This window comes from Leptosomus discolor, chromosome 9 (genome assembly GCF_034619465.1).
Source record: "Leptosomus discolor isolate bLepDis1 chromosome 9, bLepDis1.hap2, whole genome shotgun sequence".
Lineage (NCBI taxonomy): Eukaryota > Metazoa > Chordata > Aves > Leptosomiformes > Leptosomidae > Leptosomus > Leptosomus discolor.
The window spans coordinates 17,024,809-17,088,826 of NC_141399.1; the positions used below are offsets into that span (position 1 = coordinate 17,024,809).

The 64,018-nt window shown below is 58.5% G+C and overlaps 7 protein-coding genes across 11 annotated transcripts in view; 4 read left to right on the top strand and 3 right to left on the bottom strand.

Annotated features, from left to right (window-relative positions):
- Window positions 1-21,657: 21,657 nt before the first annotated feature.
- On the bottom strand, window positions 21,658-36,896 carry RBM5 (RNA binding motif protein 5). Of its 2 annotated transcripts, none has more exons than XM_086470365.1 (24): window positions 36,803-36,896; window positions 36,190-36,652; window positions 35,686-35,841; window positions 33,577-33,646; window positions 33,024-33,097; window positions 30,575-30,658; window positions 29,807-29,867; window positions 29,584-29,649; window positions 29,274-29,434; window positions 28,231-28,328; window positions 27,677-27,764; window positions 27,386-27,463; window positions 27,226-27,298; window positions 26,631-26,716; window positions 26,216-26,294; window positions 25,860-25,951; window positions 25,167-25,331; window positions 24,551-24,697; window positions 24,399-24,470; window positions 23,793-23,972; window positions 23,566-23,640; window positions 22,986-23,083; window positions 22,779-22,908; window positions 21,658-22,334 (listed from the first exon to the last, which is right to left on the bottom strand). In XM_086470365.1, exons 1-24 carry the CDS (start codon window positions 36,817-36,819, stop codon window positions 22,209-22,211), a joined length of 2,739 nt encoding a protein of 912 aa, XP_086326491.1. In that variant the 5' UTR covers window positions 36,820-36,896; the 3' UTR covers window positions 21,658-22,208. The 2 variants fall into 2 exon arrangements, with proteins under 2 accessions (XP_086326491.1, XP_086326492.1); XM_086470366.1 differs by having other exon boundaries at window positions 26,631-26,713; window positions 27,223-27,298; window positions 35,686-35,846; window positions 36,492-36,652; window positions 36,803-36,894.
- Window positions 36,897-39,324: 2,428 nt separating this feature from the next.
- PARP3 (poly(ADP-ribose) polymerase family member 3) lies at window positions 39,325-42,988 on the top strand. The gene is made up of 10 exons (XM_009959120.1): window positions 39,325-39,507; window positions 39,714-39,839; window positions 40,239-40,430; window positions 40,803-40,938; window positions 41,179-41,405; window positions 41,563-41,709; window positions 41,860-41,937; window positions 42,191-42,368; window positions 42,579-42,725; window positions 42,819-42,988. Exons 1-10 carry the CDS (start codon window positions 39,325-39,327, stop codon window positions 42,986-42,988), a joined length of 1,584 nt encoding a protein of 527 aa, XP_009957422.1.
- A 4,490-nt stretch (window positions 42,989-47,478) lies between these two features.
- On the top strand, window positions 47,479-48,708 carry LOC104344254 (putative G protein-coupled receptor). Its single transcript, XM_009948343.2, has one exon. It carries the CDS (start codon window positions 47,479-47,481, stop codon window positions 48,706-48,708), a length of 1,230 nt encoding a protein of 409 aa, XP_009946645.2.
- A 1,905-nt stretch (window positions 48,709-50,613) lies between these two features.
- PCBP4 (poly(rC) binding protein 4) lies at window positions 50,614-54,664 on the bottom strand. Of its 2 annotated transcripts, none has more exons than XM_086469681.1 (12): window positions 54,569-54,664; window positions 54,229-54,252; window positions 54,118-54,150; window positions 53,729-53,845; window positions 53,489-53,617; window positions 53,130-53,258; window positions 52,788-52,862; window positions 52,574-52,618; window positions 52,316-52,391; window positions 51,872-51,924; window positions 51,263-51,432; window positions 50,614-50,929 (listed from the first exon to the last, which is right to left on the bottom strand). In XM_086469681.1, the coding sequence occupies exons 1-12, from the start codon at window positions 54,662-54,664 to the stop codon at window positions 50,614-50,616; spliced, it is 1,263 nt and encodes a 420-aa protein (XP_086325807.1). The 2 variants fall into 2 exon arrangements, with proteins under 2 accessions (XP_086325807.1, XP_086325806.1); XM_086469680.1 differs by having other exon boundaries at window positions 51,866-51,924.
- A 3,184-nt stretch (window positions 54,665-57,848) lies between these two features.
- Window positions 57,849-59,003, bottom strand: LOC104341450 (putative protein-lysine deacylase ABHD14B). Of its 2 annotated transcripts, none has more exons than XM_009952135.1 (3): window positions 58,796-59,003; window positions 58,379-58,620; window positions 57,849-58,031 (listed from the first exon to the last, which is right to left on the bottom strand). In XM_009952135.1, exons 1-3 carry the CDS (start codon window positions 59,001-59,003, stop codon window positions 57,849-57,851), a joined length of 633 nt encoding a protein of 210 aa, XP_009950437.1. The 2 variants fall into 2 exon arrangements, with proteins under 2 accessions (XP_009950437.1, XP_086326404.1); XM_086470278.1 differs by having other exon boundaries at window positions 58,352-58,620.
- A 1,045-nt stretch (window positions 59,004-60,048) lies between these two features.
- Window positions 60,049-61,596, top strand: LOC104341883 (protein ABHD14A). The gene is made up of 4 exons (XM_009956958.2): window positions 60,049-60,296; window positions 60,444-60,559; window positions 60,906-61,141; window positions 61,414-61,596. The coding sequence occupies exons 1-4, from the start codon at window positions 60,049-60,051 to the stop codon at window positions 61,594-61,596; spliced, it is 783 nt and encodes a 260-aa protein (XP_009955260.2).
- Window positions 61,597-63,627: 2,031 nt separating this feature from the next.
- The window catches only part of ACY1 (aminoacylase 1), a 4,212-nt gene continuing 3,821 nt past the window's right edge, over window positions 63,628-64,018 (top strand). For both annotated transcript variants that reach the window (XM_086469973.1, XM_009950739.2), the window contains exon 1: window positions 63,628-63,736. In XM_086469973.1, coding sequence (XP_086326099.1) covers window positions 63,628-63,736 — 109 coding nt within the window. The remainder of the gene's footprint in view (window positions 63,737-64,018) is intronic.

Consider the following 64,018-nt stretch of genomic DNA (forward strand, 5'->3'; position numbering starts at 1 on the left):
GCTGCCCCCCCTCTTCTCCCACCCGTTCCCAGGCTCTGCCCTTCCTATCAGCGCCGGGCCGGGACAGCCCGAGCCCCCAATTCCTCCACCAGCCAAAACTCCAGTTGGTTGCAGTTAAATAATCGTGTGTCGTCGTGTCCCCCCCGCCCTTCGAACCTCCCCCCCCCTCCCCAGCAGCTTTAGGAAATAATTCTGGCAAATCCCACTATTGCATTTGGATGGAGCGGCGTACGCGTCAGAGGCAGGGAGCGAGATGGCAAACAAAGGAAAAGAGGGAGAGGAGGGGAGCGCAGCGAGCGCAGGGCGAGGAGGGGGGAAAGGGCCGGCGGCGAGCGGGGGGCACTCAGGCCCAGCCGGGAAAGGCAAATTCCAAGGAAGCCAAAAAGGGAAACGGCCCATTGGAGCGCACCTTGGCCGGGAAATCTCCGTTTCCACGGTCATCTGCGCTCCAGGGAAACCGGGAACTCCAGGGGAGAGCGGCCACGTTCCTCCCCCCGCAGCACCCGGGCTGGCTTCGGGTGGTTTTTTTGGGCAATTAAAGTTTGGCCGTTGCCGGTGCCGCCGCAGGAAGATCAAAATCCCGCTCGGCTTTATCCCACCTCCCCAGGTCAGTCAACTGAGCGCCTCCGAGCCGAAGCAATTAGGGAAAGGTTTTCACGGCTGGAACAGGGACTCCTTTGGGGGGCCGAGACCCCGAGGCCTCGGGGGGGGCTCGGAGGTAGGGCTGCCCACACGCCTGGTCCCAGTGGCCTCAGGAGCGAGCCTAGTGAGCAGGAAACGTTTTGGGAGGGAAAAGAAATACAGGCAGGATGGGCAGCGGGAAGGAGCCTGCCCCACCTCTCGGCCACGGCACCCCGACGCACGATGCCACCGGCGGGGGGGGGGGGGGGGAATAATATAGAAATAAAATAAAATAATAATGCTAATCGTCCACCACGTCCTCTCGCACCCGGGGAATAACTTTGCACAACTTTGTGCCTCCGGCACGCCTGGCCTGTCCCCAGGGAGAGCCGTCTGTCCCCTGCTCCCCGGCCCCGGGCGCTCTGCCCTCCTCACACTCCCAGTCCCGCCGGGGCTGGGGGTCCTACCGGGGCGGGGGGTCCCACTGGGGCACGCTTCGGCTGCCCGACGCCACCCGCTCCACGGTGCTGGGGGGTCTCCGGCGCGCGCCCCCCCCCCCTCCTTGGGCACCCACCGCCGAGACCTGCCGCAGCCCCCCCTGCCCCGGGAGCTCCCTGCCAGCCTCCGTCCCTGACGGCACCGTGCCCCCCGGGGACCTTCCGCCGCCTCGAGCGGGACCAGGGAGCCCTGCTCAGCCGCGGGGTCCCGGGGGTGGGGGGATCGGCAAGACCCCCCACCCCGGTATTACACCCCCCCCCCGAGAGGCGTCGGGGGAAGGGTTAGGGGCTGCAAAGCACCCGGTGTCGCCGCCAGCTCAGGGCAGGGGTCCCAGCACCGGACCGCATGCACCAGCCCCCCCGCCCCGCCCCACCTGCCCGCTTCACCGGCAAGTTGCGACGGGAGGGGGACACACACGAGTTCCGAGCAGGGGAAAGTTTTCTCGGGGCTCCCCCCGCTCCGGGTCTCCGCTCCGCCGCCCGCCCCCGCCCTTACCTCTGCGGGGGTCCCGGCGGCGGCGGCTCGGGCCGGGGGCGGGGGGGGGGGGGGGTGGAAGGCGGCGGGGCTCAGCGCCGCGCCGGGCACCCGCGGCCCCCCGCCATCTCGCGGCCGCGACTGCCGCCGCGGCCCCGGCCCGTGGAGCGGCGGCGGCGGGGCGGGGCGGGGCGGGGCGCGGGGCGGGGCGGGGGCAGCGGGCGGTGGCGGCAGCCCAGCCCCGGCTGAGCGCCGCAGCCCGTGCGCCGCGGGGGGGCGTAATTTGCATGGCCACGCCCCCACCACACAGCCCCTCCCATCGCCTGGGGCCACAGGTTCGAGCCCCGCCGATGCCGCCGCCCCCACCGCTCACCTCCGGCGCCGGTCTTTTGTTGCTCCGTGCCGGTGGTGCCCCGCCGTGCGAGGCCGCGGGCGGCTCAGTTGGCGTCCGGCGCCCACCACCCTCCCACTGGCCCCGGGAAGGAAGCGACTAAATAAGCGCCGTCCCTCCTTTGTCTGACGAGGTGGGCGGCGGGGGGGGACCCGGGGCGGCGGGAGGCAGCGGGGAGCCGAGCCCGGGCGAGACGGTGCCTTTGTGAGAGCTCCGGCGAGAAATCGCCTCCCACACACGGCAACTCCTTGAACAGGGAGCGGAGCTCCTTCCCCCGGCCCCACCTCAGTTCTTCTGCTGCCCCCCACCCCGGTTACCACCCGCTCGGTGACCCCCGGCCCTCAGCCCAGCCGAGACAGGCGATCCCTGCCCTGCTCCTGGTCCCTGACATCCCCTTGCCCCGGGACGTGCTGGCCCCTGGGTGATCCCTGCCCTGCACTGGTCCCCTGGCATCCCTCTGCTCCAGGACATGCTGGCTGCTGGGGTATCACTCCCCAGGACCACTCCCCCCCTTCATCCCCTTGCCCTGGCACCTGCCAGCCCCTGGGTGACCCCTGCCCAGCACCAGTCCTTCTAGCAACCCTCTGCTCCAGGACCTGCCGGCCCCTGGGTGATCCCTGCACACCACCATTTCCCCTGCACACCATGCTTCCCTTCAAGGCAGGTGTGTGCAGCCGAGTCCCGTAGCTCTGCCCTGGTCCTTCCTGCCCCTAGCTGGGCACCTTGGAGCCCTTCAGGTGCCAGGTGTGTACCTTAGTTCCCCTGCTCCACTCCTGCCAGGCTGGGGCCTCTGCGGTGATGCCTGCAAAGGCAGGAGCTGCCTCCTCCCCCAGCTATGGGTACGACCCCCTGCAAGCACCACGGAGCTTGGCCCCATGCCCCTCACCCTAGCAAGATCTTCCCCCTTGGCCTCAGAGATCCCATCCACAGGTTTGCTGCCTCTACTTCTACAACCCTGCTCCCACGCAGGGTAATGAGGCATTAAGGATGCTGAGAAAGCACAAAAAGGGGTGCCGGAGGGGAAGGTGCCCTGATCTTAGACCCATCAATGTGGATGGGTGGGCCTGGGCTGTCTACCACCAGGGTGGTCCCCGTGCCTCTGAGCCTGGGACCCCGGGCACGACCAGGGCACGGGGGAGCCAGGGCCATCCCAGCACAAGGGACACAGGGAGAGCGATAGACACCCACAAGCAGACATTACAGCTGTGGCAACTCCTGAGTGCGGGGTCCCTCTCTGTCGCAGTGCCCCTCCATTCCCCCAGTTACACCAGAGGGAGAGGGGACAGTTTGCGGTGCAGGGTCTCCAGCCAGGCAGGGCCACCTTGTCACCTGGCACCCACTGGGGCTCAAGGAGGAGGAAAAGGGGGTGTCTGCTCCCAGCCCTGCTGTGATCTGCCCCTGCTGCCACCTTCTTTCCCAGGGATGGCTTCTCAGAAATAAGCAGGTTCCATCCTTTGCCCTCACGATTCTACTCTGTCTTTCTCTGAAAAACAAGGAGTTTGTCACCAGCTTCTCATCACCGGCCACTCCGTCTGCGGGAGAGGGCGGCTGCAATGGCCCCAGTCAGCAGTACAAATAAATGGCCCGAAACACGATACGCGGGAGCTTCCTGGGATAAAAGAATTTCTAAGGAGAGGTTTTATTTTCGCCTCAGAGCCCCAGTCTCTTGTGGTCTGGTCCAAACACAAAGGCTGTCCTGAATTTCCCGTCTCACTTTCTCTCCTTGCAGCTGGCGCGTTGGGCAATGCTTTGGGGCACACTCTCCCCTGCACCAGCTCCTCGGCACGCTGGGCTGAGGCGATGGCAGGTTAGACTTCCCCAGGCTCTTGGTATCCGTGGGCCACTGGGGTCTGGCACAGCCTCTGGGCCCCCAGTTGCAGTTCTGGGGGTGGTGACACACATTTGGCAGTGAATTAAACTGGAGCAGCCACAGCCGTAGGCTGCTCTCAGCTCTCCGCCCTCCAACCCCCCCCCCCCACCTGCCTGGTGCTGGGGGTGCTCCCTTGAGCTGCGATGGGGTGATGCCAGGTAGGAGAGGGAGTGCTCAGTCCTGCCCCAGTCCACCCTACCGGGACCTGCCCCCTCCCGAATGGGTGTGAAGGGTCCTGGAGACCTGCAAAAGGAGACAGGGCCCTGTGGCTTGGTCCCCACCATCCGCTCCCTGTCACCATGAAGCCTGGCTTGCTGGCATGGAAAGGGTCCTGGCCCCACCCGGTGTATCATTAACCCAGAACTGAGCCATTAACGGCTGACTCTCCCAAATCCCCATAGTTATAAATCAGCCTTCCCCATAACTTCCTGCTCCCCTGCTACAGTTTAAGCCTGTGACTTCCTGTCCTAATTAACCAGTGAGGTTAATTGGCCTCCAGCCTCTTTACACCTCCCAGCCTCTCTGAGGGGTGGGTCACTGCATCCGCCGTTCGTGCATTGACCCTTGGACCCCCCCGAGTTCTCCCCCAGGACCAGGGATGGGAAGCACTGACATGGCCACATTCACACCACTGCCGAGGGCAGCTGCCCGCCTGGCCCAGCTCCTGGGAGCTGCTTTTCGCCTCCTCAACCCCTGCCCACAGGCCTGGGGTTTGCACTCACCACCTACCCAGTGCCCTATCCCCGTCTTCATCCCTATTCCTGTCCTAATCCCCATCTCTATCCCTATCTCCATCCAACCCCCATTCTCACCCCTGTGCCTGTCCCCATTCCCATTTCTGTCCCTCTCCCTGTCCTCATCACCATTCCTGTCCCCGTACCCATCGCTATCCCTGTCCCCATCCCTGTTCCTGTCCCCATTCCCATCCCTTTTCCTGTCGCAATTCCCATTCCCTATCCTGGTCCTCATTTCCATTCCTGTCCCCATCACACCCCTATCCCCCATTTCCCCCCTTCCCTCCCTGTCCCATCTCCTCCCTAGCCCTGCTGTGTGGCAATGCCAAATGCCCCAGGCTGCTCCCGGATGCCTTGGCACAGCCCGTGCCAGCTTCCCACTCTGGCCATCTGTCCCCCGCCTGTCTGCCGTCTCACGCCTCCTCCTCGAGGCCAGGGGTCCCCGTCTCGCCTGCCCCAGGTGGCAGATGCCAGGGTTGGTGTCCCCAGGGAGGAGGAGGATGCCAGGAGGGAGCTGAGCGATGCTGGCAGCTGAGTGGCAGAGATGCCTGGACCAGGTTTGGCGGTGCCTCTGTGCCAGCCTGGGGATCAGCCTGCTATCCTCCACCCCGGGGAGCCCACGGGGACCCTAGAACCTGCTCAGCCCTTTGGGTCACACCCTGGTGCCAAAGCATCCCCCACAACCCAGCACAGCGGGCTGGGGGTTTGGGTGCTGGGACCCCTCTGTGCCGCTGCCAGCCAGGCTGGCAGGCATTGCCTTCGCTGTCCTGCTGCTGGGGGAAGCATTCCTGCTTATTACAGCCCTGCTGATGCTCCCCAGCTGCCAGCCCTGTGCCAGCCCTGCCTGCCCTGCCTGCCCAGGGGGCCCGTGCCCGGGCAGGGCCGGGGAAGGGGGGGCGGCAGGGGTCGGGGCTCTGCAGGGCCCATTCGACCTGCACAGCTGCATAGCTTGTCTCCAGCTATTAAACAAACTCCTCCATCTCTCCCCCCTCCTCTCGGTCCCCTTCCCGCCTGCCAGACACTGCTTAACCCTCTGTTGCCCCGCTCCTCGCCCAGCAGCCCCTGGGAAGACGCATCTGCCCCTCGCTGCACCCTGGAGAATGAGTCACAGAAGCGACCCCCACCTCGTATTTCCAGAGCCCCTCAACCCAGCTGGGCAGTGGCGGGTGGCCCTCCAGGTCCCCAGGGTGCCAGCGGCCTGCGGAGAGCAAGGCAGGAGCGGGCAGACCAAGCCAGGGCTGCCCGCCAGCTTGCCAGGCACCCTGCCCACCATCGCAGGGCTTTGCTGAGGGCATGGTGGTGAGTGCTGGGCACCCACATTGTGGGCAGGGCTGGGAGACCCTGTAGGTGGGGGCTGGGAAGGGGGGCAGAGGGCTCAGGAGCTGGGCAGGGCAGGGACTGGGGGATGCAGACAGGGGGCTGAAGGCAGGGGGATGCAAGGTCTCGGGGGATGCAGGGACTGGGGCATGCAGGCAGGGGGATGCAGGGTCTGGGGGATGCAGGGACTGGGGTGTGGATGCAGGGTTGGGGGAGAGAAACTGCAGTGCAGGGCAGAGGCTATGTGAGGGCTGGAGAGGAGGCGGCGTGTGGGGTGAGAGGCTAGGCCTTCCCTGACCCATCCCAGCACTCTGCTCTTCCCACTCCGCTGTGGGAAGTGATGCTGGGGGGTGCTCCAGCCCCTGGGAGAGCTCCAGCTGCAGGTCTCCCCTGCAGACGAGGGCAGGTAAAGGAGGCAGGTAGGAGCAGCAGCCGTGGGAGTCCCCCCAGGGTGGCTGCTCCCTTTCCTCACTGCTGAGAACAGCACATCTTGGTTCACAGAGGCAGCAGTGCCACAGTCTCACGCTTCCAGCGCAGCTCAGCCTGGCAGTGCCACAAGAACAGTCTCCACCCCACCCAGTCCCTGCAAGATTTCCGCACGCTGCAGCTCCCAGAGATTCCAGCTTCATACATAACCCTGAGCAGCTCCCACTCAAGAACTGCTGAAAGGGATGCAAGGAAGGAGCAGGATTTGCCCATCCAGACTGAATCAAGACCTCTGGAAGTGTTGACTTGGTAATGCACACTCTGCTGTCACCATCCTAGCACACTGTGGAGAGGACAGACCCTGCCTGGCCCCTCCAGGACCTTCCTGATTGCCCTCTGCCTCCCACGCTCCCCCCCCGGAGATGTTTGGGATATCTGGGCCTTTGCTGCTCCGGCCCCAGTGACAAATGCTTGCCTGAGCAGGGTTTATTATTGTAAGAGCCTGGAGGTGGCTCTGGCCAACTTTCTGCCCTGGGCCAAGCCAGCAGCTGCAGGGCACCCTTTGGCACAGCCACCCTGGGGATGAGCTGTCCCCACCCCAGGCAAGCTCTGTGTGCCAAAGGGTTGGGGACTGACCCCCTGGCATTGCCCAGCACCCCATGGCAGCCCCCAGTCCCAGGCAGAGGATGAAAGTGGGTGCTCCATCCTTCAGCTGGCAGTGGTGGGATGGGGGGGGGGGGGGGGGGGGGGGGGGAAGTTGCTGAGAGCCTCCCCGAACCCCCTGCTGCTTCTCCCCTGCTCTGCTCCCCGGCCGGGCTGTTGTGGGCTGCAGTGCCGTGGGTTCAGTTATAGATGGCCGAGGCGCGGGCTTGCCAAGTCCTGCGTGTTTGGAAGGCGCCGTGTTTGTCTTGGCAGGAGCAGGGATGTCATCTCCTCTGCCTTGCACTGTGACGAGCTGGGAAAGCCAACGGGGGGTTGTGCCGGAGCGGGTGCCCGAGCGGGTCCCCTGGCAGCAGCAGAGGGCTTTGCCCCAGATGGGCAGAGTGAGGTCCCGGCAAGGCGAGAGGATAAGCAGAGGGACCCAGTGGGTGCGGTGAGTGTGACGCAGGAACAAGCTGAGCCTGTCATCCCCCGGCAAAGCAGGTTTGTCCATCCAGATGTGCCCTGCACCCAGAGATGCCATCAGGCAGTACTGCCCCGAGCCCAGCCCCTGCACCAGTGCTGGCCCTGGGGTCATCGAGCCCTGCACTTTGCAGGTGGGGAAACTGAGGCAGGAGGCAGCGCCAGAGGGTGCTGTGGGGCAGGGGGCTGAGGGGCTGGGAGCAGGGTGGGCGCTGGACAAAGCAGAGTTTCTTGGGCAGAAGGCAGCCCGGCCGCAGCTCTTCCAGGAGGGGATACAGCGGGGACATGAAAGGTAGCGCTGGATCAATGCCCAGTCCAGTGCCAATGGCAAAGGTGTTTGAAGAGCGGCTCTTGCCTTGATGGCAAGACTCTCAGCAGATCGACAGCTGCCTGCAAAGGCAGGGGCAGATCCTGCTGAGGGTCCCCAGGCAGAGCAGGAGCTCATGAGGGAGGGGAGATGAGTGTCCTGGTAATGTCTGCAGTGTGACATGCTGGAGGGCAGCGGGTTGGCGAGAGGTCGAGTCTTGTGAAATGGGAATTGCTGGGGTCAGCACTGCCCCCGGGACTGGGGCATTTCACTCCCCAGCTGCACCCCAGGAGGCTTGGGACAACAGTGCCAGCACACAAGCCCTGCCCAGGACGGTGGGCAAGGGATATCTGGTGCTGCCTGTGCCAAGCCTGGCCGTGGGGACTGTCCTGCTCTGCCCTCTGCCAGTTTCTGAGCCAGGGGGACAAGGGGGATACCCACCCCCAGCTGCGGTTTGCTTGGCAGTGCCAAGGTAATCTGTCCTTGCGGCTCTCCAAGCTCCAGACACAGGAGCCATCACCCACCCTTGTGTGGGGGGCAGCCCCACCTTCTCCATCTCTTCCCCCTGGCCCCACGTGCACATCCCCAGGCTCTGCAGCAGCAGGAGCATCATGGTGTGCCCGACTAGGACCAAGCACTCCCAGTGCCCTCCAGACCATGGCATGGCGTGGGACCACATCTGTGTCACCCCACGCGTTGCCATGGAAACAGGCAGGCGCTTCACTAATGGAAACCAGACCTGAGCTGGTGGTCCCAGCTCCAAGTGAGGCAGGTCCCGGCCCCCCTGGCTTTGCCATGGAGCGCAGAGCCTCTGGCCTCCCCATCGCTGCTGCCTGGAGCTATTTTCCAGGCTCCACAAACGCAGGGACATGCTTGATATTGTCTATGAGAGATGAACAATCAGGTAACTCAAGAGTTTTAAGAAAACCTCCCAATTTTCTGGGGCTACCAACTGCTTTCAAGAGCTTGGGAAGGCAATGTGGGCAGAGGGTGGGAGCCAGCGGCTCTGCAGGATCTCCCTGACACGCTGACGCGCCATGTAAGTGGGTCAGTGGTACAGCTGTGGGCATTGGTGGGCACGGAGGAGCTGGAGAGGACAGGGCGGTGGCAGACGGAATGGCTCAAGGGCTGGAAGAAACTGGGACACCTCTGTGCACATGGGTCCTCCCAGAGAAGTTGGCCTGGGAGCTGGATCAGCGCACGGGGAGAAAATAGCACCAGGCAATTGGAGGGGATTTTTTGGCTGGGGGACTCAGCGATCACTCAGCTCCAAGACCCCACGCCAGGATGCATCCAAGGGTGGCTGCCTTCATCCCAGCAAGGACAGAGGAATGCTGGCCACAGCCGCTCGCCCAGCCACCCTCAGCATCCCGCTGGGGTGGAGAAAGGACATTCATTCCAGCAGGAATCTGGAGTCCAGACTGGGTCTGTGGTGGGAATACTGGTGGAAGGGTTCTCTGTGGAGACTGGGGGAACAGGGAGAGCCCTCTGCTGACCCCTGCAGCCATGCTGCCCTTGGATCCCCCCCTCCTCTCCCAGAAGCACAACCTGCCTCTCCTCTTCCTGGCAAAATTCTGTCGAAATGATGCTCCTGCTCCCGGGTCGCCTTGACAACCGGCAGGCATGACAAGGGTGGTAGGGGGATGCAGAATCCGACCCCCATCACTCCCCCCACCCTGGACCACTTCCCAGCACCTCCACAGCCCCATCGCTCCTGGCTGGGCTCCAGCCCAGGGGCAAGTGAGGCCCAGGCAGCAGATGCTGATGCCGATGCCAGTAGGTGCCTCGCTGGGAAGCTGCCTCTGTGCCTTGCCCTTCACCACTGTCCCTCCTCGGCTGCTGCCTGAATCTCAGAGCCATCAAAGGCCACATGGCCTGGAGCATCTTCCCCACATCCCTTCCAGGGTGAAGAAGATGCTTTGAAAGCCCCTGGCCCTTCTCCCCTCCTCTGCAGGTTAATTTCCATTTTTTTCAAAACTCCACAGAAAAGGAGCCTTTTTCCTCTTTGTTTCTCTTCTTGCTCTTTCTCTTTTTTTTCTTTCTTCTTTTTTTTTTTTTTTTTTTTCCGTTGTCTTTGTCAGCTAAAAATATGCAACCCACCAGGGAGGGCGGGTGGAGGGAGCTGCTGCCGCGCCAAAGGTTAGCACCAGTCCCAGGTTGGAAAAGCTGCTGGAGTGGGATGCAGATGCTCCCCACCAACTTTTAGAGGGGGGGTCCTGCCCCAGAAGATGCCCCTTTGCCCGGGCCAGGGGTCAGGGCCTTGCCCCTGCCATGCTGAGGGCTTGTGCGGGAGGCAGTGAGGTTTGGAGGCTGAGCCTGCTCGAGACATGGTGTGACACCCAGCGAAGCAGCTGAATCTGGATCCGTCTGTCCTGGTTATTTCCCAGGGGGTCAGAAGAGGCCCAGGGATGCCCAGCAGGCAGGGGTGGGTTGTACAGGCACCCCGGCATGGAGATGACCCTGCAGGGCAGGGATTAAAGTGGCTGAGGCTGGGGGTGGGTGGGCAGGCAGGCAGGCAGGCAGGCGGCCCCAGGCTGGAGCGTGGGAGGGAGGTGGGCAGCCACGGTGGAGTAAGGATGTGACTTACCTAATATCCCACTCCACCATGCAACGGACGGAAGAGAAAAACAACCCGGGGGCTCGTTGTCTTGAGGAGGTGCTGTCAGGGGCCGAGAGGCACCGAGAGGTGTCAAAGCAAGCAGAGAAATTAAATTGGGATGAATCACCCGGAGCCAGCAGCATTCACCTGAGCCACAAACCTGCCACAAACCCAGAGAAAACATGTTTCCCAGCTCCCAGGGTTGCAATTTTAAGCCTTGTGCAGCTTTGCGGGAAGGTGATAAGCTTCAAAACTGGCTTACAGGGTTTCTTTTTCCCCCTCCAAGGATAGGAATGTTGCAGCAGGATGTCTCAGCGTGGGGGTAATGACCAGCCATGGTCTCCCCTCTGGGGATGGTGGTCCAGTAGTGTGATGCAGGAGCCAGGACTCCTGGGCAGGACCAATTCTTGGGTGTCCTGCAGTGCAGAGAGTGGGTGCTGGGTGGGAGGAAGCAGGCAGGAGACGGCCTGGGGTGCTGCAGTGTCAGCAGGACAGGATGCTGAGGGTGGGGGGAACCCACTGTGGAGTTAAACTTGTTTGGGAAGCAGAAGGCAAACAGCAGGAACAAATTCCCTGTGCAGCCCTAAGGCAGCTGTGGGTCAGGGCATTTACTAGCACCCTGAGATGGAGGTGAGGATCGGGTAGGTGACTGCTGCTGCTGCTAAAATGGGGAGATGTCAACGCAGGGGCACCAGGCAGCGCTGCTTCCACTGGGGGGGCTGGCCACTTCCCCACAGTTGCCTCCACAGCTAGAAGGGCTGGGGACAATCCATCCAGGTGATGTCTTGGCCACATGAAACAAGCTGGCAGCCCCCAGCCCTGCGGGACAGTTCAGGGTGTGATTTATGGAGCGAGGGTTTAGCCAGGAGGAGGAGACAACACCGGCGCACACATGTCAGGCGCTGATGGAGAGGAAAGGGCTGCCAGAGCAGGAGAGGGGTGAGTCCCAGGTGGCGGGGCTAGAAATTCCTCAGCCTTCTCCAGAGCTCGGATTTACTCCCAGGGCAATGGAGATGGCCCCACCCCAGACAGTGTGAGAGCTTGGGGCATGTCTGCTCTCAGGAAAGCATCCTGGTGCTCAGCTGGAGGGAGAGAACAGAGTACATCCCAACTGGGGGGCTGGCTGGACAGACCTCCCCCCCAGGCCCACAGACCCATGTCCCAGGTGTCCACGTCTCCTCCCCAGCAGAGACATCTGGGAAGAGGGGCATTTGGCAGAAGGGAAACTGAGGCATGGTGGGGGCTGCCTTTCCCCGTTGCAGGGAGGGCATTCAGCCAAGGTGGCGACCTGGCAGCTCTGGGTTTCCCAGCCACAGCTCGTCCCGGGAAGCTCGCTCAAGGGCTGCTGGGGCCATGGGGCTCCTCCACTGCCTGACAGGCAGGCAGCTCCTAGCAGAGTGCTGCCTGCACCCGGTGTTTGGAGAGCCCGCACCGCCTCTGCTGGACAAGGATCTGCCCATGGGATCAAGGTCCCGGCTCCTGCCCTCGCACCCTGGACAGGTGGCATCGGGTGTCCGCAGCTGCGAGCGCCTTTCATCTCCTTCCAGGCAGGGGCTCACTTTCCATCACCTGCTGCCCTCCAGGCTGGAGGCCAAGGGAGCTGTGGGCAGGGCTGATGTGCGAGACGTGGCCACGCTGCCCGCACGTCCTCTGGCTGGAGCGGGGGTGGCGAGATGCCTGAGAAGGGTCATGGGTATCGAAGTAGCATCCCGCCCCATGTACCCCGTGCACCCCGCTCCCAGCTCCTCGGCTCAGGGTGGGCTTAGCTGGGATGAAGCCTGGCAAAGCCCTGGTCGAGAGTCAGCAGCTCTGCACACCTTCCCTGCAAAACTTTCCATTGCCTTTAGCTCCTGCAGTTAACGGGAAGAGCAGGAGCTGGGGTGCAGGTGGGGGGTGCGTGTGTGGGCTAGAGGGAAGGGGGTGTTGCTGGGACATGTGTGGCCAGCAGCATGTGTGTGTCCAGGCATGTGTGTGTGTGTGTGTGTCAGCACATGTGTGTGTGCCCAGGAGCGTGTGCATCGATGGGGATGTACACACACACACACACACACACACACATATATGTGTGCATTTCCGAGCCAGTGCTGCACGCCTGTGAGACTGCAGCATCCCTTTGCTGCAGCGTTTCTCAGCGTGTGCAGCTTAATGAGCCAGCACAGCAGAGTTAATTGAGGGGACAGACAAGCAGAGCTCGTCATTAAGGAAAATGCTGCAGCAGGTACGGTGACAAGATGCCGCCTGTCCCCCCCAGGCTGATGGCAGCCCCCGCAGGGGACAGTGACAGCCTGAGTAAGACGGCTGAAGACAAGCATCCCACATGCTGAAACCCTCGCCCAGGGCCAGCTCCATTAGCAAAAGCAGCCAAGGAGCAGGAATTGCTGCTCCCTGCACAGAGGAATAAATCTGTCAGCCCTGGCAGGGGAGTGCCAAGCCCTGGAGCCGGTGGCTTGCCTACAGCCCTGCCTGCACACTGCCCAGAGCCCTGCTTGCACCTTCCACCTGGAACACGTCCCTGCTGATGCACACTTGCATAGTGTGGTGATGAACTGGCTGCCAAAGCTGCCTCCTCATCTCCCACCATTAGGTTCCAGAGTGAACGTGCAGCAGAGGGGACAGAACAGCCGGCTCCCAGCAGCATGATGAGCCTGTGCCAACAGCCCACGAGGACGGGGAGCCTTGCTCAGGGCTGTCAGATTCTCGCTACAGAAGCTCAGAGAACTGGAAAGGAGCCTCCACCGCCTCCACATCCAGGAGCTCCCACATGCCGCCCCTCTTTTCCTGTCCATGCCTCTCCCTAGGGTGCCATGTCCCCACAAGACGTGTCCACAAACCCCCCGGGGGAACATGGCTGTTGCTATGGGCATCTCCATCTCAGGGGCTGGGAATCTGTTGTTCTGTCCCTTCCAGTAAGTGTTCACTCTGAAACCTAATGGTAGGGCAGGAGCCTGTCCTGGAGGGAGGAAGGCATCCTGCTGGAGCAGAGTCTGCCCCTCTGCCTCCTCCCTCCCATCCCTGCAGCTCCCCTGTCCCTGCCCCAGCCACCAGTGCTGCAGGCAGAATAAAACCCTCCTGGAGTGAGAATCCCCCTGGCTGGATTTGATCCCCTCCCTGACAGGGGGCTCATTCAGTAGCTGCTGGGCTCCCGTCAAGGGGACCAGAGTGTTTATGAGTTGATAACCTTATCGCAGACACATCCCTAATTAAGCTCATTAGTTCTTTATGATAAACAACATATGGGCTGGGGCCAGGGTGTTTGGTGGGGCCACGTGCCCTCCAGCAGCCATGCAGCCCATGGGGCGGTGCAGGCAGGAGAACAGGCAGCCCTGTGTTTGCACTGGGCTCACCCTCCCCTTCCTGAAAAGGACCTTCAACCCCATGGCTTTGCTGACCCTCCAAACCCTAATATTAGTCTTGGGTTTCTCCTCTGGATCAGAGCAGGGCATGCAGGAGCGAGGCTGGATTGCATAAGGCTGCTAAGGCTCTGCTGGTGCTACGGGAGCCCCCTCCTCCTCCCACGGGGGAGGCCCATGGGATCTGGGGCAGCATGACAGGGACCTACTGTCTCTTGAGGGCCTGGAGACAAAGGGATGGCAGAGAACAGCAGCTCCGTACTTTCCACAAGGAGAAATGGGGGGACAGCAGCTCAGCCTGCTGTTGAGTGTGTGACCCTTGGGGCTTACGTAGGGCCTGCCACCCACCCCAGGATGGTTTCTTCATCATCTTCATCAGCCATCATCTGGCTGGTAGCTGGAGATATCCACCTGTCCACCCATGCATTTACTCACTGACTCACCCATCAACCCACCCCACCACCCGCCCTTGATTTCGTCCCTTGTTCGGGCCATCTCTCTGCTCTCCCTAAGCTCAGCGTGCTCGTGGTTTTACACCCCCCCTCCCCCCCCCCCCCCCCCCCCGAATGCTCATTAAGTACCAGCCCACGTCTCCAGGGCCAGGCCTGCCAACGGGGCGCAGGGAGGGCACCCGCTCGCTCCCCCTCCTCACAGCCCAAGCCAGCCCTGCCGTTTCTTATCTCTGAGATCCCACCTTGCTGGCGGAGGAGCAAAGCAGGACGCTGCATCCCTGGGGAGCAGCAAGCCGAGTGATAACAAAATCACAGCAGCGAGGAGAAATTACCTTGCCTGAATTTTAAAAACTTCTCGCCGAGGTTGCCGTGGTAACTGAAAGGTGCATCACGTTGCTCTGACAACCCCGAAACAGCCAGGTTTTTGCCTGGTGGGTTCCGAAGCAGCAGGTTTTGGGGAGGGGGAGCCCAGTGTAGTGGGGAGCAGGTGGCCCATGGGATGTTCAGTGCCGAGCACTCCCCAGATGGAAATGTCCCACTCCCCATAGCTGCCAGCCGCATCACCACCCCACCCCACCACTATTTCCAACCTCTCCCAGTCCATCTCTCCTGGGAAGCTCTGGAAGAAAATGGACCAAGGGTCCCCAAGCCCAATCGTGTGGTCCCCTAAGAAGGTAGCAGGGAGGTGGGACAGGCTCCATGTTGGTCCACACTGTTGCGGGCATCCCTGGCACCGCACAGGAGTAGCTGGGAGCCTCAGCAGGCAGCCTGCGGACCCCCCCTGCACCCTGTTTGGCGGGGGGTTGTGCACCCAGCATGGCTTTGAGCTCCAAGCCCCCTGGTGAGCAGCAGCAGCATTGTCCCAGTCCGTGTAAATCACTCTGCCATGGAAATAGACCCAGCGGAGTCGAAAAATAGCAGGTGACTCACACAGAGCAAAGGGTCCAAAATAGCCCCTCCGGAGTTCTCCTAAAATTAGTTTCCCTCTGGGATGTCCCAGCCGCTGTGTCCTTGCCAGGGCACAGGCGCTGTGTTGAGCCTGCCCGGCTGCTGCCACCGTGGCCACTTCCCTCCCAGGGCTGGGGGTGTGGAGCCCCTTTTGCTGCTCCCATGCCTCTGGGATCTCCCCAAGACCCACCCCTGGGTGCGGTTGAACCGTACTTCTCCGAGTCTCTTCAGGTGGCTCCTGCGGCCGCAGGCTGCTCTTTGCAGGATGCCGCCTGCAATGCTCGGAGCCCCAAGTGAGACCCAGGCACCTTAAAACACAGCCTAGGAACCTGTGAGCTAGTGGGGTGTTGAGGACTTGCCCCCCATCCTGCTCTCTTTGCCTGGATTTCAGAGGGGGTATGGCGAGGCAGCGGATCAGGTGTTTTCCAGAGATAGTGAGTTCCCTGGGGATTTGGGTTTTCCAATACCAGCTCGCCCGCCTCGCCGTCCCCCCGCAGCAGGGCAGCACCATCCCGCCTACTCCCACCCAGTGCTCGGAGGCACGTGGGTCCAGCAGGAGGGACACGGTGGGGACCCCAGGAGCAGCATCAGCTCCTCTGGCATGGCTGGGAGCGCTCCCTGTGCCGGGCCATCCCTCCCGCGCGGGTGAGCAGTACCCGGTTAATTAGAGGAAGGGATGAATAATTCCTTTTTATAATGCAACGTCGCGCGGCAGATGCCGTCTGCCTTGTCTCGGCGCACCGCGCGCGGGAGCCCGCGTTACTCTGCTCTCAGCAGAGTTATTTATACACTGGGACATTTTTCAAAGCGCCGCTTTGATGGTCTTCCACCAGCTCGGAAAAAAAAGTAGTCCATCCCAAAATAACCCGAGTGAAAGTCACAGCTCTTCATTACGCACATCTTCAACCGGGGGGCTCAGAGAACAAAAACCCGTCACATTCCTCCCATCAAATCCACCCTTTTCAAGTGCATTTCAAATGGGTTCAAACCGCCGCCGCGGCGGCTAGACAAGTGCTAATGATGCTGCAGGAGCATCCCACCCCGATTCAGGCCGGGAAGAGGGATAGAGCTGGAGGGCAGTGGGTTTTAAGCAGCTTTCAGAGCCCACAGATGTTTTGGAGTGCCCAGGATGGGGTAGACCCTGCAGGGACCACAGTGGGGTGTGCTGGGGGAAATGTGGTCCCTTTCTTGCCTGGTTTTTCTTGCTGCAGGGAGCAGCAAGTTTCTCCCCCCAAACCAGGCTTTGGAGGAGGGGAATGAACATCAAATATTTTTTTCTGAGGAACTGGAGCAAAAAAACCCCAGCACCCACTTCCCCATCGCACCCGCATGCACTCACCCCTCAGGTCTGGTTGCTGTTAAAGGGAAAAAAAAAAGGGGGGGGGGGGGAGAGAAGAGATTTGTAGGTGGTGACAAATTCCTGTAAAAACGTTTCTGACATGAAGCCGTCTCCCATCCAAGTTCCCTCCCAGCAGAAACGGCAAGTGGCTCCCCCCCACTCCCATGCCTGGCAAAGGGCCCGAGCTGCTCACCCCCCTCTGCCCGCCAGGGGCTGCGGGGCTGAGGGCCAGTGGGTGCCCTATGGAGCAGCACAAGGGGCTCAGGCTTCCCCCCCATTGCCCAGGCTCTGGTGTGCGCTGTGCTGCCTCCACAGCCAGCCCAGCTCTCCAAAATACTCTCCCCCGCACTGGGTGAGGCACCCTGGGTGTTTTGGTGGGGGCTGCTTGCTGACCCCGGCCATGGGGTGCCCTGAGCCAGACCAGGCACCGTCTACACCCAGCACCACCCGCTGCCAACGCTGCGGGACCCCCAGCACTGCATGGCACATCGTGGCAGCTTGCCACCCTGCTGTCAATCATGCCCTGGTTGTCAATCATGCTCTGCCTGTCAATCATCTGCCCTGATTCCCCTCACCAGCCCCCATGGGAAGAGGACTAAGGGGTGTTGGGACCCCTCAGAGCACAAGGCATGCACTGCGTCCTGGGAAAGATGGAAACTGAGGCAGCCCAGGACACACACCAATCTCCCCAGGCGTATAATGCCCCTGGGGGCTTGGCTCGCTCTCTGGATCCCCAGGGCCTTGCCTGCATCAAGCTAGGCACTGGCTGGCTCAGTGGCCTGCAGCCCCTCGGCCTTGCCAGGCAGCCCCTTGCCCTCTCCTCCAGGGGCTCAGCTCCACCACCCACAGCTCTGCGTGGCGGCCAGCCCAGCGTGCCGTGGCTCCAGGGCTGCTGGCACTGCCTGACAGGAGATCGACAGCTCGCTGCTGGCAGTAGGGAAGACTCTCTACCAGGGAAACCATTTCTTTAGCCTCCAAATCTTCCTGTTGCAGCATTTCTGCAAGGCTGGAGCATTTCTCCTGGGAGAGCCTGGAGCTGGAAGATGCTCAAGTGCCCAGTATGGGGTGAAGCTGCCTGTGCCCCGTGCTCAGCAGGGCACAGCCCCAGGGGCTGGCACAGCCTGGCACCTGGCCAGCTGCCTGGCAGGGGATAACCATGTTGGGTGTGGCCACAGGTCCCAGGCCATGGGATCCCAGCCCCCATATGCTTTTGGTTTCTTCCAACAGCACCAGAGTCCTCCACTCCACCCCCCCAGGGCTGCAAATTTGGTCCATGTTGCTGCAGATGGCGAGTCAATTGAAACCATCTTTTTTTCCGCCCCCGGCAGGACCATGCGGTTCCCAAGCCAGAAACAGGCTCTGGTCAAAACAACATCCAGGTGGAGCAGCCGAGGGATAAGGGGGACACATCCTCTTCCCCACCCACGCTGGTCCCATGGGGCTGGGCGGGAAGAGTGGCCAGGGTGACAAGGCCACCCATCCAGGGACACAGGGACTCCATGCCACAGGACAGGAAGGGTGCTGTCACTGCCCAGCGTGGGATGCCATCAACCCCCCGGGGAAGGGGCCCCCACACCTCGGCTGCCCTCCTCCTGCCCCTGGAGCATCCCCTCAGCAAACAGGCAGGCTGCCGGGGGGGCCGCAGCGGTACCTGCTACGTGCCGGCAGGATGCTTCACCGTGGTCTTGCCTGTCCTCCCCGCCACAGCCCCACAGCTGAGGCTGGAGCTGGGTGGCCACGGGGCTTTTGGATGTAATCGTTTACACGGGGAAGGGAAAACTATTCCAGCGCAATTCCAAAGCATTTCAGACACACATAGTAGCTCGGGAGAGGACAGACCAATACAGCAGGGAAGAGAAGGGGAAGCAGCCATGTTAACACTCCTGTGCAGAGCAGGGAAAGGTGATGGAGAGGAGCATAAGCACACGCTTGTGCGCACGTGTGGGTGCATAAGCACACACATGCATATGCAGACATACAGGCAGCTGCACAAGCACGTATGCGCATGTCCATGCGTGTGCCCGCACTCCCTGCCCCAGGGGGTGGCAGGGGGATCACAGGAGCACCAACCCCATCCACACCAAGCCCTGGGGTCAAGCCGAGCTCCCCAGGTACACGTTGCCACATCAAGCACTCCAGACCAGTCCCCCTGCACCCCAGGTCTCCAGAAGCCCCAACCAGGGGCACAGGGATGTTCTGCTGCCTCTGAGCAGCATTTTGGCCACTGTGCAAGCTGCCAAGCAGGCAAGCAAGGCACGCCTGGGGCTGGCCCTGCAGAGCGCTGAGCTCCACCACGGGTTGGTAACTCCAGCGATTAACAAATGCTCAGGAGAGAGGCTGTTTGCGCTAACGACTTGGCCGGTTTCCTCGCCTCAATTAGCACGCAGGAGCTTGCGATGCTTGGAGGGCCTCCTGGAAAGCTGGGGCAGAGCAGGCTTGGGAGTTTTAATATTAATAATGCTGAAAGCTAGCCAGAAAAATCCCAAACCTTAAACCCAGACCTTTAATTCTGTGCATCATAGGTGCTGGAAGGAGCTGCAGCCTGGTTGGTGCCAAGGCCCTGAAGGTCACCCTGCAGCTGACCCTGGGCCTGGAAGAAGTCCTGGGCTGCAGCCCTGCTGTTTCCCAAGAAAGGACATTGGGTGTCCCCCTTGCCCCCCAGCCCAAGGTCTCCACGTACTCTGGGGCTTGGAGACCTTTCTCTTCCCCCATCATTGACAGAGGAGAGACCCTGTTGCTGCATAGCAATAGGGAAACTGAGGCACAAAAGCATTGCAGCACAGATGTGCCTGTCCAGAGACTGGTCTGCATCTCCTCCTGCCAGTGGCCTGCTCCAAAAGCCTCTCTCCCATGCTCTGCTTCCTGCTGCACCCCTGCTAGGACCCGCACCAGCCTCATCTGGCATTTCAGCCATGGGCCAGCACTCTCCTGGGGCAACCTGCATCAGGATCAGGCCATCAGAAGAGGCAGCTGCCCTGTCCCCAAGGGAGCCTGGCTGCTCAGTCCCAGCAGGACAGGTGCCCAAAGGAGCTCTCTTCTGCTCAGGGAGGGTCCTGCCTTGTCACTGTACACTTCTGGGGCTGTCCCTGTCCCACTGTTTCTCCCCCCTGCCATCCCCACAGGTCAGTCCCCAGGGAGGCAGGGACACTGTGTCCCTCTGAAGGCAGTGGGCCATGGTGCATTCAGTCACGAACAGCCACGTTATATATGCCTAAATTGGAGGCACGGGTGCTGGCAGGCACCCGTGCCTCCATGCCCTGCTCCAGCGCCTGGCGCGGGGGCTGGAGGGCATGTTGGACAGTGGAGGGGCTGCATACCCCCCACACCACTGCTTCTCCCTTTCCCTGGGTGCCCAGCAGCAGTGCCTTCCCTCAGGAAGGAGGGCTTTGACCCATCCACCATGTGGGGTGGGCCAAGACCCCAGGACCCCCATTAAAGCCTTGTTCCAGGAGGTGGCCCTGCTTTGGGCACCCCTGTCCAGCAGTAGGGGACCCTGTTCCCCCACGGTGTGCTCCTGGCTCTGCACCGCAGCCGATCTGCCAGAGGTACCAGCTGGGGCTGGCTCAGCTCCTGGCACTGGGGCAACACTTCATCGCAACAAAGAGGGCGCGAGCCTGGCAGGAGCCTGGAGAACGCTGTGCTGTGCCCACCGCAGGTGGCCCCCCCTCCTCTGGCCTGGGGCATCGACCCTTGTCAAGGAGATGCGCTGGGAAGGGGATCGATGAGCTGAGAAGAAACTGAGCTGCAGAAATGCACTTTATCGATCCGTCGAGCCCACCTGCTGGGAAGCACACCCCCCCCCCCCCCCCCCATTTACAGCCCAGAGCAGCAAAGCACTTTGCCACGTCCCCAGTCGGGTCGTGGAGGGAGGCAGGGGAGGCTGCCGCAGTGTACGGGGGTCCCCGCCGCAGTGCACCAGGCCTGTCTCCTACTGCCATTATCCTGGGGGGGGGGGGGGGAGAGGAACTGAGGCAGAGAGCTGTCACTCTCAGGTTGTTTCGACCCACCCGGCTTCCTCTGCAGAGCTGGCGGGGAGGGGCTGCAGCATCCTGGCACCCAGCCCTGCGCCCACTCTGCCCCCAAGCCCGGCACAACGACTTCGGCTCCCGGCTGCGCACAGCGAGGCTGGGGGGCTGCACCCACCCTGCCTCGAACCCCCTGCTGGGGCCAGACCCGCGGCGAGGCTCGGGGACCCTTGCACGGAGGCAACGCGCGTGTGAAGGGCGTGCGACAGCCGGGCCACGCCTGCCACCTGGTGGCACGGCCCGGGGACACAAGGACGGACCCCGACCCCTCTCCGGTCCCCAGCCCGCAGCTGCCGCGCACGCGAGGCCGCGACGCCCGAGGCAGGGGCAGAGGGTTTCCCACCCTCGGCTCAGCCCGAGCCAGGCATCCCCCAAAACGAGGCAGCGGCCTGTGGCAGGAGGCCCCGAGGCAGAGGGGGCAGGAAGCAAAGCAGGGCTCAGCCCACCCCCTGAATGGCACCCCCAAGGAGCTGAGGCACCCAGAGAAGGGCCTTCTTGCACAAGAAGGGTTGGTGGAGTCGCTCTTGCTCCATCTGAATTTCCTATGCCCACCTGGATAGCGCCGGCCTGGCTACTCCACGGGGAAAGACCATTCCTGGCTCGGCTTCCCTGGCCAGAAGCACCAGCAAAGGCAGAGGTCAGGGCGAAGCCCTTCTGGTCCCCGTGGCTCTTGGGAAGGAGGCGAGGGTGGTACCGAAGACAAGAACAGGCATAGGAACAGTAACCTAACTGATGCAGAAGAAAAACCTCTGGGACAGGAGGTGGTTTACCACCACCCAGCCTCTAGCAGCTTTGTGGCACCGTGTGGGGGAAGGGCAAGGCCAAGCCCCAGTGGAGCACCCAAACCCTGTGCCACACAGGCTGCCTACACTCCCCTTCAGTCCACCACCCACTGCAGGAGCAGCTGGTAACAGTCAAGACTCCCTAGAGCAGGACCTGCACGCTGCAGAAGGCACCTGTGCTGGTCCTCTCCTGCTCCCATGGCTACAGCAGCAGGTGGTACAGGGCACACTCCGGTCCTCCACCAGCCAGCGTTAGTGCTGAAGCTGTACCGAAGTCTCTCGGAACAAGGCACAGCACCATGCAGGGATCCAAGGAAACAGGTGAGTGAAGGGCTGTGTGGAGGTGGGGCTCCAGGATGAAGTCTCTCATCAAGGAAGAAGCAGAACCACAGAAAGGACAAGTAGCATTGGCAACTTATTCTTCATTTACCCACCGAGAAACAGAATTAGGATCGTTTTTGGATGTATTTCTTTTGGAAATGAGCCAAACTGGCAACTAGAATCAAAGTCTTCAAAAAGTCTATACAAAGATGTATCATACAAAATGTACAGGAAACTTCTCCAAAAAAAAAAAACCCAACAAACAAAACAACACCAAACCCGACAGACAATACAACAAAAGGGGAGCAGACAGTGTGAAACTACAGCTAACAGGTCCTGGCCCCGCTCTGGAGGGCAGAAGCGGCATCTGGACAACACGCTCCAAACACAAAATACATACACTATATACACGAGCGTATAAAGATCAGCATCCCCTTTGGTCTAACCAGGAGCTCTCCAGCATGAAGTTGGGGCAGTTCCAACAATCTGCTCATGGAAGTGTTACATGCCGAGAGGGGAAAAAAATCCAAGGGAATGAAATGGTCAACTCTAAACCATAACCAGAATACAGCCAGGTCACCAAGGCTACAGAGTTTAACAGTCAGTTCTGGCTAACAAGTGCTTTGCGGGCATTACTCCATCTCTGTGAAGCGAGCGAACATGGCTTTCCGCACCGCGTCCTTGTATGAATCTGCAGTGGAGACACCGTAGGAGCTGCCCTTGGCTCCCAAGCCAGCTCCTCTCATTCGTACTTGGGCCTGCAGGGGAAGAGAGACACGCTTCAGCTCTGCAGTGTGAGGCCACGCCACCGCGCAGGACACCACAGAACACCTGAGCGGCCTGGCCAGCTTCTGACACTCCCCCGAGATGCCACACGGCCACCCAGAGCTCAGCCCGCACACAACATCCCACGCTTCACACCGCTCCGAACCCACACCACCCTCAGCAGCACTGGGGCACACGGCCACAGTGCCTCTCAAGAGCAGACTTCTGAAGAAGGAAGCACAGCCCTGCCTGTCGAGTCCCAGCTCTGCCCCAGCTTTAGCATCTGACAGGACAAGGAAGAGCGGGAGAACAGAGGTAGCTTTGCTGTGGATGGCAGTTTCTTCCACAAGAGATCTTCAGCAGTGAGTGCTTCTGGATTAAAAAAAAAAAAAAAAAAGGCACCAAACCTCATCAAGGAAGCATCCATGTCTACTCACCTCAATGGGCGCTGTGATGCCCTGACATTTTCTTCCCAAGCCCGAGCCTTCCCTCCAGCCCATGGCCTGCAGCATCTTGTTGCCTATGTTACTGTTGTCAAGGCCATCTTTGGTGGGCTGCTCGTAATTACTGTAGGAAGCAGAGAGAGTTAACTGAATTGCTCATCAGGTACTGCGGCAGTCGCTGAGGAGCTTTCGGATACGTACACTGTGCCGGCATCATAGACCTTCTTGCGCTTCGGCTCCGGGGGCTCCGGGATGCCATACTTCTCCCGCCTCTCAGCCGCTCTGTCTCTGTATTTCATCTGCACGAGGTAACCACACTTAGTATGGACTTAAAAACACCTGTTCGCCTGAGCTACAGAAGCAAGCTAAATGCCTGCTATTGAAGAGCTGCCCACTGCAGCCTGCTAAAACATGGTTTGACTAACACCACAGAAAGGCAACCCTCAAACCCGAGTCCCTGGAGCACACCAGAACCTGCACTGGGGTAGGACGAGCCCAGCCCCAACACCTGCTGGATTAGCTGTTGACTGCCACCCCAAGGTTTCTGGTGACAGTCCAGCAGCCCTGAGCAGGAGGTGGAAGGATCCTTCCCTGCTAAGCAGCCAGTGTGGGACACAGGACACTCTTCTCTCCATGTAACAGGACAGCTCTGAACCTTCACCTGAGAAGGGGCTGGCTTACAAGGGTTATCTCGAGTGACATGTGCCAGGATAAGGAGAGCTCAACGTATCATCCACGCAGGTTTTCCATTAGCTACTCATCTGCCCATCTAAACACTGACCTCTCTCTCACGCAGCTCCAAGGCTTCAAGTTCCTGCTCTGAAAGCTTTGACCTCCTATAGATATCCATGTTTTGCTGAAACAAGAAGAGATTCACATTAACAACACGAAATGCACAACAGCTCTTTTTACGTAAGCACCTGACTTCTGGGAGAGCAACAGGAACACACGCATCATGGCTTTGAACTGCGGCAACCAAGGGCCTTCCTGACAGCACAGAGCAACTACCTTGTGCAAGTCAGACAGCTGCTGGTGCCGAATCAGAGCATCTTTGTTTGGGAACTGCCTTCTGCATAGCAGACAAGCCATCTTCTTCCAGTCAGTCAGCTTCTCTTCCTCATTCTCCATTCTCTCCAGCAAGTCCTCATCATTATCGCTATCACCACTGTAGGCAGCCACGAGGCCACGCTGGAAAGGAAGGACAGCGTTAAGGGGAGTGCAACAGTGTCACCACAAATGGAGGCTTTAGATGTGTTTGCTGCACAGAGCGGCAGCACTCTCTCATTACTAAGGATGAAACGCAACTCAAAAGAACCACATACTACAGCGCCTGCAAGACTTAGCTCCCACTAGCCCAACAACAATTTGAGTACAGTGTTTTTAGAAACCTCAAAACCTCGATGGAGCTCTTGAGGCTAGAAGAAATCACAGCTTTTCTCAGTGTACCTCAGTCACCCAGCCTGCTGCGCGTGCACCAAACCACTGTAACCACGACAACCTTTTACAGATGATGCCGTGGAAATGCACATTGGAAAGCAAGTATCGGCTAGACCTCATCTAAACAGCTGTACCAGTAACCCTTGGGAATACCTCTGTCAGGTATCCCATACTAACCTTCAGTGGATTTTCATCGTCCCCGTTCTTCATCACCTCTGGCAAGATCTGCTGTCTCTCAGACAGAGCTCCCTGGATGAGACAAGAATGCCATGAGCACCGAGCTCTCTGCCATACCACATCCCGCTGAAAACTACTGCCACCACCTTCACCTTTTTCTCAAAGAGGGCAAAGCCTGCATCTGCAGCCGCTGACTCCTTCCGCTCCTCCTCCCTGGTGCTCAGTGGCTGGAAGCTATTCTTGAAGTTCTCCTTCTGCTTGTTCAAGCTCTTTGCCCAGCGCTCCATGTCTTTAGCAATCTGAAATGCAGAGTGGTTTGCTCAGACAGCTCCCTCACAGCTATCAATCTCCTGTAACACAGACTCAATCTTGCACACAGTTTCCAGAACAAGTCAACCCACTACCTTTTATTTTTAAATCACACGACACTGGATGTAGTGCAGCTGTTTCCCTGTATACAGCGTTCAAAGATACCGCAGCCTGCTTGTTTTACTGTAGGAACCCTTCTTATCAATCTAATCCTCTAAGTGACAGCTCCGTTATACTCCCACTGGTCCTGGCATGATTGCACATGCGTTCCTCCTATGCAGAGCTTATTTCTGCACTGAAGCCTTGCCAACTCCACCTCTCCTCAGCCCTCTACAATGCCTGCAAATTGCAGGCACGCACCCCACCGAAAAACCTAGGATTTCCTTTGTCATGAAGAAGAACTATTATACCATCCCACAGAAGACCCAAGCCCAGTTACAGTCCCATTTTATCTTTTACCTGTTGAGCTGTTTTACTTTTAGGCTTCTCTTTCTTCTCCTTCACTTCTTTGGTGGTGGTTGTGGTAGCTGTTTGTTGGTACGTGACACCTTCCGCAGCAGGCATGTAGGTCTCCTTTTCGCCATCCCAGTAAAGATACTGCTGGGTTAAGGCATTGTAGTAATACTGCCGGAGAGAAAAGAGTCAGACAGTTAAACATGTCACAGGAGCTAAGTGTCCAAGGGAGAACCCAAGCAAGCTGTCCGACTCAGACTACCACATCCAATTGGAAGGTATTTTGCAGAGTCCAAACAAGCTTTGCAGACTCCACAAAGGAGTCAAAAGGCATGAAGTGGCTGAAGCCTCTGTCCCAAACACGGGCATCCTGCCCAGCAGCACCATGGAGAACCTTTTGCATCTCCCAAGAGACGACCCACCAGAGCCCAGAGCTGGGTGCACTTTGCTGGGCACTCTGCAATGAAATAGCTCAATTACAGCATCTGTGACAAGTGCTAATCCTATATGGGCCAAATGGCGAGAAACATTAAGGAGAGAAAAATGAAGGGCTATACCAGAGGGAAGTCAAGTCCCAGCCCTAGGCACACTGCTGAGAGTTATCTGCTACATTCAGTATTTTGTGCACCTCACTCATATGAGAGACTAGGAGCTAATGGACCTCAACAGTTAAGACAGGTGGGAAGAACTTGTGTTTACCTGGGAATTAGGATCATAGTAGAGCCCTGTTATAGGATCATAATAATATCCTGAAGATTCATCATATTGGTAGGTGGAAGTGTCAGGTACAGCTGTAAAAAAATTAAAGTGTGGGACATGGTCGTTCCAGTCAAATTCAGACCGGTATCTTTCTACATCTTAGATAAAATTCTGAGATTAGCAGCCATGATGGCAGACATGCCTGTAAAGGGCTCTTAATCGTCCATGCAGAATATGCTCTCCAGGGACAGCTTCACCACTGACATATAGTGATGGAGCACTCAGCCAAAGCCAAGTCTCTCTCTTGCTACACAGTGATATATACCTGTGCCCAAGAGCAGCTCTGGATCACTTACCGTACTTGGTTCCAGGGACTACGCCAGTCGGGGGAGCCGTTTGGGCCTGAGTGCTAGTGGTAGGTGGTGCTGATTGTGTCTGAAAAAAAACCCAAACCAGGAACCTCAATTAGACAATCTGTCATCGAGGAGCAACACAACAAGGACAGCCAGCCAAGGCACGAGCAGCCCACACCACGCATACAACAGCCAGCTGCTCTTCACCAGAGCACTTAGCACTCACCTTTAACAAAGAACAAAACTCATTACAGAAAAGAAATGGCAGATGACATACAACCGCAAGCACCGTGACTAACCCACGGACACTCAGCAGCTTTGCTGTACCACCCGCTTTGAAGAGCAAAGGCCACAGCTAAGCCAGATATCCCACATAACCCTGGCACTGAAAGCAAGGAGTAATTAGTGCTGTAATTACCGGAGAGTCAGGTGAGTTTGTCTGTTGATTATACAACTGAGGACTCTGGGACACAACTGCAGCTGTGGTGGTAGTGACTGGAGCTCCTGCCAAAAGAGAGCAATAATGGATAAGCCAACTAATTTGTAAAACTGTACTTCATCTGAGGGCTAAAATTACTTTGTTTACAGTTTCAGCTCCTAATTCCAGCTCCAGCAGCCAAACAAGGCAATAAACGTTCAAAACGAGACAGATACACAGTGGGTATTTTCTACCCAGACAAGGAACAGTTTCCTTTTCAGGAGGAAATATTCTGCTCCCAAAGTCAGCAATTCCTGGCCTCCAACAGCTGCTAGCACTGAAGATTTGTCTAGAGCTGCTTACACAGTTCTCCTTAGTTCAAGGCTTTTGTCAACAGGCTGAAACAGAGGCTGCTCTCTCATCTTGCAAACTAGAGGTCCCACTTGAACAAATCTGTTATGGTTCTCTAGTAACGTGCACTCATTCAGACAACCTGAGAGCAGTATGAGCCAAGTCTCCCTTTACCCAGCAAACTAACATAAAGGCCAAGGTAAAATTACAAACGACAGCACCTCCCCTGTGCCGGAAATACTACCTGATATGGTAGCCGTGTCGGTGTCCAACACTCCTCCTTGATTTTGGTAGTACTGCTGATAATCCTGGGAGTACTGTGAAGGGAACAAATGACAATACAAGATGAGCAGATGCCCAAATTACAACAACCTACCGGTTACAGCACAACTGCCACTACTAACCTGAGCATACTGTGTGTAGCCATCCTGTCCTGACTGGAGGTAGCTATAGTCAAGGGTGCTGCCTTCTCCAGTCTGTGGCTGAAATTCAAGCAGGTAATTTTTGTCAGCGACAGGCAAGTTAGCACATTTAAGAATTTCAACACTGCTTAGGCTCCAGCCTAATCGTCAAGGCAGATGTCTCATAGCAGCTTGGGTCAGTTCAACCAAGCAAGCAGGTGGCAGTGAAATTATAGGTGCTACGTTTTCATCTTCAAGAAAGCAGGACTACGAAGAACAGCCTCCAAATCATACCTGAGTGGAGGACCACTGAGCTGCAGCAATGGCTGTACTTGCCACAGAGAAGGCGCTGACTCTGTTACCATCCGGGAGAAGCAAGTCTCTGTAACCACAAAAATCGTGCATCTGAGTAATTACTGCTTTTTTCTGAAGTCTCTCCCTATGCAAAGGGGTAGAGTCTGCCCTTACACACGTATTTCTTGGCAGTTACGAAACACGTTGATTGTAATGAATGAGCCAAAGCACCGCTTGGCAAGTAAAGGAACTTTCTGTTCATTGTTGTACAGTCAACAAGTTCCTAGGTCTCCTAGGAAGCAAGCATGCCGTCTAAACAAGCAGTTACAATGCTTTATCTTCAGAGGACTGGAAATAGGGGTGGTAGGAAACACCACTTTCACTCTTCTCACACAGAGTGAAGAGCAGGATGCATTCAACACAAGACCCTTAAGGGAAGCAAAACTCTGGAGTGACAGTAATCTCAGTAACAGCCTGGGTGACAACAACAAATCTTAATGCAAATGGGGTGGGGGGTATCAAAAAAAATAAAATCCACTGCTATTGCAACTCACTTTCTGGCACTCTTTGCAAAGTCAACGCCAATTGTTTTGCCATCAATTTTTAATGGTGGCTGAAGACTCTGTAAAATCTGCAGCAGTTGAGAAGCATCCTACAACAAGAAATACTCGTTATTATGAAAGGCAGGTTACTGAGGAGGATTCAGAAGTTCCCAAAGCTCCAGGTACAGCCACTGAAAGCAGCTAAATCTTTAAGAACACCTCCATCTCCTCATACTATGCACATGTACAAGAGCACAATGGGACTGATCACAGCCCATGTGGAAACAATGCAGGTTTCCCTGGGCCACTGAGTATTAACCATCTTGTAAAAATCTTAGCTTTATAAAGCAAATATTTGCCCCAAATTACACTAAATGGAAGGGCAGCAGACTGAGATCAGGCACTCGTTTTTATCCAACAACAAACTGTTCCACCCTGCCTAAAGCAGGTCCAAACAGATCACGTTGCTGACTGAGTTTGTGATATGCAGGAACAGAGATTCTACTGCAGGTATTTGCCCCCCCCCTCACAGTTAAGAGATTTTCCTTGTACCTCTCATTGCAATTTCCCATATCTCAATTTATGGCTGTTGCCTACTGTCCTATCCTTGCGTAGCCTCAAGAAGAGTGTCTCTGCTGTCCCTACACCCTCCCACTGGATGCTGCAGAGAACAACAAGATTCCTCTCCTTTCTCTTCTCAAAGTGGAAGAAGCCCAATTCTGTGGGCACCTTCCCCCACATTGTATACCCCGGATACTAGTTCTTTGTGATCAAAATACGATCCTAGATCATTATTTTTGTGATCCAAGCGTGAAACTAGCCTTCAATCCAGAACAGCACTCTGCTACAAAAATAACTTTCCAACATGCTCATAACATCCTACCACACCTTCTTTCCAAACTGCAGCTAATGATGAAAGGCTTTGACACTGTGAGTGTCAATTAACCCTCAGTGAACTGGGGCAGCCCTTCAGAGAGCTCAAAGGCTCTAAATGCTTCAGCTACAGAAGCGCCGTAACAAGCTGTTTCTCTCCAGCACATCAGTAAGGCCCTCACCATGGCAGAAGACAGCTGCACAAATGCAAAGCCTCTGTTTTGCTGAGTCTGCTTGTCTTTGATAAGACGGATATTGTTGACTGCCAGAGATGCGTATGGAGACAAGGCAGTCATGATGGATTCCACCACTGTGTGAGGAGCAATGTTTCGGAGAATGATGGCTGAGGAGAAAAGAAAGTATGGCATTAGCTGTGCACGTAATGGCTTCCCAGAGTACTTCAAGTTCTTCAGTGGGCAGTCTGAGGCACAGGAAGGATTTTAACACCTATGTTTACATTTCACATTATACAACAAGTCACAGACAACTTACTATCACAGTAATAATCCACAGACTGAACGGCTTCTGCTGCTCCAGGTGGTACCTCCTGTTCTGAATCTTTGTAAGAAGAGAAAGATATTTCAGTCACAACACGGCTCATTCACTCAAACTCAGCATTTCACAAGCCAGCCTAGGACGTACAGTGAACCTTCCTACACAGGACACAAAGTTTCCCACAAAATCCAACACAGCCAAAGAGATCAATGCAACATACCAAATTTGTCCGCTCCACAGCGGAAGCATTTTAGCCTCCTTCTGAAGTTGTAAAGGCAGCACTATGAGGAACAAGAATAGTCTAGTAAGAACTTGGGTAATTTGATTAACGCTGGCATTTGCCATACAACAAAAACCAGATATTCACACGAAGTAATGTAACAAAGCTAAACACACCAGAATAATCTAGACAGCAAAACCTGCCCTCGTCCATGTCACAGCTGCTTTTCAGAACACCCCAGCTACCTTCTCCCTAGTCCTCCTGAATTAGTTATTTTAACTGCACGGTCTTCAACTTTACAATTCGAGGCATAACAACTACTTTAAAAAGCACAGTGTTAAAATGAAACACGGGCTGGAAAACAAGTTATCTTCATGGGCAAAAAGTGTAGTTAAAGCCTGTCAAAACAGCCTGGTCTTCACCTTACTAAATCATCTCCACTCAGAGGGGGTCAAACAAGGAGCCCGCGGTACCTAGCAGACCAGCAGCAACTCCACACTAGACTAGTCATCACCCAACGGCTTCAGGTTCTAGCACAACTCACTCTCCAACCTCCATGTCTTCTGGGGCAACATCTCTATCACTCCGTCTACTCTGCCACCAGAGGTACAAAACCTTCTCATTCCTGCATCTGACTACTCCTACAATGTCATACGGACCAGGAGCACAAGCGGGTCTGACTCACGTATCGCTTTGTTCAAACCACCGAGCTGGTACCAAGCACTGAAGCTGAGGCATGCTCCCTCCAACAAAACCATGCACTGTTACCTTGTTGCAAAGCCAGTCCTCAAATTTAGGCCTCGGGTTGCTGTAGTGCATCGCAATCTGCTTCCCCTGAATCACCAGCTTTTTCTGCAAAAAAAGTGGTTTCAATTATTCCTGTATCAAGGCACACGTGTCCATTTTCCCATGGCAGAGCACCCTTCGGAGGAATCAGTGCTCCTGAATTAAATGGACAACATAGGGGGAGGATGTGGAGGACAACCACCGCCACCTACACCCTTCCCATCCAATCCTGCAGAGAGGAGGACGAGGGCAGTAAGAGAATGGGATGTGGAGCAAAGATAAACGGAATCAGGGAGTGTTGAAAAAGCTGCCAAACACTAAACGCTGACATGGAACCAGAAAGTGTCTCGAAGGAGACAAAGTCCTAGTCTGCTGCGTTCAGGATTAACACATTTTTAGGAGTCTCTTTGCCCCCACATTTCTATTCACTTCTGGTATAGCACTGAGCGACTTTTTAGACATGTCCTTAGGTGACTGCTTCACTTCTTCCCCTACTTCAAATACCCCAGCCTTTTAACAACCACATTTGGATTACTTTTCCAAGCACTTTCTTCAGAAGTGTCCCTTTGAAAATACAGTAATTCCTCCCAAAGGGACCCCGCTTAGACTTCCTGGAGGCTGGATTACAAGTGCCATCAACCGAAAATGTAACTCAGAGTGGTTTCCTTTGACTAATGCATCAGTTCAATTGGAAGCCTGCACAAGAGGTTTGTGTTCTTCATTCAGGCAGGAGCTCTCCAAAATGAGTAACTAGACTGCAAGTGAAGCTTCTCCAGGGGTAGGGAAAGTTCAAAATGCTTTCAGCACATCCTCTCACTCTGACTTTAGAGGAGTTAGGAATTTACATCTATTTAAGAAGCCTCAATTCTCAGCCTCACACTGCCAAGTGTGGGTATGCAGAACGCCCTTTCAAAACATGGCCATTGATATACTTTAGTCAAACAGGTGGAAGTACGTCTGAGGAAGCGCGTATTAGACGCCAAACCCCAGACATTTTAACAGAACTATTTTTATAGCAGGTTGGCTTACTGCAGAGGTATCACAGAAGTGTCAGGACCAGTGGCTTTTCTGACAACAGGATCTGACATAGATCTAGCACGTAGCATGAATAAGTCTCTCACATTCTGCACAACTAAATAGGGCAAAGCCATTTCTCCTACCGGCAGGAGGGAGGGTTGGAGGGCCCAGCACTCACTGGATATGCACACATAGAAACAAAGCTGCTGGCATAGTTGCAATACATCATTCTTTCATCTAACAGTCAGCAACCGGGCTGCTGGGGAGATTCTGTGTTTTCCCTACTACTAGGGTGGCTGGTTACTGGAGTGAATTTGAATATGTTTCAATAAATTATGCATCAGTATAGCTTTGTATATATTAAAATTATCTCATTTCTGAAAATATGCTCAGCATTAATTTCTTGATAGAAATCTTTCTGCTGCATCCACCAACCCTACTGAGCAGCACATCAGGAAAACAGAATTTGAACGCTGCTCTCTGGCTGGGGAAATCACCCATGGTACAGGACACAGGAAACCCTATTCCAGCATTAAGGCACACAACAACTTCCATCTGCTGGAACTAAGTGCCTATGAATCCCACAGGTGACATTTCTTTATGTGTAACACTAACAGAGCAGAATAGTATTCCTCACACTGCCTGGAAGCCTTCACATCAAATACTCATTTGTAAAAAAAAAAAAAACCAAAACCAAAAAACACACCAACAAAAGGCTTGACACACTTTGCTGACTTTAAGTGTATTAAGTTCTGTTGTTAAAACAGATGATGAATATTCAAAAAGGAGCAAAAGCAAGTGAAACTGTTTGCAGTGCAACAAGGAAACATAATTGGAAAAGAAATTAGAGGACTTGTTGCATTTTGGCTCCTTATCAAGGCATACTCCAAAAAAGCCAAAATACACATAACAGCATTACATATGCAAGAACTCACACTTTACCAAATGTAATTGGTATAAACATGCTTTTTATCTGGAAGAGCCAGTTCTCCCTCTTTAAATGGGGAACACACTATTGCCACTGACACTTCTCTTTCAGGGTTAATACCAATGAAATGTAGAGATCTGGTGCTCTCTCTGTCAACAGAGAAGGAAATATCAACTGGAAGTAAGTTAGGATTTTCTAAGGACTACTCGCTAAACCTTCATGAGCCAATTAAACTGAAACCAAGCCATTTAAAACAATGGCATGTTTTATCAGGAATCTCAAAATGGCCAATTTTCTCTCCTAATTTCACCTGATATTTGTCCTACTGTTACAATTTTAATATATACAAAGCTTTTATACTTTTAAATCACTGTTACAGAACAAACCACTCCTTCCACCTTTATTTTTTTCCCTTTTTTTTTTTTTTTTAAACTGTACAGACTTTTTCCATTTTCAGGAATATCTAGACTTGGTGAGTGAAGCAACCTGATTGGCTTCCATCCAGCTGGTAGCATCTTGAAAGTGATAAAACTCCACGAAGGCGAAACCACGGCTTACACCTAGAGACAGCATTCAGATATAGACGGGATACTTGTGTTAGTCAGTTCCTTTAAAACAGGTGAATCTCTCTCCAACTGCTTCATTACTTCACGACAAAGCAGCTTTACAAATGCGACGTCAACTGCTGGGATCTGCTTGTTATTTTGCCATGGCAAGGAACCAAGCTTCCTTAACTGGCTACATTTCACTCGATTTGAATCCATGTTTAAAGGTAACCATGCAACAAACTACATACTATTAAATGGGTTTATACTAGTATTACTTACCAATACCTGTTAACAAAAACCCCTGTAGACAGACTTCTTTAACATCTTGACCAGCTAGCTAAAAGTCTTCCAAAAAGCCACATTCCTTAGCCATGGCAAACCTTTTATGTTTTTTTTTATTGCATGTGCTTGCAGTTTGGGGACAATTCTGGATACTCTTTTGGGCTGGGGAAGAGGAAGGTGATGTCAAAAACTGGATTAAGAGCTCTCACCTGTCTTTCTCTTCATCAGCCTCACGTCTGCAGGCTGAGGACCTTCAAAGGATTCAATAAGCTCGCGAATCTGCGTGAGATTTTAATCAGACAGTTAAATTTTCACATCTTGGCAGACAGCTAGGACAGTCACAGACGCAACCTACCTTACAGTACCTGCAAGAGATACATAGAAATGTAACAGTCTCAACACTATCTCAGAGAAAAAGAAAATCTTTACAGAGAACCTAACAGGATACTGATGAGGACCAGAGAACCCACATAATGCTTTGCTACGTTAAACCAAGTGTTATCTTCACTTCACTTAGGCCACAGAATAATCCAGAATCTGAATCCCCACGATCTTGGATTCCCAGGTCATTTGTGTAAGATTTGGCAATACTGTGCTTGTTCCAAAGTTTTTATAAACAACACTGCTAGCATCCCCCTCCCTGCACATCTAAATAGCCCTGCCTCCTAGGAAAGAAAAACCAAGAACACTATACTGCGAGGCTCCATGATGCACGTATTCTTAAGCCTCACGCTACAGTTCTCATCTTCTAACAGTTCCCCTTCTGTTTTTCAGGAGATAAAAGTAGATTTGTGAAGAACGTATCATCAAACAAAAAGCTAAAGAGACATCAGTTCTTCAGTCATAAACAAGCTACTTAAGTTGTGCCACCGGCTACATAAATTACTGTGCAAAGGCATACAGGAAAAAGAAACACTTTTAATGATTTTTTTTTTTTAATGTCAGAGCAGACGACAAAAGGAGGTTTTTCAGAAGCCCTTACAGAATTCAAACTACATTACATAAAATAGGGCTGCTTAGTAGACTCAAAACTGATCTAAAGCTGCCTGTTTACATGCTGACTAGAACTGACATCTTCAGTATGAGCAGGTTTTCATGAAAAAAGTGGAAAAAGCTGAAAAATACATACACAATCAGAAGTGTTGAAGTAATGTTAACTTAAGAAAACAACTAGTAGTTCCAAGATGCATCTACGCTCTAAAGATGAGTCCAGAATTAAGCCTTCCTGTAAGTTATGCTACGGTTCTTTACACAACTGTAGAGCTACATTAATACCTCAGAAACAAAAACTGTTCTGAAATGTTCTGCCTATGTCTGACTGGGTTGTCTCATTTGGATGCAGCAGCCTACACTTTATCAAGCACTTACAAAAATGTTAGACCAGCACATCACGATGAAAAACAACTCAGTATTATAAGGGTAGTTAATAATTAAGAAAAATAAAAAAGACAAAATAAACTTCCATTGTAGAAACGGTGCAAAAGGATCTCTGCGTTAGCAATCAATGCACAAAGATCTCAGCGGCAGAGGTGGACTATGCCTGAAAACAAAGTGGAATAGCTTGGCTTTCACAGGGCTCCCCCTCACTCCTCAAGTAACAGTTGTGGGCTTGCATCTTGGTAACCAAAATAATCCAGCAAGGAAGAAAAAAAATTTTAAAAATAATTAAAAAAAGACGACAGCTCGAAGCTGATCACCTTCAACATCTTTTATTAAAAAAGTCAGATAACCATGTACCAAGCTCCTGTGCACTTGCTCCATCAGCTCCACAGCAGCCATTTTAGGACTTCCACGGCTGCACCCACACAAAGCAGTGTTGTGCAGGGTCGTACCCAGCTGAGGAGCCTTGTGTCTGTGTGTAACCCCATCACTCAGAACTACCGGCCGCAACAAAGACCTGGAAAAATTCAAGTAACTACCTCCTGTCTCTCTCCCCTTCCCCTCTCCCCGAGGTGGGAGGGGGCGGCGGGCAGGGAGAAGGAAAAAAAAAACTCTGCCTCTTCCCTCCTATACAAAAAACGGAAAAGAGCAGGTAGTTTAAAAACAGCTCTTGCAAGAAAGCATCCAAACATGCATGAAAAAGGACTATTTGCAGATTTTTCCGTTTGAAAGAAACTGGTTAACATTCAACTGACCTCTATTACTTAACAGTGACAGTTTAAATCCTTTCAGGATTCAAAATGGCAGCGCGACCAACATGTTGGAGACGGGGCCACCATGATGCAGCGTTCAACAAAATGGCAGCAGCAACTACCACACAGACCTGCTGCAGACTTCCCAAGGTGCAAGAAAAGCAAAGCCCCTTTCTGGCTACTTACATCGTTCTCTGTAACCGTGATGGGAAGGCCACGTAACATGATGGTTTTGCTCTCTTTCTCATCATTAATGTCATTCCTGTAGTCGTGCTCTCCATAGTCACCATCAGAATGGTATCCATCTTCTGATTTGTCACTGTTCCTGCGCTCTCGCTCCCTCTGAGAAGCCAGCACCCAGAATTAACCACTGCGATTTCTCGGAGCGTGCCCCCACAACGCCATAAAAACAAGGCAAAACAAAACCACCAACTCCCCGTACCACCATCTCTCTCAGGTTTGGTCTTGACGGCCTCAAGTAGAACACCAAGCTCAACGCCCCGTGATGCCAACCCTGGCACCAGGGAGAGGGCTGCCCCGGCTTCAGGAGGGCTCGTACCGGGACCCCGGGCTGGGGCGAGCCCACCAGTGCCCGCCCCAACCCCATCCGTCTCCCCGGGGCAGCCTGAGCTGCCCCCCCCCAGTGCTGCAGCGCCCAAGGCTCCGGCCCGGCTCGCCTGCCCCACTCACCTCAGGGCTATCATAATCGCGGCTATCGTAGTCTCTGTCATAGTCTCGGCTATCGTAGTCTCGGCTGTCGCGACTATCATAGTCTCGGCAATCACGACTATCGTAGTCCCGGCAATCGTAGTCTCGGCTGTCGCGGCTGTCATAGTCCCGGCAATCACGGCTGTCGTAGTCCCGGCAGTCCCGGCTGTCGCGACTGTCGTAGTCCCGGCAGTCCCGGCTGTCGCGACTGTCGTAGTCCCGGCTATCGTAGTCCCGGCAGTCCCGGCTATCGCGGCTGTCGTAGTCTCGGCTGTCATAGTCCCGGCTATCGTAGTCGCGGTAGTCATCGTAGCGGTCACCGCGGCGCTCCTCACTGGACCTCTTATAGTCAGAGTCCCTACGCCGGCTCCGGGACTCCCGCTCATCACGGTCCTCCCTCTCCACGATGGAGCCGTAGCGGCCGCTCCGCTCCGTCCTGCTCACGCTGCGGTTCACACCGGGCCGAGCTCAGAAAGAGAAAAGCCCGCAGCGACCCCCACCATCGCCCACCCCGCGGGGCCGGCCGGCCGCCCACCCCCTCCCCCCTCTCCATCCCTCCCTCCCTCCCTCCCCTCGCCCTCCCGCCCACGCTTACCGCTTGTCCGAGCCCATGACGCTGCCCACGATCCGCAAGCACAAAGCGCAGCGCTAACCACCACCACGGGGCGCCGAGCACACGCGCGCAACCCGGCGCTCCCTCGCCACAAAATGGCGCCGAGGTGACTGGCCGTCTTCTACCCAAGAGGGACCGCGGCTGCCGCCTGGAAGTTTCCAGCCGGTGCGCAGACGCAGGGATGGCCGCTAGGCTGGCTGGGAGCTGTAGTGCGGGGCGGGCCCCTCAGCCGCCCTGGGCGGGAGTGGGTCTGCGGGAGGGTTCTGCTGCTTCCCCGTGCCTTTCTGCCGGCCTGGGGTCACGGGGGGGCTCGGGTTGGAAGGGACCTGCAAAGGTCATCCGGCCGAACCCCCTTGTTGTGGGCAGGGTCACCTTCCGCCGGACCAAGTTGCTTAAAGCCCCATCCAACCTGGCCTTGAGCAGGGAGGGGCATGCACAACCTCTCTGGGCAACTCGGTCCAGTGTCTCACCGCCCTCATCACAAGAGATTTCTCCCTTATGTCCGATCTAAACCTGCCCTCTTCCGGGTTAAAACTGTTGCCTCTTGACCTGTCACTACAGACCCTGGTAAAAAGTCTCCGTCTCCTACAAGTCCCATTTATGTATTGAAAGGCTTCAATAAAGGTCTCCCTGGAGCCTTCTTTTCTCCAGGCTGAACAACCCCAACTCTCTCAGCCTGTCAGGTATGGAACCCTGAGGGACACTGCTCCTTAGTGGTTTCCACTTGGACATTGAGCCATTGACTATAGAAGTGGGGAACCTCTGAAAAGGATTGTGGGGCCATTAGAAGGGCCCTTTTAACCAGGGATCCAGGCATGGAGAAGCAAAGAAGTAAAGAACAGGGAGCACTCAGGAAGCACCTTTCCTTCCCCAGGCTCGATGACAGCCACCACCTCCCCTTCCCCTCCGTGGTCTCCACTCCCCATGTTTTCACCACCCTACGCTCAGTTCTTCCCTGTCCCTTTGGCAGGGAAGCAGGCGAGTTGGGATCCTCTGGTCTCCCCCTACCACTCCTTGCTTCTTGCTCATCTCGCCTGGCCCAGCGTGGGCTCCTCCGTGGGCTGCAGTCCCTTTTGGGGAGTACCTGCCTCAGCAAAACTAAATCACATTTTCTGCCTGCAAGGGAGGACCAGGGCCCAAGGGCTGTCCCTTCACCTGTGCTGCCTGGGGCTGATGTGGCCAAGCCCAGGAGCCACCAAGCCACTGATGCTCTGGCTCCAGCAGCATCGTCCCCTCCACATCCCCAGCACGAGGGGCAGCTTTTCCTCCTGCCTGTGCCACCCCTCCCCACTGCCTGCACAGCCACTCCTGCCCAGGGACATGCACCTCTGAGCGCAAGGCAGTTTGCAGGAACCCGCAGCAATTGCTGCGAACTCTTCAAGCCGAGTTCAAACTCCAGCACCAGGTCCTCCTCCCTGCCTGATCCTCAGCCCTGCCTGTTTGGCAAGGAACCAAGAAGAGATCTAACGTGCAAAACAACGCGTGCTTTAACCCTTTCAAGACTGTTTTCTCTGTCCCAGACCACGGCGGAGGGGGGCTGGCTGGAGGGGCAGTCAGTGGCAGGGTCACCCCTTGTCCCGGGATGGCTGGGCAGGCAGGCGGTCAGGCAGGCCTGTCACAGGGTGCGTGTGCTACCCGGGGGCGTGACTGCTGTTTCTTCTGTCACCCTTGGCCACTGCCTGCTCTTGTCTAGGGAAACAGTTTCATTTCCAGGCAGGCTGCCCAAGCTGCACAAAGGTTCCTGGAGGCTCCTCAGAGGTGACTGATTGTGCCTGGTGCTGGGCTCGCCGGCCCCGGACAGCGGGAGCAGGTAGGACATGGCTGTTCCCTGCTTTGCTGCCCCTGGCACCCCCTGCTCAGCTGGGACCCGGGGGCGTAGGAGATGAGGGGCTGCCTGAGCCCCCCCCCCCCCCCCGTGCCCAAATCAAAGTACCCCTTCACTAGGCTTGGGAGGGATTGGCAGGGGTGGCATTGCATGTTTTGAGGGGGGAATTGCATGATTTCCTCTCCTGCACCCCCCTGAGGGCGCAGGGCTGGGGAAGCCTTGAGGGGACACTCTTGCGGGTTGGGGGTCCCTGGTGAGGGGAGCTGGGGGACAGGCAGGGCTGTCCAGGCTCCCTCTGTCCTTCCAGGGGACCCTTGTACTCTTCCAGCTCTTCTGGCCTGAGTTTGCTGAGCAAGCAGCTGTGGCCCCACCCTGCGCTCCCCTTTGGCTACGTGTTCCTCAGCTGTGCTTCCTTTTCAGTCCCTTCCGGGGCTGGAGGGTGCCAAGAGGCTCTGCTCCCCACCCCAAGCAAAGGGACAAGGCTGAGACATTTTGGCTGCGGAGGTCCCATCCCTTCCTCCAGCCCAGCCATGGGCTTGAGGCATAGGGAAAGCAAGGCACAGCCCAGTCAGACTCTCCCGGAAGGGGCAGCTCCACATCTCTCACTTTCCGCTCTGCTCTCCCCAAGGATTTTGCTGGGGGATTAAGGCTGTGCTAGCCCTGCGGGGGTGGCTCAGCCATGGCCTCCAAGCGCCACGCGTCCCCCCTGAAGCAGCCAGATGGCAGGGGCAAGAAAGTGAAGGGGGGAGAGGAGGATGATGCCTGGAGTTCCACTTTGGCAGCCCTGAAAACTGCCCCCAAGGAGAAGCCCCCTGTCACCATTGATGGGCTGTGCCCCCTGAGCACGATGACGGGTGCCCAGGTGAGAGCGAGGCTGGCGTACCCAGTGAGGCCGGGGTGCAGCAGGAGGGATGGGGAGAGTCCAAGGGCAGGCCCCACTCTGCTGACACAGGGGCAGCCCCAATTTTCCCTGCAGACCCCCTCTGCATCCCCACTGGGACAGCTCTGCATGCCCCTCATCCCCAAACGCTGCCCAGGTGCCAGCCCAAGCTGTGCTGCTCACTGTAGGTCTACGAGGACTACGACTGCACCCTGAACCAGACCAACATCAGTGCCAACAACAACAAGTTCTACATAATCCAGCTCCTTGAGCATGATGGTGCCTACAGCGTCTGGAGCCGCTGGGGTCGTGTGGTAAGTCCACCCCAGCATCACTTGCCCCCTGCCCCGGGGGGTGCTGGTCCCCATCCCTTCCTTGTTCCTGGTCCCAAAGCGAGCAACCAAATGGCCCTGCTATGGCCCCTTGTTGGGGGGCTTCAAGAACTTGCTCTCACACAATGGGGTCAGCCTGGCCAGGGGATATGGCATCTGTCGCTGCGATGACAGTGAACATGACACCCCAGCAAGGAGTCCTAGGACACCTTCCCAAGCTGGAGGGACCCCCACACCTGGTGCTAATGGCTCATCACATTCCTGCTCACTGCCCGGCAGCCCTGCTGTTGCAGCCCCCCTGCTCCCAGGCTGCACCCCCCAGCATGGGGCTCGTGGAGCAAGGCTGCAGAGGGGATTCTGACCACTGCTGTACGCTGCCAGGGGGAGGTGGGCCAGTCCAAGCTCTTGCCCTTTGCCTCCCTGGAGGCCGCCAAGAAGGACTTTGAGAAGAAGTTTCGGGAGAAGACCAAGAACAATTGGGCGTCGAGGGAGAACTTTGTTGCCCAGCCAGGGAAGTACACACTCATCGAAGTGCAGCCAGGGGCCGGGCAGGAGGTGGAGGTTGCCCTCAAGGTGAGTGTGCCAGGCAGCTGGGGTGTCTCCACGGTGGCGCAGTCCTTGTATCCCACCCCTGGCCCACTGTGCACTGGGACATCCAAGGGGGTCAGCAGGATGGGGTGGGTTTTGGGAGGGGTCTGGGAGGAAGCTGAAACAGCCCGCAGGCAGAGATTTGAGGCTAATGTGTTGAGATGGAGTGGGAGGGCATCCCAAGCGAGAACCACGGGCATCTGAGTGCCATTGGTCATGGAAAGTGGAGGCAGCACCTGCCCATTGCTCTGCTGCCTGGGGGCCAGGCTGTCCCCACCGAGAAGGGCAGCCCTGGTGCTGTGTCTCCGCAGCCTCCCGCGGGCTCACAGGCCGTGCGGTGATGTTTGGGGTCTGCAGGTGGATGGTGTGGACGGGGACAAGGTCTGCAAGCGGCGGGTGCTGCCCTGCACCTTGGACAGAGCTACGCAGGACCTGGTGTCCCTCATCTTCAGCAGTGACATGTTCCGGGATGCCATGCAGACCATGAATATTGGTAGGAGGTGATGGGTGGGTCTGGGGGCTGTGGCCAGGGGGTGCAGGTGGGGAGGTGAACGGGAAAGAGGTGTCTGTAGTTTTTAAGGCATCCCCACTGACAGCCCGGCACCTGGTGGGACTGTGGACCCCCATGCTGGGGGCCTATGTGTGCCCGCAGTGATCTGGAGTTCTTGCAAGTAGCTGTGGGGCAAGTGGGGCAGATGGGTTCACCTGTGCCCTCCCCTGTCCCCCTGGCCAGATGTGAAGAAGATGCCACTGGGGAAGCTGAGCAAGCAGCAGATTGCGAGGGGCTTTGAAGCACTGGAGGAGCTGGAGGCAGCACTGCAGGAGCAGCCCCCCCAGGCCTCCCGCCTGGAGGACCTCTCCTCCCGCTTCTACACCATCGTCCCCCATAACTTCGGGCGGGCACGGCCACCCCCAATCGACTCCCCCGAACTGCTGCGTGCCAAGAAGGACATGCTGTTGGTGAGATGCCAGGGCACCTGGTGGGTGGCATCCCTCCCCAAGGAGGGCTCCTGCCTCTGGGACAGGGAGGTGCTGGCAGGAGGCTGGTCTTGCCCTAGGCCCCCTGGCACTGTGCCTAGCACCAGCGGTAAGGATGTCCTGGATCTGTGCCTGCCAGGTCCTGGCTGACATCGAGGTGGCACAGAGCCTGCAGGCACAGAAGGTGAAGGAGGAAGAGGAGGAAGTTGTCCACCCACTGGATCAGGATTACGCCCTGCTCTGCTGCCAGCTCTCCCTGCTGGACCCAGCTTCCCGGGAATACCAGGTGCTGCTTGTGCCATGGGGCCCCATGATGGGGAGCAACCATGACAGGACTGTGGGCACCCCAAAGGTCCCTGCTGGCCCAGGGGGTCTGTGGGCATTGCTGGGATGGCTGCCTGCGGTGACACCGCTTTCCTGACTCCCTCCCTGGCAGCTGATCCAAAACTACGTGACACAGACCGGGCACAGCCTCCGCATCCTCAACATCTGGCAGGTGGACCGAGATGGCGAGGTGAGAAGGAGGAGATGCTTATCCCCATCCTGCAGCAGGGAAGTCCCAGTTGCACCCCAGGACTGCATTAGGGCTCTGGGCTTCTCCACCCAGGGGGGGCTTCAGCCCAGCTGGCAAGGGGCACACAGCCATTCACTCCCCTGCCCCTCCAGCCTGGCACTGGGGTTGGGCTGGGGGGGTTGGGTGGCAGTCCCCCACCCTCGGGCACAAGCGTGTCCGTCCGTGGACAGCCCTTAGCTCTGCGTGTCTCCAGGCTGAGCGCTTCAAAGCCCATGACCTCCTGGAGCACCGGCGCCTGCTTTGGCACGGCACCAACGTGGCGGTGGTCGCAGCCATCCTGAAGAGCGGGCTGCGCATCATGCCCCACTCGGGCGGGCGTGTGGGCAAGGGCATCTACTTCGCCTCCGAGAACAGGAAGTCAGCCTGCTATGGTGAGGGTCCTGGGACGGGCAGGGCCCATAGGGCCCATAGGGTCTGTGCGAGCCCAGCTGCCTTCCCATAGCCCCTGCCAGGCAGCTGTGGGCATGCCAAGCCCCTTCCTTGCCATGGCAGCCAAGCCCCGCGTGCCGGGGTGGCCTGGGCAGAACCAGATGGGAATGCCAGGGTTGGTGCCATCACCCCATACCTTTCTTCCATGGCAGTGGGCTGCACGTCCGAGAAGGTTGGCATCATGTTCCTGACAGAGGTGGCCCTGGGCAAGCCCTACCGCATCACCTGCGACGATCATACGCTGTGTCAGCCTCCCTCCGGCTACGACAGCGTGCTGGCCTGTGGCCAGACGGAGCCAGGTGCGCCTGGAGCAGGAGGAGATATGGGGGTCTGGGGGGATAGAGGCTAGATCTTGGGCTTGACATGGTATTGCGGGGTGTCTTCTTGCCCAGATCCCGCGCAGGATGAGGAGGTGCTGCTGGATGGCAAGAAGGTGTTGGTGTGCCAGGGCAAGCCCATCTCCATGCCTGCCTACAAGGATTCCTCCTTCAGCCAGAGCGAGTACCTCATCTACCAGGAAAGCCAGTGCCGGCTCCGTTACCTTGTCCAGCTCCACTTCTGAAGGTGCCCAGGCACCCCATGGCCCCGTCTCCAGCTGGTGGCACCCACCAGCCCGGAGCACAGTGGCCTGGACTCTGCGGCCACCTCACCTGGGCCTTGGCAAAGGACAGGCTGGCGTGGAGACAGAGCTTGCTTTGCCCGTGAATAAAAACCATGTGCCTTGTAGCAAGTGGTGCCGGCGCTTTCCTGCCCAGCGAGGTGGGTGCGGAGTGGGGGAGGGTGGTGGTGGGTCCCTGCAGGGATGGCAGCAGGTGGCTCTGGAGGGGCTGCAGCCTGTTGTGGCTGTCTGGTGCTGGCAGCCTTCAGGTGAAAGTTGATGGATTTGCGAGCCAGACTCCCTTGTCACCTTAGAAAGGCACGTGGCTTGTGCCCACCACTGTGGCATCAGAGCTACAGAGGTCGAGCAAGATGCTGCCCTGCCCCAGCCTGCTGCCCTTGCCAAGCCCCTCTCCGCACTTGTGTGTGCCCTCCAAGCATGTGTCCATGTCCCCGGGGTGCCAGAGAAGGGCAACTCCTGGCTATGTCACCACGATGCCCCATAGATGATGGGGAGGAGATGCCTCAGACTTACCTGTAGCTCTGTTCCCAGAGTGCCAGGGACCTCGGGGTTGAGCTGTCCTTGCGGAAGGTTACAGAGAGAGGCTACAGAGAGAGGCCCAAAGGTGATCAAAAGGGATTTCAGGGCACTGGGGTGACTGGCTGAAAGATTGGGAGTGCAGGTAGTGTTTTCCTCAATTCCTTCAGCAGCAGGAAAGTATACTGAAAGGAGCAGGAAAACATACCAGATTAATACATGGCTCAGAGACTGGTGCCATCAGTGGAATTTTGGGGTTTATGATCATGGGGAGGTTTACACTGCACCAGGCCTGCTGGCAAAGATGGAGTTCATCTCTCTCAAAGGGGGAAAAGGATTCTGGCACACAAGCTGGCCGGGCTCATCGAGAAAGCTTTAAACTAGGTTCAAAGGGGGAAGGGGATAAAACCTTGTCCACTAGAGAAGAGGGGGAGAGGGTTAATAATATCAGGCTTGTCTGTGACAAGCTGTGGGGCAACACATCAGGGTTAGAGGGGCAAGGTGTAAGGGCTTTCAACCTGTTGCCCTAAGGCACGCTGGGTACACTGCAGCACAGAAAAGGTCTTACCAAGACGAACCAGGGGCCCCTGAAGTAGTAGGTACCGACAGGAAAACATCCATGAAACACCTTAAGGGAATTAAGGGGTGTTTCTCGAAGAAGGTGACATGGCTGTCAGCCCAGCTGAAGTGCCTCTACATGAACGCGTGCAGCATGTGTAGCAAAATTTTACAATTGAATAAGCTGCTCTAAAGGCCAAGAAAATGTTCTTAGCCTTGTCCTTTGTATAGACCCTCTCAACCCAGTTGTGCAGATCATGTAGGAAAATAAAAGGAAATAACAGTGATTGATTAGTAATGGGTGTGCTGAGCATAGGGAAATAAGATTAGAATTAGGATTGTTTGAATTTTACTTACTGCTTAAGTCTTAAATAACTTTGTGCTTTGTAAGTACTTGATACAAGAAGCTCTCAGAATTGTAACCGTATAGGACTAGTAGAAAAGATAATTTTGTAGAGGTGACCTGAAACCAAAACCAAGAATTGGAACCAGAAAAGATGAACCCAGCTGAATAAGAGGATTGTGAGCGGACTTATTAAGTGATGAATATGAAGAACTGAAAGGCTGAGTGAAAATTTATAAAGACTTTGGACTCTGTGTATTGATAAAGAAAAGGTATAAAACCTGCAAGGACTTGGAATTCAGTTGCCACACACTTGAGGTGTTGGCCCAACTCTGAGTTGTTAGTAAAGCAAACCTAGATACCCACATCTGGTTCAAGTGATTTTTCTCCTTGAACACCACGGGCAACAAATAGGAGGAGTTGGAAGCTACAGTCCTCCTTTCTACCCTTTTTAAGAATGAGCGTAACGTGTCCCTTCTTCCAGTCACCTGGGACTTTACCTGACTGCCATGACTTTTCAAATATCATGGTGAGTGGCTTGGCAACTACATCAGCCAATTCCCTCAGGACTCTGGGATGCATCTTATCAGGTCCCATCGACTTAGGTAAGTTCAGGTTCCTTAGGTGGTCATGAACCTTGTCTTCACTCACAGTGTGAAGGACTCTGTCACCCTGGTCCCCATCTTGTGGTCCTTCAACTCTGGAGGTGCGACGAGAAAAGTTGCCAGTAAAGACCAAGGCAAAAAAATTGTTGAGAACCTCAGCCTTCTCCTTGTCTGTTGTTACCATCTTACCAGACTTGCTCATCAGGGGGAATACACTCTCATTTTTAAAAAGGGTAGAAAGGAGGACCCCGGAAACTACCGACCTGTCAGCCTCACCTCTGTGCCTGGGAAGATCATGGAGCAGATCCTCCTAGACACTCTGCTAGGGCACATGGAGGACAGGAAGGTGATTCGGGACAGCCAACATGGCTTCCACCAAGGGCAAGTCCTGCCTGACCAACCTAGTGGCCTTCTATGATGGAGTGACTACATCAGTGGACAAGGGAAGAGCTATGGACATTGTCTAGCTGGACTTCTGCAAGGCCTTTGACACGGTCCCCCACAACATCCTTCTCTCTAAGTTGGAGAAATACGGTTTCAATGGATGGACTGTTCGGTGGATAAGGAATTGGCTGGATGGTTGCATCCAGAGGGTAGTGGTCAATGGCTCGATGTCCAGATGGAGACAGGTGACAAGTGGTGTCCTCAGGGGTCCGTGCTGGGACCAGTGTTGTTTAAGATCTTCATCAATGATATAGACAGTGGGATCGAGTGTACCCTCAGCAAGTTTGCAGATGACACCAAGCTGAGTGGTGCAGTCGACACACCTGAGGGATGGGATGCCATCCAAAGGGACCTGGACAACCTGGAGAGGTGGGCCCATGTGAATCTCATGAGGCTCAACAAGGCCAAGTGCAAGGTCCTGCACCTGGGCTGGGGTAATCCTCGTAACCAATACAAGCTGGGGGATATTGTGATAGAGAGCAGCCCTGCCGAGAAGGACTTAGGATTGCTGGTGGATGAAAAGCTGGACATGAGCCAACAATGCATGCTTGCAGCCCAAAATTGCATCCTGGGCTGTATCAAGAGAAGCGTGACCAGCAGATCAAGAGAGGTGATTCCCTCCGTCTACTCTGCTCTGGTGAGTACTCCCACCCGGAGTACTGTGTCCAGCTCTGGAGCCCTCAATACAAGAAGGACATGAACCTGCTGGAGTGAGTCCAGAGGAGGGCCACAAAAATGATCAGGGGGCTGGAGCACCTCCCCTGTGAGGACAGGCTGAGAGAGTTGGGGCTGTTCAGCCTGGAGAAGAGAAGGCTCCGGGGAGACCTTACAGTGGCCTGCAGGTACCTGAGAGGGGCCTACAGGAAAGCTGGGGAGGGACTGTTTACAAGGGCACATAGCGATAGGACAAGGGGCAATGGTTTTAAACTAGAAGCGGGTAGATTTAGATTGGATATTAGGAAGAAGTTCTTTACCATAAGGGTGGTAAAGCACTGGAACAGTTTGCCCAGAGAGGTGGTGGAGGCCCCATCCCTGGAGACATTCAAGATCAGGATTAATGGGGCTCTGGGCAACCTGATCCAGCTAAACATGTCCCTGCTCACTGCAGGGGGTTTGGACTAGATGGCCCTTAAACTTCCCTTCCAGCCCAATGCATTCTACGATTCTATGATTCTGGGACCAGGCCAGGTGCAGTGGGTGGCCACCCTGGGTGGGACACAGGGCTTAGGGACGCTGGTCCCCCCTTCCCGAGCCCCCGCCGGGTGCTAGGACCCAGCAGCTGTCCCCGTGGGACCGCCACGAGTGCAGGCAGTGCAGGCAGCACCCGGGAGTGACAGCTGGTGCCATCCGCAGCTGGCGGGCTGCAGGCAAACAGGATGACGAGCGGGTGACGGGGAGGGTGAGCGTGGCCTGGCACAGGGTCTGGCAGCCCCCCTTCTGCTGCGGGAGCAACGCCAGCGAGAAGGACCCCCGGCAAGGAGGGGAGCATCACCCACCTCTCCAGGAACAAAGGTGCGCTCGGTCCCCCCCATCCACCCTGGGGTCCTCCGTGGCTGGAGCAAGGAGCAGGGATGGGGCAGGCGGGATCGTGCTGTCGCTCCTCGGGCTTTGCTGGTGTGGTTGGGGCAGGGGGATGGGGCATCAGCCTGGCATGGGTGCTCGCAGGTCCTGGCAGTGCCGTCCCTGGCCAGTTTGGGGACAGCCCAGATGCCAGCCCTGAGGTAGGCAGGGTGTCATGACCTCGCCAGGCACCTCTACCTACTCCAGCGTCTCGGAGGAGTTCAGGTCACCACTGGGTTTCTCTGTGGCTCTTCATCATTTTGGTTCTTCTTCACACCCTGGTCCCCTCCCTAACAGACAAGGAGAAGACAGCGGCCATGGTTGTGGTGGGATTTCCCTCTAAAGGATGCAGGAGAAGAGCCCTTGCTGCCCAGGCACCAGAGCTGCTGGCTTAGCCCTCAGCGGGGATGGCAAGCCGAATGGGGCTGAACACCACGGACAGCCTAGAACCGCTCTCTGTCCCCAAGCAGTCCATCACCCAGGAGGTGGTGGGCCTCCTCTGCATGGTCCTGCTCACCCTCACTGCCCTGGTGGCAAACACCGTGGTGATGGTTGTCATTCTCAAAACCCCCCTTCTCAGGAAGTTCATCTTTGTCTGCCACCTCTGTGTGGTCGACCTCCTCTCTGCCATTTTCCTCATGCCCCTGGGGATCATCTCCAGCTCCTCCTGCTTCAGCAGGGTGATCTACAGCATTGCTGAGTGCCAGGCCTTGATATTCCTGAATGTCTGCTTCATCAGTGCCTCCATCCTCACCATCTCCATCATCAGTGTGGAGCGGTACTACTACATTGTCCACCCCATGAGGTATGAGGTCAAGATGACCATCAGGCTGGCAGTGGTCGGAGTGATCTTCATTTGGGTCAAGTCTGTTCTCATCACTGTCTTGGCACTGGTGGGCTGGCCTCAAGGCAACGGTGCCACCAGTGCCAGCCGCTGCACAGTCTACTGGAGCCCTGGGGCCCACAAGAAGGTTTTTGTGATCATCTTCAGCATCGTCTGCTTTGTTCTGCCCACCATCATCATCTTTGCTGTCTACTGCAGTGTCTACCGCGTGGCCCGGATGGCATCCTTGCAGCACGTGCCTGCGCAGGCACAGGCAGTTGCGCCCAGACACCGATGTGACTCCATCGCCAGCCAGGTGACCATCATCACCACCAGGAACCTGCCGCTGCCCAGGTTGACACCAGAGCGCTTTTTGGGAAGCAACAAGGCCATCCTCACCTTGGTCCTCATTGTGGGACAGTTCTTGTGCTGCTGGCTGCCCTTCTTCGCTTTCCACTTGCACTCCTCTGTCGCTGCTGGCACAGTGGATGGTGGGCATGGGGAGATGGTGGTCACCTGGATTGCCTATTCCTCCTTCGCCATCAATCCCTTCTTCTATGGGCTGCTGAATCGCCAGATCCGGGAGGAGCTGGCCCGGCTCCGGCGCAGCTGTCTCAACCAGCCGCTGGGCCAGGAGCTCTGTCTTTCTGTCTCAGAGGCTTCTGTCCAGGAAAACTTCTTGCAGTTCCTCCAGAGAGCAACTTGCACTCTGGAGACCCACACCAGCTGCATCAGCCCCAGCCCCAGGAACAGGCTGGACCAGACCAAGGTGGGTTTCCCCATCCCAGGTCAAGTTCCTGAAGAGAGCAGCTGAGTAGCAGGAGGTCCTGTCCCATCATGCTGGGCAGGAGGGTGGGCAGGGGACCTGCCAGGGACCCATCAGACCTGCTTGGACCCAGCTTCTTGGATTTGGAGGGGTCCTTGTTCAGGTTTTGCCTCTTCTCTGAGCTTACGGTGGAAGATAGTTTCTCTGCCTGGGAGAAGGCAGCAGATTTGGGGAAGCCTCATCTCCTTTCTGCAGGCTGGAATTGTCTCTGGCTCCACCAGCACATCCCAGCTGCATGGACGGGCTCTGCTTGGGACACAGGATGCCAAAGAGCTCCTACGTCGGGGCAGAGGAGAGGGCACCTCCATCTCTGTCACCCCACTGGGACCACTTGTGGCCAGCAGGGAAGACCAGATGTCCCTTGCACCCTTCCCAGGGGCAATATCCCAGCTAACACCACTAACACAGTAACACCAGGGCCCTGGGCACCCTGTTGAGCCTGGACTGCCGAAGCAGAGCCCTCCATCCTTGGCTATTTAACCCAAAACTAACGCCTGGGTGGAAGACCTCCTGTCACCCGTGGGACTTATCAGGGGGATGGCACCTGCGGGGCTGGCTCTGGCCGTGTCTCTGTTTTTCCTGCTGGCGTGGCAGCACACGACACCAGTGGCCATGTCCAGCCGTGCCCTCTGTCCCCCCAGCAGGCAGGGGCTGTCCCTCCGGCAGGGGGATGCTGGCTGGCCCGGGGTCTGTGACAGACTGTTTATGGACACAGCTGCCCAGCTGAAGCCCAGCCAGTGGTGCCACGTGCCAGCCGAACCAGGCTGCCAGCCAGGGGTGCGCTGGGGTGGACATGGTGGCACAGAGTGGTGCAGGGGGGCCATGCGGGGTGTCCCCAGGCAGCGGCAGCCGGAGGGGACCAGGAGCTGCTGTCTCGCTTCGGTCTCATTGCTTCTGCAGGGCTTGGAGACCCTTCCGTGGGGTCCCCAGTGCAAGAAAGGGGACCGGACCCTGTTGGGGGATGCTGGAGGGGCACATCACTCCCAGCCCACCCACAAAGGTCCCAGGGATAGTGCTGGCACAGTGGGTTGGAGATGCCCCTGCCCCAGTAATAACTGGGGGACTGGGGGAAAACTGCCCCATGGCAGTGAGGGGGCTCTGGGAAGACCCCCAGAGAGACTGGGGCTGAGGACCAGCAACCCCCTGGCCAGAGGGATGCCCCTCCGGCCACCACCCCATGTCCTCAGGAGCTGGGGCTGCCCCTGTTGGGGGGGGGTGTGTCTCCACCCAGGGTGGGGGATATTATTTTTTTTTCTTGTAAATTTTATCTTTTTATTAAACCGTTGATAAGTTACAAAGGAGGAAAAAATATAGACTTATATATACAGCATTTCCAAGCCAGCAGGGACTGGCTCTTGGATGGGATTGCTGGGAGGCGATTGCCTCGGGGTGTCCCAGGGAGGGCCCTCACCAGAGCCAGGGGAAGGGGGACCCCCAGAGAGGCCAGGCAGCCCCTTATCCAGAGGGACCCAGCTTTTGGGTGCCAGCTGGAGGGTGGGCAGGAGTGGGACAGCAGGGTGGGCAGCGCGAGGGGCAGGAGATAGGGGTCCCACCCCAGCATAGGGCACTGGGAGAAGGGACCCCGGGCCAGCAGGGACAGCTCCCCCCCCCCCTCCCCCCCCCCCCCCCCAGTACCAGGGCACATGGTCCCTGTGCAGGAAAACCGGGGAGGGGGGCACAGTGCTGCCAGGACGGGCAGCAGGCAGAGGAGCAGTCCTTTCCTCCAGTGGGCACTGCTGCTGGGAAGACCCTTCCCTTCCCTGGGGCGAGGAGCAAGAGGGTCCACCCCGTGCACGGGGAACCTGGCAGGGGCTGGGGGACAGGGTGGGTGTGGGGAGGTGTCCCTGGCACTGGGTGGCACCCTGGACCCCCTCACCCACCCACCGGTGGGGGTCAGTAGGGTGAGAACTTCTGCCGGTCGGCTTTCTTGGTGCCGTTGGCCGCCGAGATCTTGGTCGTGTAGGTGGCGGTGCCGCCGTTGGGGCCCGCCATGGAGGATGGAGACAGTGCCAGGAAGGATACTGGCTTCAGGCCGATGAAGTTGGAGAGGGAGATGGTGTAAGGGGTGCCCAGCAGGGCAGGGGGGGGCGGGGCGACGGCGGGCAGTGCTGCGCCGGAGCCCGGGGTGAGGGGCTGGGAGAAGCCCACGCCGAGGTCCACGGAGCCAGGGCCCGGCGGCGCCTGGGAGGTAGATTTGGCCGTCTCTAAACTGGGGAAGTGAGTGAGAAGGATGGGGTGGTGAGGACCACGGTGACAGAGCGGGTCCACCACCCCAACCTGTCCATCTTAGGGTGCAGGGACCACATGCCCCATCCCTTCTGGCACAGGTCGCCACAGCACATCCTGGGTGTCCTGCTGGGGAGGGCTAAAAAGCTGTGGCTCAAACCCTGTGGGGTCTCAGGTCCTGCACCCACCATCTCAGGACCTCAGAGCACCACCCAGCTCATCCCTCCCAAGGATGCTGGGGTGGGGTTGTCCTCCAAAAGCTGCATTGGGATGCTGGGGAGGTGCCACCCTCGCTAGCAGCCAGGCTGGCACCTACCAGGCCGTGATGAGGTATTGAGCCAGGGTGATGCTGACGGGGGACCCTGTGATGGTCACGTGCCGCTCACTGGAGCCCTCGGTCTGGTTCCCAATCTTGATATGGGCGCCTGACATCTGCCGGATCTCGCTGATCTTGCTGCCATGCCGGCCGATTATGCAGCCGATGAGCTGGAGGGGCAGGGACCAGTGTGAACTGGGAGCAGCAGGAGGAGCCATGCTGAGCAGGATGCTCCTAGGGGCTCATCCAACCACCCTTTACACCTGGGAGGACTGGGGAAACTGTGGCAGGCACCAAGAGGGAAGGTTGCTGCTTTCCTTGGGCAGACCCTGCCGTTTGGTCTCACTCAAACCCCCTCTGTCTGGCATCTCTGCCATACCCCAAGGCTCTTCCTTAGCATCAGCCAAGTCCTTTCCCCCGCCCCTGTGCCTCAGTTTCCCTTTTCTTCCAGCTGCTTCTGCCCCAGCAGCCCCTCCTGCTCCTGAGCTCTGGCAGAGGCTCCCCTGTGTGGAGTGGTGGGCACTGGCCCCTGCAAACTAGCTGCAGGGTGGGACACATGGGTGGGGGCAAGCTGTGGTCTCCCTCACCATCCCCGGGACCCACACATACGTCATTGGGCACCAGGAACTCCTGGGAGCTGCTCTGGGAGCTGGTGTCCAGGCCTGGAGGGAGAGATAGGGATGTTAGTGGTGGCGGGGTGGGTCTCCAGCAGCTCAGTGCCCCCACCCCAGCCCCGTGCTGAGACAGTCAGTGGCCCTGGGGACAAACCTGAAGGATCCCTGGGGAGAGGCAGAGCGGATGGGACATAGGCAGCAGTTGTAATTTGGTGCCACTGCTCCCCCACTGCAGGGCTGGCATGCTCTGGTGGGTGCAGAGACCCCAGAAAATCAAGGACAGGTCATTCTGGGGAACAGGTAACCATGCCAGGGGGGATGGGACCAGAGAGGGTGCAGGGGACAGGAGGGACTCCCTCATCAAGGCCAGGTGGCTGGGTGGGTCAGAAGGGGCACCCCACACCCCCAGCCCTGGGCAGGGGACACAGGAGATGCTCACCTGGCATCATGGAGGGTGGGTGACCCAGGGAGGCAAAGGGGAGCGTGTGTCCTGACAGCTGCTGCAGCTTCGTCACCTGCCCAGGCAATGGGAGAAGGAAAAAGAAGGCATTAGGGTTGATGACCCCTGTCCCCTCCCGGTGCCAGACACTGGCACCCAGTGCCTCCCAGGACAGGCATCCCCAGCAGCACCCATCCTGGTGGGCACAGAGGTGGTGCTCACAGGAGCAGGGGTGGACTGCCACAGGGACAGACTCACCTCTGCAGGACAAACTCCACCGTACTGGCCCTGCATGGAGAAGCCCTGCGGGATGAAGGAAGGGTTATCAGTGGGGGGCCAAGTGGAGACCCCAGTCTCAGGCCACCCCCCCTCGGGGCAGGGAGGCCACCCCGAGCCCACCAGAGATGCCCCTTGCCGGCAGAGGCTGGGCGCCCTGGCCACCCCACACCCCAGGGGGGCTGCAGCCCCTTACCTGGTTGGCAGAGAGCAGGATGGTGCCCAGGGAGAGGCCAGGGTGGTAGGGGATGGTGGCCCCCTTCGGAGGCGACTGGAGAGGGAGGGAAGGAGGTGGAGGGGATGAGAGATGAGGCTGGATGTCCCCATAGCCCCACAGGTCCCCCCAGACCCCTCTGCCCCCCATGCCCCCAGCAAGCTGGGCACAGCCCCCAGTACCACCGAGGCAGGGTGCTCCTACAGGCTTCCATGCAGGGTGACCCCAGTGCCTGGGTCCAGGTGGGCATGGGAAGCCCCAGGGAGTGGGGGTGGGGCAGGCATCACGTGCTCCCCTGGGCTGGACACAGGGCTTGGCAGGTACCTCCAGGATGACGGCGCAGATCTGCCTCACGCACTGGATGATGGTGTCTGGCACCCCTGAGACGGTGACAGCCCGTTCAGTGGAGTTGGGCAGCAGGTCACCGGCCACCTGCACCTGTGCCCCCGTGCTCTGGGGGAGACAAAGGGAAATGCTGGGGTCCCTCAGCCACCGCCCCCAAGGGCTCAGTACCTCACACCTCCCTTGTCCCCTCTTGGTCCCCAAGGGACCTTTGCAGGACCTGCAGGGTGATGCTCCACTCCTGCATCACCTGCCACAGGACTGTGGCAGCCCCTGGGCCGAGCGATCCATGCCCCCCAGGGGAAATGGGGATCCCACACCCAGGGCACCCTCAGTCTCACCTCCCGAATCTCCCGGATCTTAGCTCCTGCCTTGCCGATGAGCGAGCCACACTGGCTGGCCGGAATGACGAGGCGCAGGGTCACCGGTGCTCTGCCCACTGCTGCCCCGTCGCTCCCTGCTCCCAGGTCCTGCGAGGTGAGGGGTGTGTGGTGTTGGACCCCCGTGAGCCCACCGGCATGGGGTGAGTGTTTCCAGCTCGCTCAGTGGGCACCCAGCAGGGGTGTCGGGGGGCTGCCTACCTCCTCCAGCTTGAAGGCAATCATGGAGACGGCGCGGAAGACGGCATCGGTGGAGCCGGTGATGGTGGTGATGCGCTCAGGGCAGGACCCCTCTGAGATGGTGATGCGTGCGCTGCTCTGGGGATGGTGGTCACACCCGGTCAGGGACATTGCAGGTCCTGAGCTTGATGTGTGTCCCCCCCCAGGGAAGGGCTCACCAGGGTTGGCCTCGATGCCTGTGGACATGGGCTTTCCCCATCCCACCTGTCCCAGGCAGCCTTCCCTGGGGTGCAGCCGTGTCTCCCCTGGGTCCACCTGGGAATGGGGGTGGCCAGGGCTTGGCAGGTGGGAGCCACCAGGCCCAGGCAGGACAGGCAGCAGGACCTGGCAGCCCCCCAGCACACCCTTACCTGCTCTCGTATCCTCTTAACAGTCTCTCCTTTCTGCAGGGAGAGGAACAGGGCAGGTGGTCAGGTCCAGGGGAGCCTGGGGCTGGTGGTGCCCTGGACCCCAAATCTTACCTTGCCGATGATGCTGCCGATCTCCTGCAAAGACAGAGAGAAGGGTGACCCCCTCAGCAGGCAGCTCCCTGCCTGCCACAGCCCTCCTCTGCCCACAGCCTGGTGGGCCCTGCCCTGTGGCCACTGGGACAGCAAGTGGCTTGCTGGTGACCCTGGGGCATGGGAACGGGCCCCTCCCTGGCTTGGGATGGGGGAAGAAATACTTCTGGGAATGCTGCTCCCAGGGGGAGTGAGAACAAGGGAGGAAAACAGGGCACAGTGACGAGCTGGTGCTCCAGCATGTCCCCCCACCCTGGGCATTGCTGACCCACCCTGAGCAGTGCCAACACCTTGCCATTACCTTGCCATGCATGAGCATGCGAAGGGTCAGGGTGATGCTAAGCTCTGTCTCCTCGGGGCTGCCGCCCACGCCACTGGCTCCGTCCGGCGATGCCATGGCGGGAGGGCGAGCTGAGCCTGCGGGACACGGAGGTCTCCAGAAAGGGGGGTGGCCCCAACTAACACCCCCCCCCTAAATCTGCAGCCTAAAAAGCGCCTACAGCTGGGAGGTGGGGAGATTGAGGCAGGGGTAGCACTGTGCCCTCCTCTGATGGAGCAGGCTTGAAGGGACCCACCACCATGTGTCTGCCTGAGCCTGCAGGCAGCTGCCTTCAACCTGGCCTGTGCACGGCCCTGGGCTGGGGCTGGCGCCACACCTTCACGAAGCCAGGAGCTGGTCAGATATGGGGGGGAAGAGGAAAAGTGCAGGGAGCGTGGCTGCGGGATGGGGTTCAGCCTGCAGACACTTGCTGGGGTGTTGGGACGCAGGATGTTGGGGGCAGAGGTGGCCTGGGTGGTCTCACAGGCTTTGGGAGTCTTCCTCTTCCTCCTCCTCCCTTCCCCCTGCCTGTGTGCAAAGCCCCAGGGGAAACTGAGGCACCCTCCCTGGTGGGGACTGCCAGCCTGATGCGAACCACGGCATGATGCCCAATGCACCACACCGCTGCACCCTGGCTCCCCCACCCAGAGCACCCCAGGGACCCCCCCCGGACCCTGTGCCTGCGGGATGGGAGCGGCCGGGGTCCCACGGTGCCAGTGGGGGCTGGGAGGAGGACAATCGCCATGTGTCTGGGCACGGGTGGGCGGCTACAGCACTGCTGGCTCCCGGCAAGCCGGGTGATGCCAAGCGGCTTTGGAACAAAGCACCCGTGTTGGGGCTGAGGCCCGTGTCTGCGGGCATGGCGGGGGGGTGGTGGTTATTTTAGGTGCTGGCAGGACTCACCACTGCTACGGCACATCTCCTGCATCAGGGTAACAGGGGCGACGGGGGGGGGGGGGGTGGTGGTGTGCAGGTTTGTCACCTCCGCATCCCCTAAGTGCTATGGTTTGTACCCCCAGGTGGTTTGGACACCCCATCTTCACCCCTCCATTACCGGGGGCTGGAAAAAGGGGGAAAGGCTGTGGAAGGGGAATATTCCCATTCCCGATGGAGGGGAGCCTGAAATGGGGGGTGGGGTGGTGGATGTATCCCCCTGTAATCCACCTCCCCACAGCATGCGCAACCGTATGTGGTGCCGGCAGGGGCGGCCAGCCTGCCCGGGTCCCCCGTCCCCCCAGGGGTGAACGGCAGGAGGGACCCACCGGGGACAAAAGACCCCACCGGGGAGAGGATAAGGCTGGCGGTGGGGCAGGGGGGAAGGCAGCAGGGCCACGGCTGTCCCCCCACTGCCACAGGCAATGTAGAGGATCTGCGGGTAGGGGGGTGCTCTTCCCCAGGTGCGCCAGGCTGACAGGGACACCAAAGGCCACGGTGATGGGCACAGGCCACCTGTCCCAGCCCCATGCCATGGCTGGCATCGGGACAGCCACGACGCTGGGCACCGCCCGTCCCTCGGGGCACCTTTGGGTGGCGAAGGGAGGTGACGGGGGACACAGGAGGAAGCCCCCACCCCGTCCCAGGGGGAACCTTTCTCCGCTCGCCCTCCCGGCCGCCCCAAGCCCCCCGGCTCCCGCGGGAACGGGGCCTGGTGGGTACCTTTCCGTGCGCCTCGTCCCTCCGCTGCCGGCCACCCCGCTCAGTGCCACATTGTCCCCGGCGGCGCCCAGTGACACCCGGGGCAGGAACAATGAGCCGCTTGACAGGCCAGGGCCAGGCTGGCAGCCCCGGCCCCCACCCCGGTCCACGCCGGGGCCCCCCTCGCTCTTCCCCTCTCCCACATCCCTCCCTCCGGGATCCTATTACAGCGGATAAGAGACACTAAAAGGAACAATGCACCCTGGGTAAGGCCATCTGCCACCGCTGGGGACATTCCTGCCCCCCCTGCCCCCCCCTTTGGCTCACACATCGCCCCTCTTTGTAACTGCGGTTGGTTTTTTTTCCTGGAAGCCGATCAGCTGGCAGGGCTCGAGGGCTCAAGGACACCGGAGCGGGCAGGGACGGGGCGGCTGGCACCCCAGGGCCCACCGGCACCCAGGGGTGCTGCTAGGGGAGAGTGCCTGGGGGGCTGGGGGGCGGGAGGCACCCCGGTATGGGAGGGGGGGGGGGCGGGGCTGCAACAGGGGACCTGAATTGAGTGGGGGGTAAAGGATGCTCCAGGCACGGATGCTGCCTTACTGCCAGGGCAGAGACCAGCTCCTGCCCCCCTGGCACTGCCCCATGCCCCCCCCCCAGGCAGCCTGCACCCACAGATAAGTGCCCCCCCTCCCCCCCCTCGCCGTTACCTCCCCCACTAAATCTTCCTGGGCCCTGGTGTAAGCCGCTAAAGCCCAGGCAGGCTTGGGGAAGGGGGGGCACTAGGGGGGCACCCCGCTGCCGGCTCCATCTGTGCCCTCGAGTGCCCGTTGCAGCAGCACCAAAGGCAGGGGGAAAGCAGGTGGCAGGCATGGGGCTTGTCCCCCCCGTCTGTCCAGCTAGGACGTCTGTCAGGCCTTGCCGCCCGCCCCCCCATCTGTTCATGGCAGCCACTCATTCGGTAAATCCCCCCCCCCCGGCCCCGCCTCCCCGGGGCTCTGGGCTGCTGCTGCCGGGCAGGAGCCTGCCAGGGCTGGCAGTTCCCTTTTAAGCGCCTGTGGATTACCCTGGGCTTGGGTGCACGCCAGGAGGGGTGGGAGGAGGAAGAGGAGGATGAAGAGGAGGCAGGCAGCCTGGGGACACAGGTGTCACCACCTTGAGGGACCTACTTGTTCCTGAACAAAGCCCCAGGGCTCCCCGGGCACCCTCTGATGCTCCGGGGGTCCTGCCAGAGGTGATGGGTGGGCTCCAGCGGCCTCACAGCTGGCACTCACCAACCCACACGACATTCCCTAAATGTCCCGTCCCTTGGTGGCTGCACTTCCCCTGCTGTCACCTTCCAAACGTGCATGGGATGGCGGCCACAGAGGAGGTGGGGATTGGCGAAGGAGGCAGGAAGGGTGGAAAGAAGCGGGAGAAAGGTGGCAGGAAAGTGGTGGCAAACCTTGGGGTTTTATTTAGTCCCAAGGGAGGTGGCAGTGCTGGTGTGGACCTCGCCCAGCACGGCAGGGCTGGCTGGAGATGTCAGGTGAGCAGCTGGGTTGGTGCAAGGGTGCGTGCGCAGGCAGAGGGGTGAGTGGGTTAGCCACATCCCCCTGCCCCGTGGCCCCCTCCACACGGCCCATCCCACTCACTCCAGCTGCTGCAGGAAGGCCAGGAGCCCCTGGTGCCACTCGCTGGGCTTGTCCAGGTAGCAGGCATGTCCGGCGCCCCGCAGCACCAGCACCTGGTGCTTGGGGAGGTGCTGCAGGTTGTTCAGGCTGGCCTGCCCCAGCTCCGCGTCCTGGTCTCCGTACACAATCAGCGTGGGGGTCTGCAAAGGAGGAACGCACCCTGAGCCTGCCAACAGCACCTAAGCATCCGCTCCTCCTGGCTGGGGACACCCTGGGACCAGGATACAGAAAGAAGACACTTGCCCTTCTTCCCCCACCCACCACCAGAAGGGGAAAATGAGCTCAGACTCCTGGGTCTCCTAATGTCCCCGCTTTCCCTCCTGCTACCCTGCAGTCACGTTCCTTCACCATCACGTTCTCCTTTTCCAGCAGCAACATGGTTTCTGGCCTGTTTGGTCTCTCCCTTGCCCAGTCCCATTGCCAGTGGCCCCTCCTCACCGTCCCCTCTCAGTTCCCCAACCTCCCTCGATCTCCCTCCAGGCCATACTTTTATCTGGGCGTACTGCTCTGCTGTGAATTTCTCGGTGCAGATGGGTGCCACGGGCACATACGCCTTGAGCAGGTGGTTGTGCTGGAAGAGGAAAGGCAGGGAGTACATGCCGCTGAGCGATGGGCTGATCACCACGGCCGGACCCAGGCAGAGAGCCTCCGAAACTGCTTTCAGAAAAGCCCCTGGTGCTGGCTGGCCCACGGGTGCTGGCGCCACGGCATCCTTTGAGCGCCCCAGCCCTGAGCCATGGGAGACAGAAGTTGCCCTGTCACACTGTTTGCTGCCTCATGACCGGGAGAAGCCGACACAGTGCGATGTCGGGGTTGCCATCCTGGCACCATGAACCTGAGCAGCTGTATCGGCTTCCCCCGGCCCCTACCTCACACCAGGGCTGTGCTCACCACCACGCCTTACCCGGCAGGTCAACAGCCACAGCTCGGTATCCATTCTCAGCCAGCGTGGCAAGTGTCCGCAGCTGAAGCCAGGTCTCAGAGGAGAAGCGAATGCCGTGCAGCAGCAGCACCGTTAGCTTTGGTGCCTGCTGGGCCGGCTCGGCTCGGCGGTAGAAGAGGCTTTGGCCTTCCACTGTGATGGTGCCCTCAGTGAGCTCTGGGGCGGCCATACCTGGGGGGTCGGGAGAGCTGTTGCGGGGGGTGAGAGGTGGAAACGGACCTGGTGTGCGCAGCGGCCCTGTGCGGCCTAGCGGATCGCACCCCGGTGGGATGCCAGTGTCCCCGTGTCGAGGCCCAGCAGCGGCAGGAAGACAGGCAGGCTGTGGTGCTGGGGCACTGGCACCAGGAATGGGGGTTACACTGGCATCACCCCCTTTTTCGGGGACACCGGCTTGGGGCCGGCCCCGGCGTGGGTGCACGGGGCCGCTCGCTCCTGCCAGGAGGGCTCACGGGCCCGCCCCTGCCTCAGTTTCCCCGCCCGGCGCTGGGCCGGCGGCCCTTACCTGCTCCTCTCCCCACGATGCCGGCCGCCGCTCGCCTCCCGTTCCCCGCCGCACCGCGAGGCTGGGGGTGCCGCGCCCCGGGTCCAAAGGGCGGCGAAGCGGGGGGGTGCGGGGGAGCGGCGGCACCGCCTCACGGAGCGCAGGGCTCGGGGCGGCCCTGGGAACGGCCACCGCCCCGCCGAGCCGAGCTCTGCCGAGCTCTTCCGAGCTGCACCGAGCCGAGCCGAGCCGAACCCTAGCCGAGTTTTGCCGAGCCCCAGCCGACAGCCCTACCCGAGCTCTACGGAGCGCCGCCGAGCCCTTCCCGAACCGAGCCGAGCCCCGCCAAGCCGGAGCCCCTCTGGCGGCTGCGGCCCGCTGGGATCCTGCCGGGGGGTCGGTGCGGCGGGTAGGGCCCCCGGCTGACAGCCCTCGGGGCCTGCAGCGCTGCGGCTTTCCGCCAGGCGGAGCCGGGGACTGCGGGCGCGGCGCCGTGAGGGCCGGGGCTGTGGAGGCCGCATGTGCCGGCTGGCGCTGAGGGGCGGCGGGACCGGCGGCCGGAGCCAGCGGGAGCTCGGGGGGCCGGGGCCGAGCGGGGCTCGCAGCGCGGGGGGCGCAGGCCGGGCCGGAGCCGAGGAGAGCAGCGTGGCCTGGGGCCTACCCTCCCCCGCAGCAGCGGGGTTTGGGGCTTCCAGCCCCTCGCTGCCATTTTCCTTCTCCAGGGGGAGCAGAGATGCTGCTCGCCCGCAGCTGCCTGGGGCTCCTGCTCCTCGGGGTGCTCCTCACCGTCCTCCTCTACCTCCTGCTCCCGCCCGCCCAGCACAACCAGAGCTTGGTGGACACCCGGCCTGACGAGGGGAAGCAGGGCCAGCGGGCGACCAATGCCACTGCACGAACAGGAATGGCTGCGGGAGAGCCCCCCGTCTTCTACAGGGAGGTTTCTGCAGAGCCCCAGGCCAGTGGCACCGCCAGCCCCGGGAGGTGTGTCAGCCCGCCGTCTCCCATGGCGGAGGAAGGTGGGGGGTGACAGGCCCTGGGGATCAGTCTTCACCAGCCCTTGTGGCCGCTGGATGTCTGCAGACACGGCATCTTCCCTGAACCCCTTCCTGCCTGTCTTCCCCGCCGCAGGCCCGATGTCCTGTTCCTGCATGGCCAGGCGTTCACCTCCAAGACGTGGGAGGCCTTGGGCACGCTGGCGCTGCTCGCCGGAGAAGGCTACCGCGCGGTTGCAATAGATCTGCCTGGTAGGACCATGGCACCATGCTCTAAGTTGGTCCCTCTGGGCAGCTCCAGTCCCTCACCTCGGCCACCACTGGGCTCTGGACCTCTTTAGGCAGCTAGTGGTGGTCCCTGGGGCAGTGTGCCTGGGATTTGGCTTTGCCCCAGGTCATTGACCTCCATGGCCATACAAACCCTTTGGCTGGGGTCGGCTCGGTCTGGCTGGCGCACGGCCGTGGCTGTACAACTGCTGGGGCTTGATCGGGTGCCCTTTTTTTGCTAAGCCAGATGAGCCTCAGTGGGGAGAGACCATTGCAGGCTGCACAGTCCCCCCTGCCCGGTGCCCACCCTGTGCTCTCTGCCCCACGCCAGGCTATGGGGATTCACCCCCAGCAGAGACGGTGGCCACGGCGCAGGGCCGGGTGGATTTTCTGGATCATGTTCTCCAGGAGCTGGGCATGCGGATGCCCGTTCTCGTCAGCCCCTCCATGAGCGGCCGATTTGCCCTGCCCTTCCTCCTGGCGCGGGGGGACCGGCTGGCTGGCTTTGTGCCTGTTGCGCCCGTGGGCACCAAGGACTACGCTGCTGAGCAGTACCGGCAGGTCCAGGTGAGGTGGGTTGTTGGACTCCTGGAGGGTTCCTGGGTGCTGGTGAACCTCATGGGCAAGCTGGCTGGAGGGTGGCATGGAGGGTGGCTGTGTTTTGGGGTGAGTGAGCTGGTCCTGTGCCCCGCCCAGCTCGTGCAGGGGCTGTCACCTGCCTTCCCTCAGCTTTGCAGCCCCCCCGTGGTAACAGATGGAGGTGGTCACAGCCCAGGAGAAGCGGGGTGGCCATTTCCCCCTCTGATGACCCCTCTGTTTTTTTCTCTCCCCTTACCAAGACGCCCACCCTGATCCTGTACGGTGACCGTGACACAAACTTGGCTCCCAAGGCCCTGCAGAGCCTCCGGCACCTCCCTGGGCACCGCGTGGCCGTGGTGCCCGACGCCAGCCATGCCTGCTACCTGGACAAGCCGGAGGACTTCCACCGAGCTCTGCTGGGCTTCCTGCGCCAGCTGCACTGAGCGCCCCCTCGTCCCCTGCCGAGCGGAGGACAGGACCGGGGCCGGGGTGTCCCGAGCGGCTGGGAGGCACGGGTGGCTGGCGTGAGGGGTGCCGTTCCCTTTCCGGGTGTCTCCAAGATGGCGGAGCGGGGGGGGGGGGGGGGGGGGGGAACACGCTGAGGGTGTCCCTTGCTGGCAGGACAGGGTGTCATCTTTTCATGAGGCCAATAAACTGATGCTGCTCTGGTTTCTGCGTGTGTCCGCAAGCGCCGCGGGGCTCCCCGAGCTCCACCTCTGCCTGTAGTGTGGGGCAGGAGGGTGCCCGGCCCACCCCTGCCTGCCCCCTGCCCACCCCGTGCCCCCTGCCTGCCCCTGCCCACCTTCCCCCTGCCTGTCCCTGCCCACCCCGTGCCCCCGGCCTGCCCCCGGCCTTCAGCCCACCCGGTGCCCCCGGCCCGCCCCCCGCCCACCTCCTGCCCGTTGCCGGCTGCGGGGCGGGCCGGGGCGGGGCGGAGCGGAGAGGGCCGGGCAGGCGCCGGCGGCAGCACAGTGGAGGTAGGGCCGGGCCGGGGGGCCGGGGGGCCAGGGAGCGGGGTCGGGACAGCAGCGCCCGGCAGCGTGCGGGGGGCTGCTCCGGTGCCTTCGTCCCCACCCTCGCCATCGTACCCTGCACCCCGCTCGTACCCCTTCGTACCCTTAACCACGGTACCCTGCACCCCCCTGCGCCCCTAACCACGGTACCCTGCACCCCCGTACCCTCTTGCACCCCTGCTTTACCTCCTGAACCCCTAACCACGGTACTCTGCACCCCTAACTACGGTACTCTGCACCCCCCTGTACTCCCTCACACCCCTAATCGTATCTTGCACCCCCCTGCACACCCAACCATGGTATTCAGTACCCCTCTGCGCTCTTGCCCGTGCTACCCCTGCACCCCAATAATGCAACTGCTGCACCCCAACCCATGCAGCCTCCTGCACCCCTAACCAGGTACCCTGTAGCCCCCTGCACTCCTAACCATGGTATCCTGCCCCCCCCTTCACCACCCCCCTAACCACAGTACCCCTGCCCACAGTACCCTGCACTCCCCACAATTCTAATCATGGTACCCCTGCACCCACTGTGCCCCCTCCCTGCACCCCAGCCACGGTACTCCTATACACTACCTGTGCCACTTTGCTCCCCTAGCCACAGTACCCCTGCACGCCCCTGCACCCCTAACCACAGTCCCCCTGCAGCCCTCTGATAGCCTCTCTGTACCCCCTACTCCCATACCCCCCGTGTCCCCCTTCACCCCTCCTGTTGCACCCCCATGTGCCCCTAAGCACCCCACATCCTCCTGCTCCTCCAGTGGCCCAGCACTCCTCAAACATGCAGTACCCTGTCACCCTCCTTTAGCCCCCCCAGCCCCTCTGTCTTCTGTAAGTGCTTGATTCCCCTTCACCACCCCCATTTCCCTGCACCCCCAGTGCCTTTTCTTGCACCTCTCCTGCACCCCCTAAGCAGGCAGTGTCTCCCTTTCCTTACCTGCACCCCTTACACCAGGGTCCTGCCTTCCCTGCCTGACCTCCTCCAGCATCCCCCCGGACCTCTGACTGCTGACTAACCCTGACTACTGTGTGCCCCTGCCCTATACACCCTTCTTCCCCACATAACCCTCTTCCCCACCTTTTCTTCCCTACTAGTCTTTTCTCTTCCCTTTACTCCCTACTAGTCCCATACGTCCCAGCTAGCCCTTCCCTGGATCTCACTGCTCGCCCCACACCTGGGCATCACATCTTGCCCTGGCATCATGTTTGGGGCAGGAACATGCACTTTGCGGGCACGGTAAAAGGATGGAGTGGGGACCACACACCATCCTGCCCCCATACCCAGGTGGGGGAGACTTCTCTCGTGGTGGCAGTGTCCCAAGACTTGCACCAGGGAGACCTTTGCCCTGTTCCACTTTGGTTTCTGTGACGACTGAGCTTGCTGGCGGACTTTGGAGGGGCCAGTGGGTGATTAACCATCTTGCTGCTCTTCCCCCAGAGCTTTGCAGCCCCAGTCCCTGACATGGCACCCGGGAAGCCTGGCAAGAGCACGGGGGCCTCGGAGGACCCCTCAGTTACGCTTTTCCGGGAGTACCTGAAGATTGACACCGTCCACCCCAAACCTGACTATGGTGAGGATGGGGGAGACGGGACGGGGAGCCATGTGGGGATCCAGCAATGCAGCTTTGCAGCTCTGGTCTTTGGACCCGGGTGCCCAAGTCCTGTGCCGGGTCTGTTTTGATCATGGTGTTAAGGAGCGAAGGCTTTTGTGCCTTATCTCTGCTGGTGCCTTTGGCTGGTGCAGGGACATCTTGAGTGCACCTGGAGCTGTTGGCTTCCACCAGACCTGTGCCCCAGGCCCCAGCTTTCCATGCTGCCCTGACCTTGGGACAGATGCCTGTGGTAACCCCATG

Excerpts from the sequence above, each read along its gene's own strand:
- RBM5 (XM_086470365.1), bottom strand. Across the intron at positions 27,299-27,385 it reads GCTACACACAGTATGCTCAG|TACTCCCAGGATTATCAGCA; the intron begins GTTAGTAGTGGC and ends TTCCCTTCACAG. Across the intron at positions 26,295-26,630 it reads CAAACTCACCTGACTCTCCG|ACACAATCAGCACCACCTAC; the intron begins GTAATTACAGCA and ends GTTTTTTTTCAG.
- PARP3 (XM_009959120.1), top strand. The coding sequence starts at position 39,325 with ATGGCCTCCAAGCGCCACGCGTCCCCCCTGAAGCAGCCAGATGGCAGG. Across the intron at positions 41,710-41,859 it reads CAGCTTCCCGGGAATACCAG|CTGATCCAAAACTACGTGAC; the intron begins GTGCTGCTTGTG and ends CCTCCCTGGCAG. Across the intron at positions 42,369-42,578 it reads CAGGAAGTCAGCCTGCTATG|TGGGCTGCACGTCCGAGAAG; the intron begins GTGAGGGTCCTG and ends CTTCCATGGCAG.
- LOC104344254 (XM_009948343.2), top strand. The coding sequence starts at position 47,479 with ATGGCAAGCCGAATGGGGCTGAACACCACGGACAGCCTAGAACCGCTC.
- PCBP4 (XM_086469680.1), bottom strand. The coding sequence starts at position 54,664 with ATGGCATCGCCGGACGGAGCCAGTGGCGTGGGCGGCAGCCCCGAGGAG. Across the intron at positions 53,618-53,728 it reads TTGCCTTCAAGCTGGAGGAG|GACCTGGGAGCAGGGAGCGA; the intron begins GTAGGCAGCCCC and ends CTCACCTCGCAG. Across the intron at positions 52,619-52,787 it reads TCCTGCTCTCTGCCAACCAG|GGCTTCTCCATGCAGGGCCA; the intron begins GTAAGGGGCTGC and ends TTCATCCCGCAG.
- LOC104341450 (XM_086470278.1), bottom strand. The coding sequence starts at position 59,003 with ATGGCCGCCCCAGAGCTCACTGAGGGCACCATCACAGTGGAAGGCCAA. Across the intron at positions 58,621-58,795 it reads TGTGGCTGTTGACCTGCCGG|GGCTGGGGCGCTCAAAGGAT; the intron begins GTAAGGCGTGGT and ends CCCATGGCTCAG. Across the intron at positions 58,032-58,351 it reads CTGGAGGGAGATCGAGGGAG|ACCCCCACGCTGATTGTGTA; the intron begins GTTGGGGAACTG and ends CCTCCTTTGCAG.
- LOC104341883 (XM_009956958.2), top strand. The coding sequence starts at position 60,049 with ATGCTGCTCGCCCGCAGCTGCCTGGGGCTCCTGCTCCTCGGGGTGCTC. Across the intron at positions 60,560-60,905 it reads GGTTGCAATAGATCTGCCTG|GCTATGGGGATTCACCCCCA; the intron begins GTAGGACCATGG and ends GCCCCACGCCAG. Across the intron at positions 61,142-61,413 it reads AGCAGTACCGGCAGGTCCAG|ACGCCCACCCTGATCCTGTA; the intron begins GTGAGGTGGGTT and ends CCCCTTACCAAG.